The sequence below is a fragment of the Mixophyes fleayi genome, chromosome 4 (genome assembly GCF_038048845.1).
Source record: "Mixophyes fleayi isolate aMixFle1 chromosome 4, aMixFle1.hap1, whole genome shotgun sequence".
NCBI classification, from domain to species: domain Eukaryota; kingdom Metazoa; phylum Chordata; class Amphibia; order Anura; family Limnodynastidae; genus Mixophyes; species Mixophyes fleayi.
The window spans coordinates 1,324,422-1,396,510 of NC_134405.1; the positions used below are offsets into that span (position 1 = coordinate 1,324,422).

General features: G+C 45.0%; 2 protein-coding genes and 1 pseudogene across 5 annotated transcripts in view; 2 read left to right on the forward strand and 1 right to left on the reverse strand.

The window, feature by feature from the left end:
- Window positions 1-4,801, forward strand: part of LOC142150928 (C-type lectin domain family 10 member A-like) — a 21,925-nt gene extending 17,124 nt beyond the window's left edge. For all 4 annotated transcript variants that reach the window (XM_075206124.1, XM_075206122.1, XM_075206125.1 and 1 more), the window contains one exon: window positions 4,465-4,801. In XM_075206124.1, the coding sequence (XP_075062225.1) occupies window positions 4,465-4,612 (148 nt within the window). In that variant the 3' untranslated portion in view covers window positions 4,613-4,801. The remainder of the gene's footprint in view (window positions 1-4,464) is intronic.
- A 19,916-nt stretch (window positions 4,802-24,717) lies between these two features.
- On the forward strand, window positions 24,718-51,616 carry LOC142149661 (asialoglycoprotein receptor 1-like). The gene is made up of 9 exons (XM_075204974.1): window positions 24,718-24,752; window positions 26,087-26,147; window positions 35,941-36,054; window positions 41,597-41,692; window positions 41,766-41,837; window positions 42,161-42,241; window positions 45,276-45,427; window positions 49,910-50,016; window positions 51,233-51,616. The coding sequence occupies exons 2-9, from the start codon at window positions 26,090-26,092 to the stop codon at window positions 51,375-51,377; spliced, it is 825 nt and encodes a 274-aa protein (XP_075061075.1). The 5' UTR covers window positions 24,718-24,752; window positions 26,087-26,089; the 3' UTR covers window positions 51,378-51,616.
- Window positions 51,617-70,663: 19,047 nt separating this feature from the next.
- LOC142155282 (5S ribosomal RNA) lies at window positions 70,664-70,781 on the reverse strand (annotated as a pseudogene).
- Window positions 70,782-72,089: the final 1,308 nt, after the last annotated feature.

Here is a 72,089-nt window from a genome sequence, read left to right on the forward strand (position 1 = left end):
CCGTTCTCTCACATCATAAACCTCTCTAACTGCTCCTTTCCTCTGGGCTTCACCGTTCTCTCACATCATAAACCTCTCTAACTGCTCCTTACCTCTGGGCCCCACCATTCTCTCACATCATAAACCTCTCTAACTGCTCCTTACCTCTGGGCCCCACCATTCTCTCACATCATAAACCTCTCTAACTGCTCCTTACCTCTGGGCCCCACCATTATCTCACATCATAAACCTCTCTAACTGCTCCTTACCTCTGGACCCCACCATTCTCTCACATCATAAACCTCTCTAACTGCTCCTTACCTCTGGACCCCACCGTTCTCTCACATCATAAACCTCTCTAACTGCTCCTTTCCTCTGGGCTTCACCGTTCTCTCACATCATAAACCTCTCTAACTGCTCCTTACCTCTGGGCCCCACCATTCTCTCACATCATAAACCTCTCTAACTGCTCCTTACCTCTGGGCCCCACCATTCTCTCACATCATAAACCTCTCTAACTGCGCCTTACCTATGGACCACACCATTCTCTCACATCATAAACCTCTCTAACTGCTCCTTACCTCTGGACCCCACCGTTCTCTCACATCATAAACCTCTCTAACTGCTCCTTACCTCTGGGCCCCACCATTCTCTCACATCATAAACCTCTCTAACTGCTACTTACCTCTGGACCCCACCGTTCTCTCACATCATAAACCTCTCTAACTGCTCCTTACCTCTGGGCCCCACCATTCTCTCACATCATAAACCTCTCTAACTGCTCCTTACCTCTGGGCCCCACCATTCTCTCACATCATAAACCTCTCTAACTGCTCCTTACCTCTGGACCCCACCATTCTCTCACATCATAAACCTCTCTAACTGCTCCTTACCTCTGGACCCCACCATTCTCTCACATCATAAACCTCTCTAACTGCTCCTTACCTCTGGGCCCCACCATTCTCTCACATCATAAACCTCTCTAACTGCTCCTTACCTCTGGGCCCCACCATTCTCTCACATCATAAACCTCTCTAACTGCTCCTTACCTCTGGGACCCACCGTTTTCTCACATCATAAACCTCTCTAACTGCTCCTTACCTCTGGGCCCCACCGTTCTCTCACATCATAAACCTCTCTAACTGCTCCTTACCTCTGGGACCCACCGTTCTCTCACATCATAAACCCCTCTAACTGTTCCTTACCTCTGGACCCCACCATTCTCTCACATCATAAACCTCTCTAATTGCTCCTTACCTCTGGACCCCACCGTTCTCTCACATCATAAACCTCCCTAACTGCTCCTTACCTCTGGATTCCACCGTTCTCTCACATCATAAACCTCTCTAACTGCTCCTTACCTCTGGGCCCCACCATTCTCTCACATCATAAACCTCTCTAACTGCTCCTTACCTCTGGGCCCCACCATTATCTCACATCATAAACCTCTCTAACTGCTCCTTACCTCTGGACCCCACCATTCTCTCACATCATAAACCTCTCTAACTGCTCCTTACCTCTGGACCCCACCGTTCTCTCACATCATAAACCTCTCTAACTGCTCCTTTCCTCTGGGCTTCACCATTCTCTCACATCATAAACCTCTCTAACTGCTCCTTACCTCTGGGCCCCACCATTCTCTCACATCATAAACCTCTCTAACTGCGCCTTACCTATGGACCACACCATTCTCTCACATCATAAACCTCTCTAACTGCTCCTTACCTCTGGACCCCACCGTTCTCTCACATCATAAACCTCTCTAACTGCTACTTACCTCTGGACCCCACCATTCTCTCACATCATAAACCTCTCTAACTGCTCCTTACCTCTGGGCTTCACCGTTCTCTCACATCATAAACCTCTCTAACTGCTCCTTACCTCTGGACCCCACCACTCTCTCACATCATAAACCTCTCTAACTGCTCCTTTCCTCTGGGCTTCACCGTTCTCTCACATCATAAACCTATCTAACTGCTCCTTACCTCTGGGCCCCACCATTCTCTCACATCATAAACCTCTCTAACTGCTCCTTTCCTCTGGGCTTCACCGTTCTCTCACATCATAAACCTCTCTAACTGCTCCTTTCCTCTGGGCTTCACCGTTCTCTCACATCATAAACCTATCTAACTGCTCCTTACCTCTGGGCCCCACCATTATCTCACATCATAAACCTCTCTAACTGCTCCTTACCTCTGGGCCCCACCATTATCTCACATCATAAACCTCTCTAACTGCTCCTTACCTCTGGACCCCACCGTTCTCTCACATCATAAACCTCTCTAACTGCTCCTTACCTCTAAACTCCACCGCTCTCTCACATCATAAACCTCTCTAACTGCTCCTTACCTCTGGACCCCACCATTCTCTCACATCATAAACCTTTCTAACTGCTCCTTACCTCTGGGCCCCACCACTCTCTCACATCATAAACCTCTCTAACTGCTCCTTACCTCTGGACCCTACCGTTCTCTCACATCATAAACCTCTCTAACTGCTCCTTACCTCTGGGCCCCACCATTCTCTCACATCATAAACCTCTCTAACTGCTCCTTACCTCTGGGCCTCACCGTTCTCTCACATCATAAACCTCTCTAACTGCTCCTTACCTCTGGGCCCCACCATTATCTCACATCATAAACCTCTCTAACTGCTCCTTACCTCTGGACCCCACCATTCTCTCACATCATAAACCTCTCTAACTGCTCCTTACCTCTGGGCCCCACCATTCTCTCACATCATAAACCTCTCTAACTGCTCCTTACCTCTGGACCCCACCGTTCTCTCACATCATAAACCTCTCTAACTGCTCCTTATCTCTGGGCCCCACCATTATCTCACATCATAAACCTCTCTAACTGCTCCTTACCTCTGGGCCCCACCATTCTCTCACATCATAAACCTCTCTAACTGCTCCTTACCTCTGGACCCCACCATTCTCTCACATCATAAACCTCTCTAACTGCTCCTTACCTCTGGACCCCACCATTCTCTCACATCATAAACCTCTCTAACTGCTCCTTACCTCTGGACCCCACCGTTCTCTCACATCATAAACCTCTCTAACTGCTCCTTTCCTCTGGGCTTCACCGTTCTCTCACATCATAAACCTCTCTAACTGCTCCTTACCTCTGGACCCCACCGTTCTCTCACATCATAAACCTCTCTAACTGCTCCTTACCTCTGGATTCCACCGTTCTCTCACATCATAAACCTCTCTAACTGCTACTTACCTCTGGACCCCACCATTCTCTCACATCATAAACCTCTCTAACTGCTCCTTACCTCTGGGCTTCACCGTTCTCTCACATCATAAACCTCTCTAACTGCTCCTTACCTCTGGACCCTAACGTTCTCTCACATCATAAACCTCTCTAACTGCGCCTTACCTATGGACCACACCATTCTCTCACATCATAAACCTCTCTAACTGCTCCTTACCTCTGGACCCCACCGTTCTCTCACATCATAAACCTCTCTAACTGCTCCTTACCTCTGGGCCCCACCATTCTCTCACATCATAAACCTCTCTAACTGCTACTTACCTCTGGACCCCACCACTCTCTCACATCATAAACCTCTCTAACTGCTCCTTTCCTCTGGGCTTCACCGTTCTCTCACATCATAAACCTATCTAACTGCTCCTTACCTCTGGGCCCCACCATTCTCTCACATCATAAACCTCTCTAACTGCTCTATAACTCCATCGCTTTCTCTCTTTTACAGCTCCTTAACCTCACCATCCCCCATCTTATATTTATTCCTCTTGCTCAGATTTTAAGGCTTTCTCTGTAACTGATCCTTACCTCTGAAACTTCTTCCTTCTAACAACTTGAAGCACTCTGTGATGGCTCCTTCTCTCCAGAACTGCAGAACGTTTTCACAAATTAATTCTTTCTTCTTTATATCTCTTGAAATCATTTACACCTTAATCCATTCTATAAGTCTTTGTTTATAGTGCTGGTCTTCAAATAAGGCTCAAATATATTTTCATTTTTTTGCAGAAGACGGGGCCACCATGTTGTCAATGTCCTACGTAATCATTCACATCAGTAACTGCTCCATTGGAGCTTGCAATCTAAATTTCCGACCACTCACGCAGACAATATTCTATATTTTGTCAGTAGCCAACTAACCTTCTAGCTTCCTTTGCACTGTGGGGGGAAATAAAATTCCACAGAGTTAGGGCCCATGACCACAGTGCTGTGAGGCAGCAATGCTAACCTCTGTGCCACCATTATATACTAGATTGCTATCACTGTGTCACCTACTGAACCGTGTCCCCACATCATCTACTTTCATATCTGATCAGTATTTTTATCTACTACCCTATTATTGGCACTTGCCGTTATTACAAGAATAATTGTCTATAATCTGTCCTTAGACGTAGTGAGGGCCAAGGACCATGTGATTGGTCAGAACAAGGGAGTCTTGTGAAGAAATCCAGCAGTGTCTAATGTCTTCTTCTGTGTCCTGTAATTGCAGGAAATGGGCATCCGGGCAGCCAGACGAGTATTTTGGACATGGTCTGGGTGGCGGAGAGGACTGTGCACAGCTTTACTACAATGGAGACTGGAACGATGAGCATTGCTCCCGAGCCTATCGCTTTATCTGTGAAAGAAACGCAAAATAACAGCCACACAATTTTTGTATAATACATTTCCTACTGTCAGTTCAATCAAATAATATTCTCAAATAAATGCTTTATTAATCTGTTCAAGGACTATGGAATATTTGGTCCGACCAGCTGGATAATGCAGGCAACTAGCTGATGTGTATCTGAAATACAGAATTTAAATAAATCCTCTGGTTTTTCTGCAAATCGGTTTTACCAATTTTCTGTGAGTTTAGACAAATTTTCCTGTTGAAGTTCGGAGCGCTGGTTGAATTATATTGTAAGACATCTGGCCTAATCAGACCCCATATTAGCCACTAAGTAACAGAGTAACTGGGTATCAACATATACAGGGGCAAATGCAGGATTTGTAGAGAGGGGTTTCCACACGACACTGCCAGTGGGCGTGACCAGCATGCATGGGGGTGTGGCTATAATATTAGACAGTGCTTGGCTGCTCTCCAACTCTTCCTATCCCGATAATATACATGGGCAATGCTGCGTGCACTACTGTTAGGTGCACGCAGCTCTCCCTTTTCAAGCAGAGCCGGGTGAAGTGGGAGCAGGGTCCAGTCACCTCAATTATACAGTACCCCAGGCTTGGAGTGGGGTTTCCAGGCACTAGGAACCCCCCTCGGTTTGCCTATGATATGGTAAGATTCTTCGCACATACAAAGATTGTTGAAAAATAATTTATTTCAACCCTCAGGAGACTCCCATCAACCAGCAACACTTCCTCTAAACAATAAAAATGCACACTAAGATATAAGGAAGCAAACAAACAGCAACTGTGGCATATGACTGACTTTTAGTCTCTCAGACGCCTTGTATACAGGCCCAGCGCTCCCATAAGGAAAGGTTAGGCAGTTGCATAGGGCGCCGGGCTCTGGAGGGCGCCGGGCTCTGGAGGGCGCCACAGAATAAAAATTACTTTAAAACTGTGTGGCGACCGCTGACCATACCTTCCACGGCCGCCGCACAGCTTCCGATAAATCCACGGGGAGGGGGGGGGGGAGGGGCTATGGATCACCACCGCCGCCTCTCTGCTCCGTCTCGGATGTGAAAGTGTGCCTGGGGGGGGGGTGCGGGTTGTGCACCGCCCCTGCTTGTATATATGTGTGTGCAGAGTGTGTGCATATGGGTACAGAGTGTATATGTGTGTAGAGAGTATATGTGTACAGGGTGTTGTAGGTGTTAATTGGTCATTGGCCTTACTGGGACTTTTCTAGGCTTAATGGGGTTTCCTGGAGCATAGGTGGTACATTTTGCCTGTGCAGTATTAGTCCTACAGGTCTTTTGTTGGCTATAGGAGTTCTGAAGGACCATTATTGGGAAAAAAAATGGTAAATCTTCCGGTTCTGGGGTTGTGGACTGCAAAGCTCGGACAACTTGGTTTTATGGTAAATAACCAACAAGAAAAGTTTCTGTAACTGTCTGAATAAAGGAAATTCCATGCTAATTAAGCCTTTTCATCTGAGAGTTACCAACACATATTCTTGGCTTGAATGCAGAAGAGGGGGTTGTTAGAATTTCATCCTGTGTCTTGGAGAGATAGGAAACCTAACAACAAGTAATTTAGGAAATCACAGATTGCATTAAATCCAAGTTTAGAGAGCATATTACATCCTGATGCTAATCATTGAATGTATTAGCTCAGACTTTGTGGTGCCAGGTAGGAAAGCTGCCTGGTTTACCTCCTGCCAACATATGTGTCAGAAACAGTATATAAAGAGCCCCGTTTGACCATGTAGTGTATTATACCATCTGGCCTTCTGGAAGATTACTAGTACCTCTAACTAGTGTGTAACTGTCCTTGTAAGGACCTTTGAGCAAATAAAACATTGTTGCTTGAAGATTCTGCCTGCGAGTATAGCCTGTATCCTGTGACCAACAGATAAGAGCTTACATTCTAGTTTGTTTCCCATCTGTCCTGTGTTGAACCCAGATTCTCTTTTTCAACAATCTGCCCGCTACCCAGCAGTCATGATCCATAGTAAGCAGTCAGGAGGTACTAGCCAGCCCACAGCAAAGAGGCGCTGCAGCAGTTACACCAGATACCCAGAAGTAAGCGGTTCCAGGTGCTGGTAAAGGACCCTAGTGGTGACAGTAAGGTTCTCCTACAACTATTGCGCAGTTGGCATACGCAGTCGGTGAGTAACCCGTGGCACCAGTAGGAGTGGTCAGTACCAGCTGGTTACTGACAGTGAAGTAATGCAGCAGTAATACTTATTCTGTTATCTCCATCTCAGGCTTTGGCCAACTTTCCACCTTTGTATCTGGCACTTAGAGTGGACCAACCCGTCTACTTTATGTTGGCCCAAGCTAGGGTTTTAGTTCCACCTATGTGAGTCCACTTTCCGAATTATTTCCAGTGCAACTTTATGGTCCCTAGGTCTCTCCCTGAGTTTGTGTATGTGTGTGTGTGTAATGAGTGTATGTGCACATAGTGTGTGTGTCTGTGTAATGAGTGTTTGTGTAATGAGTTTATGTGCACATAGTGTGTGTGTGTTTGTGTAATGAGTGTATGTGTAATGAGTGTATGTGTGTGTGTAATGAGTGTATGTGTGTGTTTGCACAGAGTGTGTATGTCTGTGTAATGAGTGTATGTGTAATGAGTTTATGTGCACATAGTGTGTGTGTGTGTGTGTGTGTAATGAGTGTATGTGTGTGTGTGTGTACAAGGTGCATGTGGGTATAAACAATTTATGTATTTTTATCGTGTGTGTGTGTAATGAGTGTATGTGTGTGTGTGCACAGAGTGTGTGTGTCTGTGTAATGAGTGTATGTGTAATGAGTGTATGTGCACATAGTGTGTGTGTGTTTGTGTAATGAGTGTATGTGTAATGAGTGCATGTGTGTGTCTGTGTAATGAGTGTGTGTGTGTGTGTGTACAAGGTGTATGTGGGTGTAAACAATATATGTATTTTTATCGTGTGTGTATGAGCAGTACGTGTATGAGCAGTACGTGTATGAGCAGTACACAGTGCACCTGATTCCATTAGCGCAGTGTGTCTGCACTGTTCATGCTCAGAAAATAAATGTACGTAAATGCAGCTATTCCGATCAGCGACTTTTCGGCACTTAAAACTCCTTATTCCCGATGTCCGAGCCGTGGCCGGGGATGGAAGGGTTTTCTAACATTGGCAATGTGCAATAAGCGCGAGGTTGAATGATTGTGTGTGGATTCAGACTGGGTCATAGTCGCAGATGCTGAATAAGTGGCTTTATTTGTGGGTAGCCAGGGGCCGGTCTAGCATCCAAACTAGTGAACCACCTGTAATTAGAGGATTGTGGAGGATTCCTGGGGCCTGATTCACTAGGGAGAACAAGGAAAATAAAGGAGAACATTTTCTCCTGGACAAGGGGTGCAAATTAGTTTATTATTTTGCACATAAGTTAAATAGAAATACTTGGGCTCGGTTTTCTGAAAACCGAACCCACCCAAACTTAGGGGATCCGAGTAGGCTCACGAGCCGGCTCGGTACTTTCGCGCGTCCTTGGATCTGAATCGAGGCAAAACGTCATTGTTGCGTTGTCGGATCTTGTGGGTTTTGGATTCCGTAAGTACCTCTCTCCCCAGGAGATCCAGTGCCATTGCTCACCCAGAAACAGGGGTAGCAGTGTTCTTGTCACTCTCCAGTCTCCAGTGACATTGCTCAGTGCCATTGCTCACACAGAAACAGGAGTAGCAGTGTTCTTGTCACTCTCCAGTCTCCAGTGACATTGCTCAGTGCCATTGCTCACACAGAAACAGGAGTAGCAGTGTTCTTGTCACTCTCCAGTTTCCAGTGCCATTGCTCACACAGAAACAGGGGTAGCAGTGTTCTTGTCACTCTCCAGTCTCCAGCGACATTGCTCAGTGCCATTGCTCACACAGAAACAGGAGTAGCAGTGTTCTTGTCACTCTCCAGTTTCCAGTGCCATTGCTCAGTGCCATTGCTCACACAGAAACAGGGGTAGCAGTGTTCTTGTCACTCTCCAGTCTCCAGCGACATTGCTCAGTGCCATTGCTCACACAGAAACAGGAGGGGTAGCAGTGTTCTTGTCACTCTCCAGTCTCCAGTGACATTGCTCAGTGCCATTGCTCACACAGAAACAGGAGGGGTAGCAGTGTTCTTGTCACTCTCCAGTCTCCAGTGACATTGCTCAGTGCCATTGCTCACACAGAAACAGGAGGGGTAGCAGTGTTCTTGTCACTCTCCAGTCTCCAGTGACATTGCTCAGTGCCATTGCTCACACAGAAACAGGAGTAGCAGTGTTCTTGTCACTCTCCAGTTTCCAGTGCCATTGCTCAGTGCCATTGCTCCCACAGAAACAGGGGTAGCAGTGTTCTTGTCACTCTCCAGTCTCCAGCGACATTGCTCAGTGCCATTGCTCACACAGAAACAGGAGGGGTAGCAGTGTTCTTGTCACTCTCCAGTCTCCAGTGACATTGCTCAGTGCCATTGCTCACACAGAAACAGGAGGGGTAGCAGTGTTCTTGTCACTCTCCAGTCTCCAGTGACATTGCTCAGTGCCATTGCTCACACAGAAACAGGAGGGGTAGCAGTGTTCTTGTCACTCTCCAGTCTCCAGTGACATTGCTCAGTGCCATTGCTCACACAGAAACAGGGGTAGCAGTGTTCTTGTCACTCTCCAGTCTCCAGTGACATTGCTCATACAGAAACAGGAGGGGTAGCAGTGTTCTTGTCACTTGACAAAAATTGACTGGAAATGATTGGCAATAAATGTTATTGAGGTTAATAATAATAATGTAGGGAAAAGAAGAGCCAAATTATGTGATTTTAGCAAAAAGAAAATAGGGATTTTAGAAAAAATAGGGATCCAAAACCAAAACACAAAGTTAATCCAGATCCAAAACCAAAACTAAAACACAGGGGTCAATAAGCACCTCTAAAGTTAAATAATGACTGTTTTTTCATGCAGCACACATGTCCTACCCCAACTATAAATCTGTCCCCACATGTTATATTTACCTCCCCTCCAATGCAACATGGTTTTGCTAAGGTGCAAATTTTCTCCTTTTTTTTTTGCTTTGCCCTCCTTAATGATTTAAGCCCACAGACTCTTACTGAGACTTTAGTAGTCAATCGGTCATAGATTAGGATTTGTCGAGCATGATAAAAACATTGTTGTTTTTGGAAGCTGTTCCTGCTGTATTAGTTGGTTATTCAAGTTTAACTGATGCTTCGTAGCGATTGTGTTCATAATGTATAAAATAAAAGGGTTTTGTTCATGTTTGCAAATTGGACAGAAGTGTCTGTTGTCCAGTGAACTCATTCAGACCTGGACACATCGGCCACGCACATACACATACACATCCGTGTGACTTACACGCCCAGTGTATGTATGACCGTAGGGGGTGGACTTACATGCATCGTCCTGCTCATGGCAGAGGTTACTGCCAGGTCTATCTAACAAGCACCGATACTTGTTCTGTTACCGCCATCTCAGGACGTCATGAACAGAAGGAAAGCTTAGAAAAAAAAGTCTTATTACAGAGCACAGTTACTGAAAACATGCTCGAAAATATTATGTAGTTATTAAAATAAATAAAATGTGTTTATTCTTTATTCTTTTAATCAGTGGAACAGAAATCCGAGGACACATGTCCCCAACTATGTCGGTTATTGATTCCAGCTCCTCGCCAGTGTCGCTGCGGCAGCTGAGAAATAATAAACAAACCGAGTTTTCCAGGAATGCCGGCGATAAGCGATTTGCGATCATCACAATAAAAATCATACGGTTCGCGGCAGTGGGGGTGATGATGATAAATAGGCCCCACTTAGTTCCTGATTGATGGGACGTACGGTTCTATATCTTGTGTGAAGTAGCTCTGTGTATACTCAGAAATGGACCTTACGCCAATAAATGTGACTGCATGCGATGTATGTCTGAGCGCACGTGATCCCGATGACTGGAGCGTCAGGAGAGGGCCGGGAAGGAGCCGATGCAGCCGGTCCAAGTCCCGGGTTTCTCATACGCTTGGAACAGCTACAGGACAGTGTCAGTGCCGACTGATAGTGATGACTGACACGTCATAGTCTTAGTACTAACCACTACACATATGTGTGCCACTAAGTAGCACAGAACATGTGTATGTAAGTAAGATAGATCATAACAATGTATTGTATGTACCGTATGCACTGAAAGCCTCTTTATTTGTGAAAAGAAAAACATTAAAATCCATATTTTTATTAGTGATTATATTGTTGTTCATTTCATTAATAATATAAGCGTTATCTTGTGTTCTGATGTGATCTTATATTGTACTGATGTTTGTACGTATACTGCAGTCTATACTTACACCCAGATTTAAATAGAAACTCATCTTGAGATCTGCGTAGATTTAAATATGGTTGGAACTGCGCACAAGTTCAATGTTATTTTCTGAATATGAGTCAGGCCCATCGTCTCTAACACCTACCACTTAGGCACCTACCTGTGTTGGAGCGAGCAGAAGAGGCGCCATCAGGTCTTCTGACAACAGGGATCTTTAGTATTGCAGAGGGATCCCGTGGGGGCTGCGTTTCCTCTGTCCGCCATCTTGGTAGTGGCATTACTGGCAGCTGAGGAATGAGTCAGGCCCATTGTCTCTAACACCTACCACTTCGGCACCTACTGGTGTTGGAACGAGCAGAAGAGGCCCCATCAGGTCTTCTGACCACTGGGAGTTCTAGTATTGCAGAGGAATCTAGTGGGAGCTACGTTTCATCTGTCCGCCATCTTGGTAGTGGCATTACTGGCAGCTGAGGAATGAGTCAGGCCCATTGTCTCTAACACCTACCACTTAGGCACCTACCTGTGTTGGAGCGAGCAGAAGAGGCCCCATCAGGTCTTCTGACCACTGGGATTTCTAGTATTGCAGAGGAATCCAGTGGGAGCTGTGTTTCCTCTGTCCGCCATCTTGGTAGTGGCATTACTGGCAGTTGAGGAATGAGTCAGGCCCATTGTCTCTAACACCTACCACTTAGACAACCTACCTGTGTTGGAGGGAGCAGAAGAGGTCCCATCAGGTCTTCTGACCACCGGGATTTCTAGTATTGCAGAGGGATCCAGTGGTAGCTACGTTTCCTCTGTCCGCCATCTTGGTAGTGGCATTACTGGCAGCTGAAGAATGAGTCAGACAGAAGGAAGAGACAGGAGGGTCAGATAATTTAAATGCATACTTCTCTCAGAGCTGGAACCTGTTCCTGGGACAGTGTGGCTGCTGGTTACTAATCTATTGACTGAGACACTATACAAGTTAGTCTTCTATTATAATGTTAATTAAATACATTTATCAAGACAATAATTAATTTAAGGCTAAATGAGTAGTTATTACAATACAATAATCATTGATATATATAGATGATTGTTATACAACTGAAAAGTATAATATAAAAACATCTGAAGGCCTCACTAAGAGCCTCTGTTTCTCTAGTACCAGAATAACACCAGACTCTCCTGACCTGGTCCAACCCTCACAAACTCATGACAACTAAATCTAAACTCTTTCCAGGTGTCAGTGTCCAGTATGAAGAATCCAACCTTCCTCCATCTTATGAAGAGGTAGAACGTCTGATAAGGACAGTGAGGAATATAAATCCATCCGTGCTGATTATTACTTCTAGATCAAATCATAAGCCTCTACCTCTCCGCGCTGACTGACCCATATAAACGTGACTTGACCTATGTCCTTTATGGACAACTGAGCCCATTATCACTTACTGTAGAACCCCTATAGCAAGATTCCCTTCAAACGCCACTTTCTGAAGGCTCACACAAGCTGCCCCCTCTGTTAGAACCAAAACTCTAACGGGACATCTACTGGGACATTTCCGCAGTCCACTGTCCTAACTCCACCATATCCTACAGTGGTCCACACTGAACTTCTCATATGTGCTCTCTGGAGAACTGGGGACCATTTATGGGGTAACAGTTACAATTTGTGACTAACCTAATCTCACGCTACAACTGTGAGAGCTGCAGACAGACTTTGTGTGTTGTACAACGTTGCGGAGATGAAGACTGGCCATTGTATTGTACTCAGCCAGACTTTCTTACAATACCAATGACATTACTTATATATTCAGATAAAGTGATTACTCCTGTTTACAAAGAGATATTTTTCACATCCACGTGACTTTCTAGATATAAGTGCTGTGGACCTCATGACCTCAGGAATGGGATGAGGAAACTAATCTGCTGCTGACTCTACTTATTCTGGGATCACAAATGGATACTGGATGGATGGAGGGAGGAGAATGAGGAAATAAGGGGGGGAGTATTCACCCATATTTCTTTTAAAATAAGTTTAAAATAATATTGGAAGCAGTCAGCAGAAAAGCTGTTTATCTGGTAATACCTGGCTTGTGGCTTAATACTGGGGGTCTTTGTAGAGTACCGTGGTCCCAATTTATACCACCAACAACATGGGTCAAAGCTGAAATATTTAATGTATTTTCTTTTAAGAAAAAATAGCTTGTGGTATAATGAGGCAGCACGGTAACGAGGGGAAAGGTAATTAGCTGTGTATACCTTGTGGGAAGAATGATTTTATCTAGGTTTTTCATTTGGGGGTATTGTTGCTGTAGTTTTGGAGTAGCATAAATTGAATGTGCTCAGATGATGGGATGTTATATTGGGGTGGTATTTTTGAGACAAAAGGTGTAAGATAATTATTTGGCATATAAGTCACTATGATGTATTTGGTATTATAATAGTGTATCAGGCTTATAAAGTGTATTTGTATTATTATATGGAATTATGTGGTTTATTACATATGATCACTTGGTTGGTATATTCCACATGAATGTTGGTGTAATAATGATTACAGAATACTGTGATAGACGATGATATCTCTATGTCTATATTATGGGATCCTGACCGGGACCTTGTACAACTACTTCAGGTTATCGGCATTGTCTGATCGGATCTTCATCTTAATCACTGGATGTTACATCCCTAACAGTACATTAACCAAGTAATAACACTTTCCCTAATAAGCGACACTGGGACCCTCATTAATTAGCTAATTGCAGCATGATCGCATATCATGACAATCACAGGTCTCACGTTAGACACTTTTAGGAAGTATATCGCTCCTAAAATAAGGATCGTTATTGGGGATTAGATTAACCCTGTTTTGCTGAATTACCTGAATGTATATAGATGGATATTATTATAGCATATTATGCTCAATGAATTATCACTGTGTTATTAATTAGTCATGTAACAATTGTGATCTCTCAGCCATTGTTCATTTATAACTAGTTTTATGTTCGATGTTTTATAATAATAAATATATTATGAAGCCGTCATACACAGTTCTACAGATTAACCCTGGAGATTAGACCATCCCATAACATACTGTGTAACACACATCGGTGCTTTCTGTTATGTATGTGATCATTATTATACCGTCTCATGTCTTATTTACTCTTGTTCTGTTATATTTTATAAATTGAATGTTATAATCAACTGGGAAAATGTAATAATAATTATTAGGATGGTGGACAGTAAAATTATTATTAATTTATGATTAATAATATTGGGGGTAACAGAAATGAAGTGCCTGCATGAGTAAAATAATTACTAGGGAGATATAAGGTAATATTGAGGTTCAGGTGGATAATTTAGATCATGACGTACACAGCACAATGGGTCCATCTGTGTATCCGATGTGTTCGGTCATAGTGGGACTAAGTACTGTGTTACTTGTACTAAACACGGCCGTCCCTCATATTATTATCCTTTATTTATATAGCAACAACATATTATGTAGTGCTGGACAAGATGGGATCATTAAAGAAATATATAAATTGCAATGACAAGAAGCAGAAAGTAAAGATGGACCTGTCCACTAAGCTTGTTATCTAAATGAGGCGGAGCATAAGCTGCACTACTAAGAGAGCAGAATAAAAATTGTAGCAGATGGTGGGTACACATGAATAAGCAGATAGGCACTGTGCTAGTTCCTGACTCTGGGCAGTTGGTGATTACAGGCACTGTGCTAGTTCCTGACTCTGGGCAGTTGGTGATTACAGGCACTGTGCTAGTTCCTGACTCTGGGCAGTTGGTGATTACAGGCACTGTGCTAGTTCCTGGCTCTGGGCAGGTGATGATTACAGGCACTGTGCTAGTTCCTGGCTCTGGGCAGGTGGTGATTACAGACACTGTGCTAGTTCCTGGCTCTGGGCAGTTGGTGATTATAGACACTGTGCTAGTTCCTGGCTCTGGGCAGTTGGTGATTGCAGACACTGTGCTAGTTCCTGCCTCTGGGCAGGTGGTGATTACAGACACTGTGCTAGTTCCTGGCTCTGAGCAGTTGGTGATTACAGGCACTGTGCTAGTTCCTGGTTCTGGGCAGTTGGTGATTACAGGCACTGTGCTAGTTCCTGGCTCTGGGCACTTGGTGATTACAGACACTGTGCTAGTTCCTGGCTCCGGGCAGTTGGTGATTGCAGACACTTTGCTAGTTCCTGGCTCTGGGCAGGTGGTGATTACAGACACTGTGTTTATTCCTGGCTCTGGGCAGTTGGTGATTACAGGCACTGTGCTAGTTCCTGACTCTGGGCAGTTGGTGATTACAGGCACTGTGCTAGTTCCTGGCTCTGGGCAGGTGATGATTACAGACACTGTGCTAGTTCCTGGCTCTGGGCAGTTGGTGATTATAGACACTGTGCTAGTTCCTGGCTCTGGGCAGTTGGTGATTACAGGCACAGTGCTAGTTCCTTGGTCTGGGCAGTTGGTGATTACAGGCACTGTGCTAGTTCCTGGCTCTGGGCAGGTGATGATTACAGGCACTGTGCTAGTTCCTGGCTCTGGGCAGGTGATGATTACAGACACTGTGCTAGTTCCTGGCTCTGGGCAGTTGGTGATTATAGACACTGTGCTAGTTCCTGGCTCTGGGCAGTTGGTGATTGCAGACACTGTGCTAGTTCCTGCCTCTGGGCAGTTGGTGATTACAGGCACTGTGCTAGTTCCTGGCTCTGGGCAGTTGGTGATTACAGGCACTGTGCTAGTTCCTGGCTCTGGGCAGTTGGTGATTACAGACACTGTGCTAGTTCCTAGATCTGGACAGTTGGTGATTACAGACACTGTGCTAGTTCCTGGCTCTGTGCAGATGGTGATTATAGGCACTGTGCTAGTTCCTGGATCTAGGCAGTTGGTGATTACAGGCACTGTGCTAGTTCCTGGCTCTGGGCAGTTGGTGATTACAGACACTGTGCTAGTTCCTGGCTCTGAGCATTTGGTGATTACAGACACTGTGCTAGTTCCTGGCTCTGGGCAGTTGGTGATTACAGACACTGTGCTAGTTCCTGGCTCTGGGCAGTTGGTGATTACAGGCACAGTGCTAGTTCCTTGGTCTGGGCAGTTGGTGATTACAGACACTGTGCTAGTTCCTGGCTCTAGGCAAGTGGTGATTACAGGCACTGTGCTAGTTCCTGGCTCTGGGCAGTTGGTGATTACAGGCACTGTGCTAGTTCCTAGATCTGGGCAGTTGGTGACTATAGGCACTGTGCTAGTTCCTGGATCTAGGCAGTTGGTGATTACAAGCATTGTGCTAGTTCCTAGATCTGGGCAGTTGGTGATTATAGGCACTGTGCTAGTTCCTGGATCTAGGCAGTTGGTGATTACAAGCATTGTGCTAGTTCCTAGATCTGGGCAGTTGGTGATTACAGGCACTGTGCTAGTTCCTGACTCTGGGCAGTTGGTGATTACAGGCACTGTGCTAGTTCCTGGCTCTGGGCAGGTGATGATTACAGACACTGTGCTAGTTCCTGGCTCTGGGCAGTTGGTGATTATAGACACTGTGCTAGTTCCTGGCTCTGGGCAGTTGGTGATTACAGGCACAGTGCTAGTTCCTTGGTCTGGGCAGTTGGTGATTACAGGCACTGTGCTAGTTCCTGGCTCTGGGCAGGTGATGATTACAGGCACTGTGCTAGTTCCTGGCTCTGGGCAGGTGATGATTACAGACACTGTGCTAGTTCCTGGCTCTGGGCAGTTGGTGATTATAGACACTGTGCTAGTTCCTGGCTCTGGGCAGTTGGTGATTGCAGACACTGTGCTAGTTCCTGCCTCTGGGCAGTTGGTGATTACAGGCACTGTGCTAGTTCCTGGCTCTGGGCAGTTGGTGATTACAGGCACTGTGCTAGTTCCTGGCTCTGGGCAGTTGGTGATTACAGACACTGTGCTAGTTCCTAGATCTGGACAGTTGGTGATTACAGACACTGTGCTAGTTCCTGGCTCTGTGCAGATGGTGATTATAGGCACTGTGCTAGTTCCTGGATCTAGGCAGTTGGTGATTACAGGCACTGTGCTAGTTCCTGGCTCTGGGCAGTTGGTGATTACAGACACTGTGCTAGTTCCTGGCTCTGAGCATTTGGTGATTACAGACACTGTGCTAGTTCCTGGCTCTGGGCAGTTGGTGATTACAGGCACAGTGCTAGTTCCTTGGTCTGGGCAGTTGGTGATTACAGACACTGTGCTAGTTCCTGGCTCTAGGCAAGTGGTGATTACAGGCACTGTGCTAGTTCCTGGCTCTGGGCAGTTGGTGATTACAGGCACTGTGCTAGTTCCTAGATCTGGGCAGTTGGTGACTATAGGCACTGTGCTAGTTCCTGGATCTAGGCAGTTGGTGATTACAAGCATTGTGCTAGTTCCTAGATCTGGGCAGTTGGTGATTATAGGCACTGTGCTAGTTCCTGGATCTAGGCAGTTCGTGATTACAGGCACTGAGCTAGTTCCTGGCTCTGAGCAGTTGGTGATTACAGGCACTGTGCTAGTTCCTGGCTCTGGGCAGGTGGTGATTACAGACACTGTGCTAGTTCCTGGCTTTGGACAGTTGGTGCTTACAGGCACTGTGCTAGTTCCTGGCTCTGAGCAGTTGGTGATTACAGGCACTGTGCTAGTTCCTGGCTCTGGGCAGGTGGTGATTACAGACACTGTGCTAGTTCCTGGCTCTGGGCAGGTGGTGATTACAGACACTGTGCTAGTTCCTGGCTCTGGGCAGGTGGTGATTACAGACACTGTGCTAGTTCCTGGCTCTGGGCAGGTGGTGATTGCAGACAATGTGCTAGTTCTTGGCTCTGGACAGTTGGTGATTACAGGCACTGTGCTAGTTTCTGGATATGGGCAGTTGATGATTACAGGCACTGTGCTAGTTCCTGAATATGGGCAGTTGGTGATTACAGGCACTGTGCTAGTTCCTGGCTCTGGGCAGTTGGTGATTACAGACACTGTGCTAGTTCCTTGCCCTGGAACCTTGGTGATTACAGGCACAGTGCTAGTTCCTGGCTCTGGGCAGTTGGTGATTACAGGCACTGTGCTAGTTCCTGGCTCTGGGCAGTTGGTGATTACAGGCACTGTGCTAGTTCCTGGCTTTGGGCAGTTGGTCATTACAGGCACAGTGCTAGTTCCTTGCTCTGGGCAGGTGGTGATTACAGACACTGTGCTAGTTCCTGGGTCTGGGCAGTCTGTGATTACAGGCACTGTGCTAGTTCCTGGCTCTGGACAGTTGGTGATTACAGACACTGTGCTAGTTCCTGGCTCTGGGCAGTTGGTGATTACAGACACTGTGCTAGTTCCTGGCTCTGGGCAGTTTGTGATTACAGACACTGTGCTAGTTCCTGGCTCTTGGCAGTTGGTGATTACAGACACTGTGCTAGTTCCTGGCTCTGGACACTTGGTGATTACAGACACTGTGCTAGTTCCTGGTTCTGGGCAGTTGGTGATTATAGGCACAGTGCTAGTTCCTGGCTCTGGGCAGTTGGTGATTACAGACACTGTGCTAGTTCCTAGATCTGGACAGTTGGTGATTACAGACACTGTGCTAGTTCCTGGCTCTGTGCAGATGGTGATTATAGGCACTGTGCTAGTTCCTGGATCTAGGCAGTTGGTGATTACAGGCACTGTGCTAGTTCCTGGCTCTGGGCAGTTGGTGATTACAGACACTGTGCTAGTTCCTGGCTCTGAGCATTTGGTGATTACAGACACTGTGCTAGTTCCTGGCTCTGGGCAGTTGGTGATTACAGACACTGTGCTAGTTCCTGGCTCTGGGCAGTTGGTGATTACAGGCACAGTGCTAGTTCCTTGGTCTGGGCAGTTGGTGATTACAGACACTGTGCTAGTTCCTTGCTCTGGGCAGTTGGTGATTACAGGCACTGTGCTAGTTCCTGGCTCTAGGCAAGTGGTGATTACAGGCACTGTGCTAGTTCCTGGCTTTGGGCAGTTGGTGATTACAGGCACTGTGCTAGTTCCTAGATCTGGGCAGTTGGTGACTATAGGCACTGTGCTAGTTCCTGGATCTAGGCAGTTGGTGATTACAGGCATTGTGCTAGTTCCTAGATCTGGGCAGTTGGTGATTATAGGCACTGTGCTAGTTCCTGGATCTAGGCAGTTCGTGATTACAGGCACTGAGCTAGTTCCTGGCTCTGGGCAGTTGGTGATTACAGGCACTGTGCTAGTTCCTGGCTCTGGGCAGGTGGTGATTACAGACACTGTGCTAGTTCCTGGCTCTGGGCAGGTGGTGATTACAGACACTGTGCTAGTTCCTGGCTCTGGGCAGGTGGTGATTACAGACACTGTGCTAGTTCCTGGCTCTGGGCAGGTGGTGATTGCAGACAATGTGCTAGTTCTTGGCTCTGGGCAGTTGGTGATTACAGACACTGTGCTAGTTCCTGGCTCTGGACACTTGGTGATTACAGACACTGTGCTAGTTCCTGGTTCTGGGCAGTTGGTGATTATAGGCACAGTGCTAGTTCCTGGCTCTGGGCAGTTGGTGATTACAGACACTGTGCTAGTTCCTAGATCTGGACAGTTGGTGATTACAGACACTGTGCTAGTTCCTGGCTCTGGGCAGGTGGTGATTGCAGACACTGTGCTAGTTCCTGGCTCTTGGCAGTTGGTGATTACAGACACTGTGCTAGTTCCTGGCTCTGGACACTTGGTGATTACAGACACTGTGCTAGTTCCTGGTTCTGGGCAGTTGGTGATTATAGGCACAGTGCTAGTTCCTGGCTCTGGGCAGTTGGTGATTACAGACACTGTGCTAGTTCCTAGATCTGGACAGTTGGTGATTACAGACACTGTGCTAGTTCCTGGCTCTGTGCAGATGGTGATTATAGGCACTGTGCTAGTTCCTGGATCTAGGCAGTTGGTGATTACAGGCACTGTGCTAGTTCCTGGCTCTGGGCAGTTGGTGATTACAGACACTGTGCTAGTTCCTGGCTCTGAGCATTTGGTGATTACAGACACTGTGCTAGTTCCTGGCTCTGGGCAGTTGGTGATTACAGACACTGTGCTAGTTCCTGGCTCTGGGCAGTTGGTGATTACAGGCACAGTGCTAGTTCCTTGGTCTGGGCAGTTGGTGATTACAGACACTGTGCTAGTTCCTTGCTCTGGGCAGTTGGTGATTACAGGCACTGTGCTAGTTCCTGGCTCTAGGCAAGTGGTGATTACAGGCACTGTGCTAGTTCCTGGCTTTGGGCAGTTGGTGATTACAGGCACTGTGCTAGTTCCTAGATCTGGGCAGTTGGTGACTATAGGCACTGTGCTAGTTCCTGGATCTAGGCAGTTGGTGATTACAGGCATTGTGCTAGTTCCTAGATCTGGGCAGTTGGTGATTATAGGCACTGTGCTAGTTCCTGGATCTAGGCAGTTCGTGATTACAGGCACTGAGCTAGTTCCTGGCTCTGGGCAGTTGGTGATTACAGGCACTGTGCTAGTTCCTGGCTCTGGGCAGGTGGTGATTACAGACACTGTGCTAGTTCCTGGCTCTGGGCAGGTGGTGATTACAGACACTGTGCTAGTTCCTGGCTCTGGGCAGGTGGTGATTACAGACACTGTGCTAGTTCCTGGCTCTGGGCAGGTGGTGATTGCAGACAATGTGCTAGTTCTTGGCTCTGGACAGTTGGTGATTACAGGCACTGTGCTAGTTTCTGGATATGGGCAGTTGATGATTACAGGCACTGTGCTAGTTCCTGAATATGGGCAGTTGGTGATTACAGGCACTGTGCTAGTTCCTGGCTCTGGGCAGTTGGTGATTACAGACACTGTGCTAGTTCCTTGCCCTGGAACCTTGGTGATTACAGGCACAGTGCTAGTTCCTGGCTCTGGGCAGTTGGTGATTACAGGCACTGTGCTAGTTCCTGGCTCTGGGCAGTTGGTGATTACAGGCACTGTGCTAGTTCCTGGCTTTGGGCAGTTGGTCATTACAGGCACAGTGCTAGTTCCTTGCTCTGGGCAGGTGGTGATTACAGACACTGTGCTAGCTCCTGGGTCTGGGCAGTCTGTGATTACAGGCACTGTGCTAGTTCCTGGCTCTGGACAGTTGGTGATTACAGACACTGTGCTAGTTCCTGGCTCTGGGCAGTTGGTGATTACAGACACTGTGCTAGTTCCTGGCTCTGGGCAGTTTGTGATTACAGACACTGTGCTAGTTCCTGGCTCTTGGCAGTTGGTGATTACAGACACTGTGCTAGTTCCTGGCTCTGGACACTTGGTGATTACAGACACTGTGCTAGTTCCTGGTTCTGGGCAGTTGGTGATTATAGGCACAGTGCTAGTTCCTGGCTCTGGGCAGGTGGTGATTACAGGTGCTGTGCTAGTTCCTGGCTCTGGGCAGTTGGTGATTACAGACACTGTGCTAGTTCCTAGATCTGGACAGTTGGTGATTATAGGCAGTGTGCTAGTTCCTAGATCTGGACAGTTGGTGATTACAGACACTGTGCTAGTTCCTGGATCTAGGCAGTTGGTGATTACAGACACTGTGCTAGTTCCTGGCTCTGTGCAGATGGTGATTATAGGCACTGTGCTAGTTCCTGGATCTAGGCAGTTGGTGATTACAGGCACTGTGCTAGTTCCTGGCTCTGGGCAGTTGGTGATTACAGACACTGTGCTAGTTCCTGGCTCTGAGCAGTTGGTGATTACAGACACTGTGCTAGTTCCTGGCTCTGGGCAGTTGGTGATTACAGGCACTGTGCTAGTTCCTGGCTCTAGGCAGGTGGTGATTACAGGCACTGTGCTAGTTCCTGGCTCTGGGCAGTTCGTGATTACAGGCACTGTGCTAGTTCCTGGCTCTGGGCAGTTGGTGATTACAGGCACTGTGCTAGTTCCTAGATCTGGGCAGTTGGTGACTATAGACACTGTGCTAGTTCCTGGATCTAGGCAGTTGGTGATTACAGGCATTGTGCTAGTTCCTAGATCTGGGCAGTTGGTGATTATAGGCACTGTGCTAGTTCCTGGATCTAGGCAGTTCGTGATTACAGGCACTGAGCTAGTTCCTGGCTCTGAGCAGTTGGTGATTAGAGGCACTGTGCTAGTTCCTGGCTTTGGGCAGTTGGTCATTACAGGCACAGTGCTAGTTCCTGGCTCTGGACAGTCTGTGATTACAGGTACTGTGCTAGTTCCTGGCTCTGGGCAGTTGGTGATTACAGACACTGTGCTAGTTCCTGGCTCTGGACAGTTGGTGATTACAGACACTGTGCTAGTTCCTGGCTCTGGGCAGTTGGTGATTACAGACACTGTGCTAGTTCCTGGCTCTGGGCAGTTGGTGACTATAGACACTGTGCTAGTTCCTGGCTCTGGGCAGTTGGTGACTATAGACACTGTGCTAGTTCCTGGCTCTGGACAGTTGGTGATTACAGACACTGTGCTAGTTCCTGGCTCTGGGCAGTTGGTGATTACAGACACTGTGCTAGTTCCTGGCTCTGGGCAGATGGTGATTATAGGCACTGTGCTTGTTCCTGGGTCTGGGCAGTCTGTGATTACAGGCACTGTGCTAGTTCCTGGCTCTGGACAGTTGGTGATTACAGACACTGTGCTAGTTCCTGGCTCTGGGCAGTTGGTGATTACAGACACTGTGCTAGTTCCTGGCTCTGGGCAGTTTGTGATTACAGACACTGTGCTAGTTCCTGGCTCTTGGCAGTTGGTGATTACAGACACTGTGCTAGTTCCTGGCTCTGGACACTTGGTGATTACAGACACTGTGCTAGTTCCTGGTTCTGGGCAGTTGGTGATTATAGGCACAGTGCTAGTTCCTGGCTCTGGGCAGGTGGTGATTACAGGCGCTGTGCTAGTTCCTGGCTCTGGGCAGTTGGTGATTACAGACACTGTGCTAGTTCCTAGATCTGGACAGTTGGTGATTATAGGCAGTGTGCTAGTTCCTAGATCTGGACAGTTGGTGATTACAGACACTGTGCTAGTTCCTGGATCTAGGCAGTTGGTGATTACAGACACTGTGCTAGTTCCTGGCTCTGTGCAGATGGTGATTATAGGCACTGTGCTAGTTCCTGGATCTAGGCAGTTGGTGATTACAGGCACTGTGCTAGTTCCTGGCTCTGGGCAGTTGGTGATTACAGACACTGTGCTAGTTCCTGGCTCTGGGCAGTTGGTGATTACAGGCACTGTGCTTGTTCCTGGCTCTAGGCAGGTGGTGATTACAGGCACTGTGCTAGTTCCTGGCTCTGGGCAGTTCGTGATTACAGGCACTGTGCTAGTTCCTGGCTCTGGGCAGTTGGTGATTACAGGCACTGTGCTAGTTCCTAGATCTGGGCAGTTGGTGACTATAGACACTGTGCTAGTTCCTGGATCTAGGCAGTTGGTGATTACAGGCATTGTGCTAGTTCCTAGATCTGGGCAGTTGGTGATTATAGGCACTGTGCTAGTTCCTGGATCTAGGCAGTTCGTGATTCCAGGCACTGAGCTAGTTCCTGGCTCTGAGCAGTTGGTGATTAGAGGCACTGTGCTAGTTCCTGGCTCTGAGCAGTTGGTGATTAGAGGCACTGTGCTAGTTCCTGGCTTTGGGCAGTTGGTCATTACAGGCACAGTGCTAGTTCCTGGCTCTGGACAGTCTGTGATTACAGGTACTGTGCTAGTTCCTGGCTCTGGGCAGTTGGTGATTACAGACACTGTGCTAGTTCCTGGCTCTGGGCAGTTGGTGACTATAGACACTGTGCTAGTTCCTGGCTCTGGGCAGTTGGTGACTATAGACACTGTGCTAGTTCCTGGCTCTGGACAGTTGGTGATTACAGACACTGTGCTAGTTCCTGGCTCTGGGCAGGTGGTGATTACAGACACTGTGCTAGTTCCTGGCTCTGAGCATTTGGTGATTACAGACACTGTGCTAGTTCCTGGCTCTGGGCAGTTGGTGATTACAGGCACTGTGATAGTTCCTGGCTCTGGGCAGTTGGTGATTACAGACACTGTGCTAGTTCCTGGCTCTGGGCAGTTGGTGATTACAGGCACTGTGCTAGCATACATACACACAAACTAAGAGAGACCAAGGGCAAATTTAGTAGTAGCCAATTAACCTACCAGTATGTTTTTAGAGTGTGGGAGGAAATCTGAGTACCCGGAGGAAACCCATGCAAGCAATTCAATAACATACAAACTCCATGTGGTGGGAATTCGTTCTCATGACCCCAGTGCTAAACATTTATTATCTATTATCTAAAAGTGAATTCCAAAGATTTGTTTAACCCCTCAGGATGCAATTTCTGTAGTCTAAAATTCCAAAATGTCTCCCTTTTGCACAAAAGTCTAAATCTATCTCCACCTCTCAATGTCGGTCTTATATGTTCAATAACAGTAACTGTAAGCTAAGCAGGATCTGCATGGTGTGCCTGCATAAAGTGTTTAGGTACACTATGGGAAATAAGTCTGTTTATGATATTACATCTGTGGTTACCTCTGGGTGTCTTCAGGAAGCCAAAGGATACTTTGGAGGGGATGACTTCCCCTGGCTCCCTGAAGAAACTGGCATCGGAGACGTCTTTCAGCTGATGGGGAACCTAACCGCACTCACAGCCTGCCAGGTCCCACTGTCAATTTCTTTCCCAGGAAACAAATTACTTGTTCTGGGTGCCAGCAGTGAATTGGTCCCCATACAAAGTGGAGACATAAGAGTGACCATACTACAATCTTTATTTGATTGTTTGTCCACTATCGTTTGGAGGCAGCAAATGTAAACTACATAGATGCATCTTTTACCTACAAGTGCACTGTAGGATGAGTTCATAGACTATCAGTAAATCCATATTGCATAATTGCAATTCTGTTGGACTCTTCAATATTAATCTTATCATGTTTTTATTTGTATGCATTGCCTACAGCCGTACCACCTGGAGCAAACCCAATTGTGTCTGATCTTGGAAGCTTTGCAGGGTCAGGCCTGGTTAGTACTTGGATGGAAGACCCCTGGGAATAGCAGGTGCTGTAGGCCAGTATGTATATATATATCTATATATATATATATAAAAAATATATATATATGTATATATACAAGTTAACCCGTGCATGATACTCATGCATTTTAGTCAAATCAAGCTACTTAAGGTGTTAAAAAGGTTCTTGTCATGCATTTGGGCCATAGCCCAGGCCTCCTCAGGGGAAGAGCGTTACTTCCTGACGCAAGCGCCCTTTTTTAACGTGGTTTTGTCCACATGTCACCACCTCATCATTCTTCTCCATCACCTCATCCTTCATCTTTATCGCCACATCTATCCAGATGTCTATCCAGACACAGGGATCTCTCTCAGCGGTCCTGAGTATCACACTCCTCTCGCTCTGTCACCCCCGGCAACCACCAACCACTCCCCACTGTCACCCCTGGCAACCACCAACCACTCCCAACTGTCACCCCTGGCAACCACCAACCACTCCCAACTGTCTCCTCCGGCAACCACCAACCACTCCCCACTGTCACCCCCGGCAACCACCAACCACTCCTAACTGTCACCCCCGGCAACCACCAACCACTCCCCACTGTCACCCCCGGCAACCACCAACCACTCCCAACTGTCACCCCTGGCAACCACCAACCACTCCCAACTGTCACCCCTGGCAACCACCAACTACTCCCAACTGTCACCCCTGGCAACCACCAACCACTCCCAACTGTCACTTCTCCTTCAAGAAATATATATATATATTTTTAAAACCTTTATAAACACTTTTAACAATTAACAAATTAAATTAACAAATTAAAAACATCTTAGTATACCAAATTTCAGCCCTTTCTGAGTTTTTTTTTCCACACACACTAAGACTTTAGTAGGTCAGTGTATAACTCCGCCCAGCAGGTGGCGCTGCAGCTTGTTTGTTTTTTTCACACACACAGACTAACACACGCCGCTAGGCTTTTATATTATAGATATATATATATTGAATTTATTTGTGTAAGTTGTTATATTAACTATGTAGTATAAACAATTGGTTTGAGAGTTTTGCACTTTTCATAGTTGTTGGTTGTCTCTTTTGTAAGTATTTAGGGACTGATACACAACAATTCGCTAGAGGAGCAGCAATTATCATACCAAGTTTATTGGTTTGTTACTATATTAGAACTATTACATATATATTTTGATTTGTTTAAACTATTATAATAGATGATAAATTAATTCCCCTATTGGGTTTCCACAGAAGCGCCCAAAATATTCTCCATCCATTTGGATAGGATAAAAAAATCTTTTTCTTTGTATATTCTAATACATTGTTCCTCCTGCCCAGGCAATGTCCAAGGATTACCAAGATCTACAGTTCCTCCAAAACACTGCAACTGAAAGTGCAGGTAAGCGTCAGCACCCAGATAATACATAGAAGTAACCCAGGAGAACCTGAGGAGATCCCAAAAGTGGTAGATTAAGAAGGTCCCTAAATGTTGGAGAATGTAAATATAGATGGACTGATTCATTAGCGGATGCATTCTGACCGCAACCTGTGTAAGGTAATATACGCACATGAGCGCAACGTACTGCCGAATTCATGAAGCAACGGATCTTCAGATAGGTACTAATATGAATTCGGTTACAAATCACCTACACAGCGTAAAAAGAGACGTAACAGACACTTGTGTCCAACCACGAAAATCATCCGTAGAGGGCAGCACGGACTACGGTCGGAGAACTCTATGACATGTCTGTATACAAATAGATCAGTTCTGTAGATTTGCCCAGTGCTGAGGGGCTTGACTTTATTTTGTAATAATTATTATAATGAGTGTACGGTGCAGAACTCTTTTTAGGTATTTAGGTACATAGCACATTATTTGGATGTATATTTTATTTATGTATACATATATATATATATATATATATCATTAAGAATTAATAAATATTAATATATTAATTAATAGTAATATTTATTATTAACTTTAGAGTCATTTTAACTTAATTCATCAGAACACAACGCAACTAAGATCTACTGCTCTGCATTATTTGTTATAATTTTATATGTTTAATAATATACATTTTTTTTACATTTTTTAAAATATTAATAATGTATTTACAAAGAGCTGACTTTGCATCATCAACTTGGGTTTTTGTTAAATTATTATTTTTATTTTTTTTATCATACAGGTAACAGATACACAGGCAAGCCACAAAACAAATAAAAATAATAACATGTAAAACAATGCAAAGAAGCATGTGACAAACTATTCAGCAGGAACATAACAACATTTGAAAATAGAGAAGTATTGTTAATGTGGCTCCAAAAAAAAATCAATACAGTTTAGACATTTAATAAAACACTGCGTGAGTCATAACTCTTAAGGGAAAAAGAGCCGGTAAATAAACGAACTTATTTACCATTATATATAATCTTTTATAACAACCACTTTAATCTCCCAACGATTGTAAATGTCTGTATCAGTAAACCTCGTATAATGGTTTGTAATGAGAGAAGTGTATACAGGTGTATGGGCAGCTGTGTGCGAGATGCCGACAGTGACAGAGCTGTGATTATCCAGCACTGACAATATTGTCGTGGACCAGGACATGACCCAGAGCTGGTGCCAGTGTTACGTGTTGTATGACTTAAACTGCTGCCTTCAGCAGAATATTAATCAGACGTAACCTGAGGTAACCGCCTAGTTTGTGTCCGTATCTCACTGGTTTTCGTCCATAATTCTTGGTTCTGGACATGCGCAGTCTGGTTTTGCGCACGATAAGCACAAAATCTGCAGAGACGTCCGCTAATGAATCGTGCCCAGAGTGTGATCCAGATACAGCAAACAGGACATGTAAATCATCCATGGCAGAGTGTAATACTTTATTATATATTGTCACCACCACACACAGAGACTGAATATCCTACAGGGAATCGCTACAATGTACTCACTTAGGTGTTGTGAATGCTTTACAACTATTATTTGTATTATTATTATTATTATTATTATTATTGCTGGTGTTTGCAAGGTATCAGTACTCTGTAGCGCTGAACAGGAGGGAAAACAGTATAATATACAGCAAACAGGCAGCCTGCGAGGTGCTCGGCAGGGCTAAGTGCCTTATGTTGACTGGAGGGGGGAGAGCAAAAGAGCACAATCTGAGTCTGTCCCCAGCAAGGTGGGCGCAGCAAACAGGATGTAACGATACCGGTGGTATTATCTGAAGCCCAATAGCCGAGTAGATATCCAGCGAGTAGTCAGATGTTTGCTGGGTCAGCACACAAGATGTAGTCAGACTGTGACTGGATCACTTAGAATTTAATTTATTTAAAGGAAATAGCGCAGGCGCTTATTTGTATAATTGCCAATGTGCTTCTTTTTGATATTGTGTGTATTTTGGTAAAGAAGATATCTTTATCTCCTTTACCAGGAAGACAGGAAGTCTAGGAACAATACCAGGAGGTCAATATGTCCAGAGGGAGATCCAAAAGAATAGTCAGGCAGAAACAGGTCAGAATCCAAGGAAACAGGCAGAATGCTTATACCAGTGTGAGTGGTATAGGTGGGAGTAGTGTAGGTGTGAGGGTGTAGCAGAGTGAGTAGTATAGGTGGGAGTAGGGTAGGTGTAATGGTGTACCAATGTGAGTAGTATAGGTGGGAGTAGGGTAGGTGTAATGGTGTACCAATGTGAGTAGTATAGGTGGGAGTAGGGTAGGTGTGAGGGTGTACCAGTGTGAGTAGTATAGGTGGGAGTATGGTAGGTGTGAGGTTGTACCAGTGTGAGTAGTATAGGTGGGAGTAGGGTAGGTGTAATGGTGTACCAATGTAAGTAGTATAGGTGGGAGTAGGGTAGGTGTGAGGGTGTACCAGTGTGAGCAGTATTGGTGGGAGTAGTGTAGGTGTAATGGTGTACCAGTGTAAGTAGTACAGGTGGGAGTAGGGTAGGTGTGAGGGTGTACCAGTGTGAGTAGTATAGGTGGGAGTAGGGTAGGTGTGAGGGTGTACCAGTGTGAGTAGTATAGGTGGGAGTAGGGTAGGTGTGAGGGTGTACCAGTGTGAGTAGTATAGGTGGGAGTAGGGTAGGTGTGAAAGTGTACCAGTGTGAGTAGTATAGGTGGGAGTAGGGTAGGTGTGAGGATGTACCAGTGTGAGTAGTATAGGTGGGAGTAGTGTAGGTGTGAGGGTGTACCAGTGTGAGTAGTATAGGTGGGAGTAGGGTAGGTGTGAGGGTGTACCAGTGTGAGTAGTATAGGTGGGAGTAGGGTAGGTGTGAGGATGTACCAGAGTGAGTAGTATAGGTAGGAGTAGGGTAGGTGTGAGGGTGTAGTAGTGTGAGTAGTATAGGTAGGAGTAGGGTAGGTGTGAGGATGTACCAGTGTGAGTAGTATAGGTGGGAGTAGGGTAGGTGTGAGGGTGTACCTGTGTGAGTAGTATAGGTGGGAGTAGGGTAGGTGTGAGGGTGTACCAGTGTGAGTAGTATAGGTGGGAGTATGGTAGGTGTGAGGGTGTACCAGTGTGAGTAGTATAGGTGGGAGTAGGGTAGGTGTGAGGGTGTACCAGTGTGAGTAGTATAGGTGGGAGTATGGTAGGTGTGAGGGTGTACCAGTGTGAGTAGTATAGGTGGGAGTAGGGTAGGTGTGAGGGTGTACCAGTGTGAGTAGTATAGGTGGGAGTATGGTAGGTGTGAGGGTGTACGAGTGTGAGTAGTATAGGTGGGAGTATGGTAGGTGTGAGGGTGTAGCAGTAGGAGTAGTGTGGGAGTAGGGTAGATATGAGGATGTACCAGAGTGAGTAGTATAGGTGGGAGTAGGGTAGGTGTGAAAGTGTACCAGTGTGAGTAGTATAGGTGGGAGTAGGGTAGGTGTGAGGATGTACCAGTGTGAGTAGTATAGGTGGGAGTAGTGTAGGTGTGAGGGTGTACCAGTGTGAGTAGTATAGGTGGGAGTAGGGTAGGTGTGAGGGTGTACCAGTGTGAGTAGTATAGGTGGGAGTAGGGTAGGTGTGAGGATGTACCAGAGTGAGTAGTATAGGTAGGAGTAGGGTAGGTGTGAGGGTGTAGTAGTGTGAGTAGTATAGGTAGGAGTAGGGTAGGTGTGAGGATGTACCAGTGTGAGTAGTATAGGTGGGAGTAGGGTAGGTGTGAGGGTGTACCAGTGTGAGTATTATAGGTGGGAGTAGGGTAGGTGTGAGGGTGTACCAGTGTGAGTAGTATAGGTGGGAGTATGGTAGGTGTGAGGGTGTACCAGTGTGAGTAGTATAGGTGGGAGTAGGGTAGGTGTGAGGGTGTACCAGTGTGAGTAGTATAGGTGGGAGTATGGTAGGTGTGAGGGTGTACCAGTGTGAGTAGTATAGGTGGGAGTAGGGTAGGTGTGAGGGTGTACCAGTGTGAGTAGTATAGGTGGGAGTAGGGTAGGTGTGAGGGTGTACCAGTGTGAGTAGTATAGGTGGGAGTATGGTAGGTGTGAGGGTGTACCAGTACGAGTAGTATAGGTGGGAGTAGGGTAGGTGTGAGGGTGTACCAGTGTGAGTAGTATAGGTGGGAGTATGGTAGGTGTGAGGGTGTACGAGTGTGAGTAGTATAGGTGGGAGTATGGTAGGTGTGAGGGTGTAGCAGTAGGAGTAGTGTGGGAGTAGGGTAGATATGAGGATGTACCAGTGTGAGCAGTATAGGTGAGAGTATGGTAGGTGTGAGGGTGTACCAGTGTGAGTAGTATAGGTGGGAGTATGGTAGGTGTGAGGGTGTACCAGTACGAGTAGTATAGGTGGGAGTATGGTAGGTGTGAGGGTGTACCAGTGTGAGTAGTATAGGTGGGAGTAGGGTAGGTGTAAGGGTGTACCAGTGTGAGTAGTATAGGTGGGAGTAGGGTAGGTGTGAGGGTGTACTAGTGTGAGTAGTATAGGTGGGAGTAGGGTAGGTGTGAGGGTGTACCAGTGTGAGTAGTATAGGTGGGAGTATGGTAGGTGTGAGGGTGTACCAGTGTGAGTAGTATAGGTGGGAGTAGGGTAGGTGTGAGGGTGTACCAGTGTGAGTAGTATAGGTGGGAGTATGGTAGGTGTGAGGGTGTACCAGTGTGAGTAGTATAGGTGGGAGTAGGGTAGGTGTGAGGGTGTACCAGTGTGAGTAGTATAGGTGGGAGTATGGTAGGTGTGAGGGTGTACCAGTGTGAGTAGTATAGGTGGGAGTAGGGTAGGTGTGAGGGTGTACCAGTGTGAGTAGTATAGGTAGGAGTAGGGTAGGTGTGAGGGTGTACCAGTGTGAGTAGTATAGGTGGGAGTAGGGTAGGTGTGAGGGTGTACCAGTGTGAGTAGTATAGGTAGGAGTAGGGTAGGTGTGAGGGTGTACCAGTGTGAGTAGTATAGGTGGGAGTAGGGTAGGTGTGAGGGTGTACCAGTGTGAGTAGTATAGGTGGGAGTATGGTAGGTGTGAGGGTGTACCACTGTGAGTAGTATAGGTGGGAGTAGGGTAGGTGTGAGGGTGTACCAGTGTGAGTAGTATAGGTGGGAGTATGGTAGGTGTGAGGGTGTACCAGTGTGAGTAGTATAGGTGGGAGTAGGGTAGGTGTGAGGGTGTACCAGTGTGAGTAGTATAGGTGGGAGTATGGTAGGTGTGAGGGAGTACCAGTGTGAGTAGTATAGGTGGAGGAGGGTAGGTGTGAGGGTGTACCAGTGTGAGTAGTATAGGTGGTAGTATGGTAGGTGTGAGGGTGTACCAGTGTGAGTAGTATAGGTGGGAGTAGGGTAGGTGTGAGGGTGTACCAGTGTGAGTAGTATAGGTGGGAGTATGTTAGGTGTGAGGGAGTACCAGTGTGAGTAGTATAGGTGGGAGTATGGTAGGTGTGAGGGTGTACCAGTGTGAGTAGTATAGGTGAGAGTATGGTAGGTGTGAGGGTGTACCAGTGTGAGAAGTATAGGTGGGAGTACGGTAGGTGTGATGGTGTACCAGTGTGAGTAGTATAGGTAGGAGTAGGGTAGGTGTGAGGGAGTACCAGTGTGAGGAGTATAGGTGGAGGAGGGTAGGTGTGAGGGAGTACCAGTGTGAGTAGTATAGGTGGGAGTAGGGTAGATGTGAGGGTGTACCAGTGTGAGTAGTATAGGTGGGAGTATGGTAGGTGTGAGGGTGTACCAGTGTGAGTAGTATAGGTGGGAGTATGGTAGGTGTGAGGGTGTACCAGTGTGAGTAGTATAGGTGGGAGTAGGGTAGGTGTGAGGGTGTACCAGTGTGAGTAGTATAGTTGGGAGTAGGGTAGGTGTGAGGGTGTACCAGTGTGAGTAGTATAGGTGGAGGAGGGTAGGTGTGAGGGAGTACCAGTGTGAGTAGTATAGGTGGGAGTAGGGTAGATGTGAGGGTGTACCAGTGTGAGTAGTATAGGTGGGAGTATGGTAGGTGTGAGGGTGTACCAGTGTGAGTAGTATAGGTGGGAGTATGGTAGGTGTGAGGGTGTACCAGTGTGAGTAGTATAGGTGGGAGTAGGGTAGGTGCGAGGGTGTACCAGTGTGAGTAGTATAGGTGGGAGTAGGGTAGGTGTGAGGGTGTACCAGTGTGAGTAGTATAGGTGGGAGTATGGTAGGTGTGAGGGAGTACCAGTGTGAGTAGTATAGGTGGGAGTATGGTAGGTGTGAGGGTGTATCAGTGTGAGTAGTATAGGTGGGAGTAGGGTAGGTGTGAGGGTGTACCAGTGTGAGTAGTATAGGTGGGAGTAGGGTAGGTGTGAGGGTGTACCAGTGTGAGTAGTATAGGTGGGAGTAGGGTAGGTGTGAGGGTGTACCAGTGTGAGTAGTATAGGTGGGAGTAGGGTAGGTGTGAGGGTGTACCAGTGTGAGTAGTATAGGTGGGAGTATGGTAGGTGTGAGGGAGTACCAGTGTGAGTAGTATAGGTGGGAGTATGGTAGGTGTGAGGGTGTAGCAGTAGGAGTAGTGTGGGAGTAGGGTAGGTGTGAGGGTGTACCAGTGTGAGTAGTATAGGTGAGAGTATGGTAGGTGTGAGGGTGTACCAGTGTGAGTAGTATAGGTGGGAGTAGGGTAGGTGTGAGGGTGTACCAGTGTGAGTAGTATAGGTGGGAGTAGGGTAGGTGTGAGGGTGTACCAGTGTGAGTAGTATAGGTGGGAGTAGGGTAGGTGTGAGGGTGTACCAGTGTGAATAGTATAGGTGGGAGTATGGTAGGTGTGAGGGAGTACCAGTGTGAGTAGTATAGGTGGGAGTATGGTAGGTGTGAGGGTGTAGCAATAGGAGTAGTGTGGGAGTAGGGTAGATGTGATGGTGTACCAGTGTGAGTTGTATAGGTGGGAGTAGGGTAGGTGTGAGGGTGTACCAGTGTGACTAGTATAGGTGGGAGTAGGGTAGGTGTGAGGGTGTAGCAGTAGGAGTAGTATAGGTGGGAGTATGGTAGGTGTGAGGGTGTAGCAGTAGGAGTAGTAAAGGTGGGAGTAGGGTAGGTGTGAGGGTGTACCAGTGTGAGTAGTATAGGTGAGAGTATGGTAGGTGTGAGGGTGTACCAGTGTGAGTAGTATAGGTGGGAGTAGGGTAGGTGTGAGGGTGTACCAATGTGAGTGGTATAGGTGGGAGTAGTGTAGGTGTGAGGGTGTACCATTGTGAGTAGTATAGGTGGGAGTATGGTAGGTGTGAGGGTGTAGCAGTAGGAGTAGTGTGGGAGTAGGGTAGGTGTGAGGGTGTACCAGTGTGACTAGTATAGGTGGGAGTAGGATAGGTGTGGGGGTGTACCAGTGTGAGTAGTATAGGTGGGAGTAGGGTAGGTGTGAGGGTGTACCAGTGTGAGTAGTATAGGTGGGAGTAGGGTAGGTGTGAGGGTGTACCAGTGTGAGTAGTATAGGTGGGAGTAGGGTAGATGTGATGGTGTACCAGAGGCAGTGGTACAGGGAGGTCCAGTGTTAATCTCATAGGTGGCAGAAGTATCAGTGGCAATAGGGTAGGTGTGAGGGTGCATTAGTGAGTAGTTTCAGCGGGAGTAGGGTAGATGTAAGGGTGTCCCATTGTGAGTAATATAGGTGGAAATGTGGTAGGTATGAGGATCTATCAGTGTGAGTAGTATAGGTTGGAATGGGGTAGGTGTTAGGGTGTACCAGTGGGAGTAGTATAGGTGGGAGTAGTATAGGTGTGAGGGTGTATGAGTGTAGGTGGGAGTAAGATAGGTGTTGTGTTTTACCACTGTGAGTAGTTTTGGTGGGAGTAGGATAGGTGTGGGCGTGTAGTATTAGTAGTAGTACTCTAGTTGGGAGGGGGTACCAGTTTGAGTAGTATTGGAGGGATTAGGATAGGCTTGAAGGTGTGCAAGTGTAAGTAACGTTGGTGGGAGCAGGGTATATGTGAGATTGTACCAGAGCCATTGATTACAGGTTGTGTCTAGCTAAGTGAATATTTTATTTTTCTATACGGCTACAGGATGTCCTTGCTCTGTGACTGTTCTAATGCCCTAAACGGCTAAAGGTTGATCTAGTCTCTGTTAAGCCCTTTACTGGCTCCCCCTCCCCTTCACAATCCTCTTCAAACTCCTCACCCTCACTTATAAAGCCCTCTTTAATTCCACTATTCCATATATCTCCAACCTCATCTCCATTCATACTCCTTCCTGCCCTCTGCGATCATCCAACGACCATCTGGTCACCACCTCTCATTCCCGCATTCAGTGCTTCTCCCGTGTTACCCCCTTCTCTGGAACAATCTCCCCCATTCTATCAGGCTTCCACCTAGCCTGTCAGACTTCAAACACTCCCTTAAAACCCACCTGTTCAGGTCAGCCTACCCTTTCTCCGCCTAACCCTGCCCTACTACATCCCTCTTCTCTGTCACTCTAACCTTTCTTTACCTCGCTCCTCTTTCTCACTCCCTGCTCCTCTCCCCTCAGTGTTCTTGTCCCTCACCCCCTCTTCCCACTCTGTGTCTCCTGTCAGTCTGCCCCTCATCTTTAGATTGTAAGCACCCTTGAGCAGGGCCCTCTTTCTTCATGTCCTCCTCTTGTTCCTTTGCCCTTAGCTCTCTGCCCCTTCTCTCCCTTTCATCACTTGACTCCTGCCCCCACCTTTCCTCTTCTCCCATTCCTCATCTTCTCCATCCCTGACCTGATCCTGTAAGTGTTGCCCACTCTACTGGGCACAGGACATAAGCGCATCCCCTTATTCACTCCCCACCTCCCTCTTCCCTTTCTATCTGTACATTGGAAGTCACTTTTACCTTTTTGCCCTATATACTTCTCTCTGTTACATTGGTACTTGTTAATACATATTGCATTTAGTCTATTTATTACTCTTTGCTTTTACTGCACTTTGTTTTGTACTACCTTGTATGCCATGTATTGTATGCTGTGTATTTGTATGTTGTTACCCCAAGATCTATGTAAGGTGCTGCGGACCCGTTGTGGCACCTCATAAATAAGATAATAATATTCCTGTGAACGATCTAATGTTCTGAATGGTTACATGTTTTTCTAGTCATTTGAATGATCTAATGTTCCGATTCACTTTAATATTTATATATATATTATATCCACTATAGGAGGCCCTCAAGGTTGCAGCATTAAAGCTTAAAAAGTCTGTTTTATTCCATAGATTCCCACCTTTCGGTCAGTGCACAAGCTCCTTCAGGGACAGCAGTTATACACTAACGTTGGAATCTATGGAATAAAATGGACTTTGATACTTTCGCAGTAACTACTTGAGAGCCTCCTATAGCGGATCTATAAGCAGCGATTCTCTCTTGCTGGAGGTGAGCACCAGTGCCCCATACTAAGGGTAGGTGGATGTAACGAGAGGTAGGGAGGTCCATTCATGGAGCTATAATCACAAGTAGGAAGAACAGGTTCACATGGATGTTCTCTAATAAGGACACTGAGGAGTGACAAGAACAAGAGAATAAAATAAAATGTCTTTGTCCTTTGTTAACTAGAAGCTAAATTATTGAAATATAAAGTCACAACTTCTGCCATGAGATCTGTACAGAACATGACTTTTCATTAGGTTAATATTGGTATAATATGATCTAATAACATTATGATATAATAGTAGAACAGATTTGAGATTCTAAAGTTAGAAATGAATTTGGGCATTTAAACCACATCCTGAGAATCTCTGAGTCTCTATTAATCAATGATAGATCCCGACAGAGATAAGCGTCAACTTGTGAGATGGACCAGCCGGCTCCTCGGTTTAACACATATTATTCTTCTCCTCACTCTCACCTAGATTTCAAGATGTTACGTTCACTCTACCAACCATCCTCCCGTCTCCATTGGGCTGTCCACACCGTCTATGGAAGTCTCCTCCTGCTCATTATTATCCTAGTTGTCTCCTTTAGAAGTAAGTGTAACTCACCACAAGCCACAGTGACACATTCCAGCACAATCCATCGGAACATCAAAATAAAAATAAGTTTCACTCTTAAACTGTGCTGATATTAACCCTTTACTTGCATTCCATGATTATAGCCTCACTCACTCACACTCCACGCTCATACTCCTCACTCATTCTGCATGATCACTCCCATCAGTCACTCATAGTGCACTATTACACCTCTCATTCACTTGTAAGCTAAGATCACATAGCTCATCCACTCACACTCCACCATTATACCCATCATTCACTCATACTCTATGATCATACTGCACATTCACTGGTTCTCACTTGTACTCACTAACTTGTACTCCATGAATACTGTCCTCATCCACTCAGTCTCAATGAATACACTATTCTATCATGATCATCATCACCTTCATCCTCAGGATCATCCTTTATCTATAAGGTGTCACAATGCACCGCATAATAATCTTACATCTATGACATACATGTATATAATAAATATAATAAGAGATACGTGAATATAATTAAGCATAACAGCATGTACATGGCTATTCATGAGCTAGTAATTATAGCTAGCATGGATACTGGTATGTGTGAGTGACCAAACCACAGAAAATTCCACATAAGATATAACAGCAGGAACATATGAGTTATATAGACAAGAGACATAGGGCAGGGAAGACTCTGACTGTGAAATCTTGCACTCTAGTGGGTGGGGGTAATAACAGACATATTATGGATGGATGGGGTAGACAATGGGAACAGAGAGAGTGGACACGAGGATCTAGGAGTGGGTTTGGTAGACAAGCCTGAAGAGATAAGTTTTGAGGGAGTATTTAAAGGATTGTAGGTTGGGGGAGTCATTAATGGAGAGGTAGTGAGTTCCATAGATGGGAAGCAGCACAAGAGAAGTCTTTGAGATGGGAGTGAAATGAAGTTATAAGAGGGGAAGAGAGGTGAGGGTCAGAGGCAGAGTGGAGTGATCAAGCCAGGGTGTATCTCATGATAAGGTCAGAGACCTATAGAGGGGGAATGTTAGTGAGGGCCTTGTAATCAGGGCTGCACCAGAAACTGCGGCGCCCAGTACACGGAAACAGGCAGGGCCCCTCTTCCCCATCTCTCCACCTTGACCTACTGTATGAAGAGGTGTACCATGGAGGCCTGCTGCCTGGGCAAGCACATATAAACATCAGCCAATAGAAAATAAGATGTTCACTTCCATGAAGACTAATGGCTGGGCTCTGGTCATTGTGCATCAAGCTGATTCTCACTGTCCTGAAAGTGTGTGGAGAGAGGGTAAGATTGGAGATGATGAGAAGGAGTGAAGGTGGCAGAGAGGTGAGAAGTAAATGGAAGGTAGAAACACAGCAGGTGAATGGACAGGACATTGAGGAAAGTGAGGACAGAGGCATAAACTTGTAGAACTATAGTAGAAGAGATCTTCACCTTTAGCAGCTGCCTTTCCCGTAGAGACTAGTTATGCTCACAGGTACTCGGATGCCCCCAGGACTTACACTCAGTGTAGTACAAGTTCATATTCACATGGCAGCGCACAGGTACAGGAGGTAATGCATGGAGTAGAGACAGGCCAGAGATCTGCGGACTGGACAGAGCACAGTGGAGACGTCAGACACAAGCAGGGTCAGGGTCACAGGCAATGGCTCAGAGTCCGGGTACAGGCAGAAGGTCAGGGTCACAGGCAATGGTTCAGAGTCCAGGAACAGGCAGAGGTCATACACGGAGAAAGCAATCCAAGGTTTCAACACCAATAAAGCACAAGAGCAGGCAGCAGTACTGAGACAAAACGCTATAACCGGCAGTGTGGCTCATTCCTCACTGCCTTAAAAGCAAGAAGTAGCCAATCAGGGCATAGCCCTGAAATCACCCCCAGGCACTAGATAATCAATGCTGGAAATAATTAATTAGCCCGCAGGCTGTGTGGGGTTCCTGCCCATGTGCCCAACTGCCCTGTGTTGCCAGGGCGTGCATACCTGAGCAATCGGCATCCGACTGTTGCCATAGCAATGAATACACACATTCCACGGACCGGAAGTGACATCCCGGTCGTCAAGGTGGCTCTGCTCATAGGTGAGGATAAGCAGCTTAAACTGAATTCTGGAAGCAATGGGGAGCCAGTGATTTATTTTACAGAGTGCAGCAGCGAATAAGGAGTGGTGAGAGGAAGATTAGTATAGCTGCATTGTAGAGGGGAAAGGCCAGTGAGGAAGGAATCACTATAGTCAAGGTGGGAAAGAATTATCTAGTAGACCAGAGTTTTAGTTACTTCCTGAGTTAGCAAGTAGTATATTTTGACAATGTTGCAAAGGATGAGGCTACAAGCCTGGGAGAGGTTGGATGTGAGGGGTGAAGCTGAGGATGAGTCAACAATGATACCAACTTACATGGGGAATAGGGAAATAGTTAAGTTGAAGACTGTAAGGAAGATGTAGGAAGCGGTAGTTGTATTTGCAGGGGAGGATGATCTATTCAGAATTGGACATATTGATTTTGAGGAAATGACGGGTCTTCCAGGTGAAATGGCCAAAAGCAATTGGACAAACAGGATAGGAAAGAGGGTGAGATGGCGGGAGAGAAGAGGGAGATATTGGTGTGAACTTCTTAGAGTTAGTAGCTGAGGCAGAAGGAACATATATGTTTGCTCAGAGTAGAGGTGTAGATAGAGAAGTGTAGAGGACCAGAGCAAAGCCTTGGGGAAACTCAGTAGAGAGAGATAGATGAGGGGAGCAACGGTCAGCAATGGAGACACTTAAAATATTGTGGTTCAAATGAGGAATCTGTTTTCTTAAAACTTTATTTTGTGGCACTACATGGCACAGCGGGCCCTGGGTACCAGGGCATGCTGGCACTTGTGGTTCCCCAAGTTCCAGCATGCTCGGGCTACCATGAGTATTCTGGTGCTTGAAGTTTTAAAAGCAACAGCACGCCAAGGCTACTAATGGCAGCGGTCATGGGAAGAGCCCTAGTGCTTTCTACACGGGGCCCCAGTGGGGATGGGGGGACCCCAACTCCCTGGGGAATCCAGCCTCATGCTGTCCAGCCTGGGGTTGGTTTGGTATTATGGCAGGGGGGCCCCACGCTGCGAGGTGCCACCAACGCCAGCTGGCTAAGCCTAGTGCTGGTTGTAGAGACTAGTGGGGACCCCACTTTATTTGTACCCCCAATCTTACTACTACCAGCACTAGGCTGACAGTACAAGGGTTAATGTGATTGGGAGGGGGTCACACTGTTATTTTAATATATTTACTTATTAAAATACTGTATTGAGCCGGGGAGTCCCGACATTCTTTAAATATTTTTTTAATATTTTAATATTTTATTGAAAAATTATAAAAAAACTGAAATATTTACCAACATCTGTGTTCCTCTGTACTATCCAAAACGTGCTTCTATCTACAGATAGAAAATGAAAATATGAAAGAGGCAAGATCTAGTTATAACCTAGGAGCTGTCAGTGAGAAAGTCCTTAGGTTATAAATAATCATTAATGACAAAACAGTTAAAAAAAAGTGTTTTATTTCCCATGAAATACATTTATTAGGATGATCTTAATGTCCACTGAACATAAAATACATTGTTACACTTGCTCCTGATTTCAAACACATGTTATAGCTGCATTAGTAATTAGGACTTAGACCAGTCCTGTAGCTGGAGCAAGAGATACAATAGATGCCCAAAGCTTGAGGTGGACGTGGTTGCGTGCGCTGGAGCTTGGCACGCCCTTACTGTACATTGACTATGGGCGAATGCCTCTTCCCAGCCTCATTCTCTCTAGAGATCCTAAGCTGTAGTGAGTGTCCCTTGTGTTTTGTGGTGTACGGTCCGTTTCTGGACACGAGCAGAATAAATTTGCGGACAATACGCTCAAAATCGTCATTTATGTCCCTTGACGAATCAGGATCTCTCTCTTATCGTATCTACTCTTGCAGACCAGACTGTGACATCTGAATTAAGCTCTTCACCCTATCTCACTGATACTTCCTGATCTTTAGACTCTTGTTACCAACAAATGCTATTTGGAATATTTACAATATTGCCAATTACAGTCACGGGCAAAAAATTTGCACTTTTTTCAAATAACTCACAATTTCCTATAAACATAAGTTGAAATTAAGATCAGTGTTGAGGCTCCACAATTTTTTTCTCTGCTAAGATTAAAGGACCTTTGTTTTTTATTCCGAAATTAATACTGTACATCCTTTTAAACCAGACAATGAAAAGAAATGACATTGATGATAGTACCTAGACCTAATATTTGGTAGCACAGCCTTCGGCCAAACTGCAATCATCCACTTCCTATAGCCCTGGATGAGTTCTATGGTATGATATCTCTATGGCAGTTTGGGTCACTCTTCTAGTGCAAACTGCTCCCGTTCTCCAAGAGTTTAATGGTTTCTTCTCTCGGATCTCTGCACAGGTGGTCTGTGGGATTTAGATCTGGACTTATTGCTGCCACTTCAGAACAGTCCAGCATCTTGTCTTGAACCATTCCTGGGTTCTTGACCTGCTGGCAGACCTATGACCTTCGATAGACACCCATCACTTTGACACTGGAGACAACATTGCACTCCAAAATGGCCTGCTAATCCCCAGATTTCATGATGCCATGCACACGGTCAAGACACCCAATGGTAGAAGCCCCAAAACATGATTGAACCTCCTCCATATTTAACTGTAGGGAAAGTGTTATTTTTCTTTGAAAGCTTTTTGTTAAGATAGGGATGATACACTTTGCCACAAAGCTCTTAGTTGGTCTCAACTGTCCACAAGACATCGTACCAGAAGGAATTTAACTTGTTCAGGTTTGTCAATCCTGTGCTGTAATCTTCAATCAAATTATCTCTTGCAGCCATATCTAGGGAAGTGGGCTGCAGTACCCTGGGCCTTAAACCTCCTAATAATATTAGATACAGTGTCATCACGAATATCAAGGTCTCTGGAGAGTGATTTATAGCCCTGAGATTGTCCATTCTTGGCTATAATCTTCTGTCTGACCTCCACAGACTATTCTCTGGCTGTCTTTCTTTTCTCCATGCTCATTGCCGTACACACAATGACCCAAGGCAGGGTAATGAGTCATTTTCTCTATTCAAGTGTGATTAATGAGGTTATATTGCAGGCATCTGCTACTCACCACAGGTGACTTCATTTCAAAAGTGAAGGAGAATCACCTGCTTGAAATTTAATTATTTCAAACTATTCTAAATGTTACCAATAATTTTTCCAGGCCCTTTAAGGATTTCTGTGTGGAATAAGCTAACACTTATTAAATGATTCTGCTTTTTGTTTTTGATGTCAATAATTTTCTGGAAGAAATGGGGAATTATTAGAAAACCCGCACGGGTGCCAATATTTATACCATGACTGTAATTTCAAAATATTATTAATGGTACAAAGAGCTATTAAATATGCTATGACCTAAATCCGCTAATCTGACATAGATAGTCCCTCTGCCAATAACTCACAACAATTTGCATAAATTGCTATCCATTTAATGAATGCATTGTTAATTTCACACCCCTAGACCCAGGAGAAAAGCCGGCCGACCGCACACTTGAGTTTCAGATTGGTAACCTGAGCGAGAGATTGCACTCTAAAGTGGTACAGCTGTCTGAAGACGGTAAGTATTTCATAGAGATGAAAGTGAACAAAATAGTCCATAATGTAACTTTTATCAATCTTCAACTTTGTAGGGGCCAAGGTGATGGAAAAATTACAGCCAATGGACAACGCTCTGAAAAACATCCAGATGGATTCTTCGCTAAGTAAAGTGGTGTTCTGTGGCGGGGTCTTGGCTCTAAGTAAAGTGGTCCTCTGGGGTGGGATCTTGGCTCTAAGTAAAGTGGTCCTCTGGGGCGGGGTCTTGGGGCAGTTTAACTCCTTCCCATGTTTCTGGTGCAGCTTAACAATCAGTCACTGACCACTTGACTGTTGTTTAAAGCACAAATTATACAAGTGTGTGAAGAAAGAAAGTGGGCCGAAATGGGGTAAGAAGGAATGGGGCAGGAACAGGGCAGAAAAGATGCAGGAACAGGGCAGGAAAGGGGCAGGAGTGGGGCAGTTTCTTATATCTACCTCTGTATTTCAGGTGCCCTACAGAGCGGAGTGCAGAAAGTCCTGACTTCTATCAGTAAACTATCAGACCGGATAAAAAGACTAGAAATAAATGGTGAGTTAAAAAACTGAACACATTTCTCATGTAACAAGATCAGAAGAGTAAACATCGCCGAGGACTCCGTCCGCAGTCCAGACACCCTGGGAGGCTGTAACAAGAGCTGAGATGGAGATTTATTTCTGAGAATTTATATGTAACTGTATCAGTCCCTCATTCCAATACATCTGTTCTCTCACTCTCTTCCCGTCTATCTGTCTCTCTCCCAGTCTCTCTCTCACTCTCTTCCCCTGTCTGTCTGTCTCTCTCCCAGTCTCTCTCTCACTCTCTTCCCGTCTGTCTGTCTCTCTCCCAGTCTCTCTCTCACTCTCTTCCCCTGTCTGTCTGTCTCCCAGTCTCTCTCTCACTCTCTTCCCCTGTCTGTCTGTCTCTCTCCCAGTCTCTCTCTCACTCTCTTCCACTGTCTGTCTGTCTGTCTCTCTCCCAGTCTCTCTCTCACGCTCTTCCCCTGTCTGTCTATCTCTCTCCCAGTCTCTCTCTCACTCTCTTCCCCTGTCTGTCTCTCTCCCAGTCTCTCTCTCACTCTCTTCCCCTGTCTGTCTATCTCTCTCCCAGTCTCTCTCTCACTCTCTTCCCCTGTCTGTCTGTCTCTCTCCCAGTCTCTCTCTCACGCTCTTCCCCTGTCTGTCTATCTCTCTCCCAGTCTCTCGATCCATATTTTTCTGTTTCCACGATCTCTCTCCCCCTCTCTGTCTCACTCTCTTCCTCTGTTGTTCTCTACTCTCTCTCTCCCCCATATATATATTTGCCAGTGTCTCTTACTGCTTCTGTGGTCCTCTCCAGGCTCTAATTCTCCTCTCACTCTCTCTCACACACTCTTCCTTGTAATGTGGGAGCAGTGCAGTAATGTAACTGTGTAATGACTGTAGCTACCAAGGGGTAACTGTGTAATGACTGTAGATACCAAGGGTTAACTGTGTAATGACTGTAGATACCAAGGGGTAACTGTGTAATGACTGTAGATACCAAGGGGTAACTGTGTAATGACTGTAGATACCAGAGGGTAACTGTGTAATGACTGTAGATACCAAGGGGCAACTGTGTAATGACTGTAGATACCAGAGGGTAACTGTGTAATGACTGTAGATACCAAGGGGTAACTGTGTAATGACTGTAGCTACCAAGGGGTAACTGTGTAATGACTGTAGATACTCTCTACTCTCTGTCTCATGTGTAGAGCTCTCTCTACCTGCTGTCTCATGTGTTGGGCCCTCTCTACCCTCTGTTTCATGGAAAGGTCCTCTCCACCCTCTGTCACAGGTGTAGGGCCCTCTCTACCCTCTGTCACATGTGTAGGGCCCTCTCTACCCTCTGTCTCCTGTGTAGGGCCCTCTCTACCTTCTGTCTCATGTGTAGGGCCCTCTCTACCTTCTGTCTCATGTGTAGGGCCCTCTCTACCCTCTGTCTCATGTGTAGGGCCCTCTCTACCCTCTGTCTCCTGTGTAGGGCCCTCTCTATCCTCTATCTCCTGTGTAGGACCCTCTCTACCCTCTGTATCATGTGTAGGGCCCTCTCTACCCTCTGTCTCATGTGTAAGGCCCTCTCTACCCTCTGTCTCATGTGTAGGGCCCTCTCTACCCTTTCTCTCATGTGTAGGGCCCTCTCTACCCTCTGTCTCATGTGTAGGGCCCTCTCTACCCTCTGTCACAGGTGTAGGGCCCTCTCTACCCTCTGTCACAGGTGTAGGGCCCTCTCTACCCTCTGTCTCCTGTGTAGGGCCCTCTCTACCCTCTGTCTCCTGTGTAGGGCCCTCTCTACCCTCTGCCTCATGTGTAGGGCCCTCTCTACCCTCTGTCTCCTGTGTAGGGCCCTCTCTATCCTCTATCTCCTGTGTAGGGCCCTCTCTAGCCTCTGTCTCATGTGTAGGGCCCTCTCTACCCTCTGTCTCATGTGTAGGGCCCTCTCTACCCTCTGTCTCCTGTGTAGGGCCCTTTCTACCCTCTGTCTCATGTGTAGGGCCCTCTCTACTCTCTGTCACAGGTGTAGGGCCCTTTCTACCCTCTGTCTCATGTGTAGGGCCCTCTCTACCCTCTGTCTCATGTGTAGGGCCCTCTCTACCCTCTGTCTCATGTGCAGGGCCCTCTCTACCTGCTGTCTCATGTGTAGGGCCCTCTCTACCCTTTGTCTCATGTGTTGGGCCCTCTCTACCCTCTGTCTCATGGAAAGGTCCTCTCTGTCACAGGTGTAGGGCCCTCTCTACCCTCTGTCTCCTGTGTAGTGCCCTCTCTACTCTCTGTCACAGGTGTAGGGCCCTTTCTACCCTCTGTCTCATGTGTAGGGCCCTCTCTACCCTCTGTCTCATGTGTAGGGCCCTCTCTACCCTCTGTCTCATGTGTAGGGCCCTCTCTACCCTCTGTCTCATGTGTAGGGCCCTCTCTACCCTCTGTCTCATTTGTAGGGCCCTCTCTACTCTCTGTCACAGGTGTGGGGCCCTCCCTACCCTCTGTCTCAAGTGTAGGGCCCTCTCTACCCTCTGTCTCATGTGTAGGGCCCTCTCTACCCTCTGTCTCCTGTGTAGGGCCCTATCTTCCCTCTGTCTCATGTGTAGGGCCCTCTCTACCCTCTGTCTCATGTGTAGGGCCCTCTCTACCCTCTGTCTCATTTGTAGGGCCCTCTCTACTCTCTGTCTCAAGTGTAGGGCCCTCTCTACCCTCTCTCTCACATCTGAACCTCATACTGTTCTGATATGTATTTTGTATAATATGTAACTCTGACTATCTGGTACTGCAGAGTTTTGTGGAATCTAGGAAATAAATGATGATGTTGATGATGATGATGTTGATTATGATGATGATGATGATGTGCTGTGCAATGTACTGATCTCCCTACTTCTCTCTTCTCTTATCGCCCACTCTTTCTTCTCCCCCATCTCGTGTCCTTCTGCCACCTCTTTCTTATCTATTTCTGCATCTTCCTATCTCCCCTTCGCTATCTATCTCTCCTTTGTATCTCCAACATGTACAGTGCAATGTCCTGGTCACCATCCATTGTCTTCTGTTTTCTCAGTGGCTGTTCTCTTTTTTATCCAAAGGGTCAAAGGAAGAAACATGTCCTGGTGTGTGGTCTATTTTTCAGCTCAGCTGTTACCTCTTCTCTACTGAGGTAAAATCATGGAGTGACTCTAAGAAAGCATGCGAGGAGAAGGGTTCCCATATGGTTGTCATCAACAGTGAAGAAGAGCAGGTTTGTGAGTCATATCGATGGGGCTTTGGGTGGTACCACCAGATTTGTCATATAGGAGGAGTTGTGTGTGAGGCAGGAAGCTGCTGGGCTAGAGAATGTTCCTAATAAGTTGATTACAATTGTTGATTAAATCAAAAATGACACTTGCGATAAGGTAGCTACAAATCCAATGTGAACACCTTTTATACAACGACAGTGACAATAGAAGGACGTCTCACCTCCAGGTGTAGAGATGTCTGTCTCTATCTTCTCATGTTATAATAAAAGGGCTGGTGTTAAGGTGGAGCACTTGCTGGCAGCACTGGGCAATGGGGGAAGTAAACTTATACAATTATCAGCAGTTGCCATCTCCAATCTGCTCTGCTCCATCACTTCTATTATAAATGTTCTTCCTGCCGAGTTCTGAGCAGTTTTAAGCCTAAGTCTACTTGGATCCATGTCCTATACTGCACTAGAGGCAAACGAAACCACAGGAATTTAATTTCAAATTATACCTTATAATACGCTAATCATAGCTAAATTCTTTTTACAAGCAAATCACGGATTTGCTGTGCTGTGACTACAGTGATATCCGTTTTTCAGACACATTTTTCTTTTCTTGATCACAGACTTTTTGTAAGAGTTTCTTCAGTCTCTACTTCTGATATGACAAACAATTCCTTCTTTTTATACTGTTAGCGTTACCCGCAGGATGGCAGCAGTTGACTAATTATTTCACTTCTTCAACATTAATTCATTCTTGTCAATTTAAATGTATGTCTACTTATTCACCTCCTACAAAGTTAGCTTCTATATTTGTCATCCAATCATTGATCGTTTCCTGACTCCCATAATCAAAATCTGACCTGCACAGTGTTACTCATCTGTTCATTAATGCTTCATTACCCTTAGACAGCATCTTGTTGCAGTGATTGTCCTTATTATCCTCTCCACACAGCAATGCAAATTAGATAAAATATTGCTAACACCATACACATCCCTGCTAGCAAACTTGTTTCTTTCACCAAAGTTATTGATTGTCTCAATGACGGTGTCCAAGGCCTTGAGTGACAAAGACATAACTTAGTTATTTTTGAATCATCCTTTCTCATGCAGTTTTTCAGTCATGACCACAGTAGAATTCAATCTAGCCGGAAGAAATTGTAAATTGACAAAACAACTGGTTTTAATGACTAATCATCACTAATTACTCCTACTGGCACTGCTTGACCAGTCTCTCACCATCTGCACACCAGCATAGTATCCTCAATTGTAGGAAGGTATTGCTGGCACCACCAGGCTCTTTCACCCACACCTGAGTAATGTAATGCTGCTGCAGTACTTCTTTGCTTGTTGCCCGAGCGGAATCCTTCCTGATTGCTCTCTGTGGGTCAGGACTGCTGGGAGCTGCCAGAGCACCGGTTCTGCCATACAGAAGAGCCGTTGGGTGGATTAATCTGTTTTTCACACAGAATATAAATTACATGGGCAACTAACCTTCCTGTAATACTATTCCACACACAGGTCTGGCAGAGGTTGGAATAGCCTCCAGCCCCCTTAACCCCTACAGACTGACCCCCTATCTGTCCACAAGGGTCAGAGTGAACATTTATCCCTAAAGGGCTTTGTGTCCACGTGTGACCAGCCAGAGGATGCAGCCTCCGACGCTCACTGATGGCACTTAGGGTAAAAAGACAAATTTGGAGAAAAGAGCTACCCATTTCTCTGGGCAGTGCCAGGGTGGCATGTGCCCAGAGAAAGGGTAGGAATGGAACTAGCACATGGATAGATGGTAATGAGATTCATCATTACTGTGCTGCATGAACGCTGCTCTCTCCCGTCCACCGTACATTAAACTGCTCCATCATCCCTGAAGAGGTGGAGGTCAGCTCTGTGCTATGTCTGTGCAGAGCTATGTTGTATGTACCAGCTACATATTACATATGACACTACCCTGCTCCAGAATCAGAGCACTGAAGCTCTATGCATAGTATGCAGAGTCCTTGGTCTGGGCGTGAAGATCAAATCATTTAATCTAACCCGAATTCAGCACCTGGTGATTGAGGACAAAGCTCCAGGAAAGCAGTGACAGTGGTAGATGGAGCTCTCTGGTCTCCACTCTGGCACTTTGTATTAGGAATCCATGAAACGCTCCTTTCAGGGTCATCAGAGCATGTTGCAGGGAGCTATCTACTGCTGGGTCCTTCTTACATCTCGTCATGGGCCCCAGTGGATCACCAACTTCTGGCAAGGGCCCAAAGTCACTGCTTTCATAGAAGGTCTGGATAACAATTGGAAATCCAAGACTGAAAAAAAAATCTGTGTTCGCTTCAATGTTCGGTCACTCCCATAGTGTCTGACCAGATGTGTTTTGTGGGATAATAGTTAAGCTTATGGAATCTTAATTTGAATGTGCTCCAAGAAATGCAGTTTCCCATCTACCTTCATGGCTACACTTTGCATCTGCCCTTTGTGTATCTAAAAGGCTGATGCCTCACGCCTCCCAGATTTGGATCAAAGAGCTACCTTTAGAGGCTCTTAATTGTCACTACTTCAGGTCAGTCTATGTTGGGGTATGTCAACTTGAAAGTTGGCCTCATTGTAGGTGCACTGCATTATCGGTGGCCTCCTTAGAGGTGCACCTCTATTATTATAGGCTGATCCATCTCCAAGGATGTGGAAACAGTCCTGAGTTCAAGCCGTGTTAATTCCCCATGTTATATGTATGACTGAGCCACTGCTAAGAGCTCACTGGTGACGGGAGCACATTGGAGCTTGTATTCTGTCGCGGATGAGGCCAAGGATCCCTGGATGTATTACAGATGAAGACCCTGGATGTAGGTGAGAGATAAAGAGGGTGAATGAGGGTAGTGTAGCCTGTCTGTATTTCAATTAAAATAATTGTTACACCTGTGTTTGTGTTTTATGTACATTTTTTCTTGGTGCTCTACAGGTCCCATTGGGCTCTGGGTGCCAGCGCATGTTGGCACTTGTGGTTCCCCAAGTGCCAACATACAGGGTAGAACTTGTAGTACTACTTGAGCCAGCATGATGCCCAAACACTGAATGGCAGTTTGGACATGCTGAGACCTGTACTGCAACACTTGCAATTAAACAATTACTATTACCCGACACCCACTGCCCAGGGGTGGGGGAAAAGCTCTGGTGCTATCAGCACTTTGCTGGTTAAACCTGGAGGGGGGTGTCCACATTATTTCTTGTGGACCCAATCACCCTAGAGAATCCAGCCTCGTGCTGACCGGCCTGGGGCTGGTTTGGCAAGCTGCTATTACCTAGTGCAGGTAATAGTAAAATAGGTGGGACCCCACAAGTTTGGTCCCCCTAATTTTGCTAGTACCAGCCAAGGCTGGCAGCACTATGGTTGGTTAAGCTTTGGATGGGGGGGAGGAGTTGGGATGTCATTTTTTTCATGTATTGCCGTTTTAAATCTAGTGACTTATATAGACATTTTGAATGTCGGCTTAGGGTTATCAACTCTGTCCACATTGTACATGTTGACATTTGAACTGTGTTGACATTATGTACAAGTAGACATTATGACTGTCAATATTTTAACAGTGTCGACATCACGACTGTCGAAATTTCACACCCAATCTGATTGTGATGACCATTGAACCAGGATCCTACAACTGTCCTTCCTTTGAGAACTGGCAGGAGCTTTCATAGGCTAATTGATGTCCAAGTCATTCCAGGGATGAATTACGAGTTATGAGTGGTATTAGGATATTGTGATTGGTCAGATTTTGGCTGTTTCACCAATACCAAGTCTACATTGTACACTGAACACCTTGAAGTTCATTTATGAAAAATATAAATTGTAGATTAAAATATAATTTTTGAACATCAAACATAGAAAAAGATAACAACACATAACATAACTAAAAACTTTATTAACCCTGACCTAGCTCTTTGAAATGACTTTTATGGTTTTAGCCAGAGATAAAAGATTTGCTCATCAGTTAGCCTGAGGTTGTGTAATCATTTGGGGAACTGCAGATTTCTTCATATCTTACTGACTTCCCTTTAATCATCATCATCATTTATTTATATAGCGCCAGCAAATTCCGTAGCACTTTGCAATTGGGGACAAACACAGCAATAGACAATACTGGGTAATACAGACAGAGAGGTAAGAGGGCCATGCTCACAAGCTTACAGTCTATGGGTCATTGGGAGTAGACACTAAATGTACATATTGCATTTCAGTCCATCCAGATTACAAATGTAAACAGTGATTAGTGCACTATATGTCAGTCACACAGCAATGTTGGTCTGGGGTCAGAGTATTGTCTTATGTGAATTGTAAATTGTGAATAGTGAGTGTAAGAGGGTCGCTGAGGAATATTATAAGCTTGCCTGATCAGATGGGTTTTCAGAGAACGCAACCAATGTAGAGACTGAGAAAGTGACTCAACAGTGGAATTTAATTGAATCTTGTTAATAGATAGCAGCTGTATAAAATATTCTCCTTTCTTTCTGCAGAATTTCTTATTTACTATGACAAAGGGGAAGTACACCTGGATCGGACTAACAGACAGTTCTGGAGATTGGAAATGGGTGGACGGAACAAGATACGACTCTACGCCGAAGTAACTATGAACCCCCATTCTATTACAGGAAGGCTCAGGTGTTGGGCTGCCACGTGTCTCCTTTGGTCGCCCGATATCCTAAAATGCTTAGTTTTTCATAATTGAAACTCTTCATAAACACAAATTAAAGGAATAAATGGAGTAGGGTCCTTTGTAATTTCTTTTATTTCCCTAAGTAGTTAAAATAGTATTTATTAATACCTACATATTATACAGCATAGTAGAGTTTATGGTCTGAACCTTTTATGGCCTAAGCAGTAAACAAGTCTTACAGTTGTTTCATTGTTACAGGCTGGTCTGGGGGGCAGGATGGTCTGGGGGGCAGGATGATCTGGGGGGCAGGATGGTCTGGGGGGCAGGATGGTCTGGGGGGCAGGTGGCATCTGGGGGGCAGGCTGGTCTGGGGGCAGGCTGGTCTGGGGGGCAGGATGGTCTGGGGGGCAGGCTGGTCTGGGGGGCAGGATGGTCTGGGGGGCAGGATGATCTGGGGGCAGGCTGGTCTGGGGGGCAGGATGGTCTGGGGGGCAGGATGGTCTGGGGGGCAGGATGATCTGGGGGGCAGGCTGGTCTGGGGGGCAGGATGGTCTGGGGGCAGGATGGTCTGGGGGGCAGGATGATCTGGGGGGCAGGGTGATCTGGGGGGCAGGTGGCATCTGGGCCATCTGCAATTTTTTTCTTTAAAATGTTCCTAATAGGCTGCTGAGTAGAGTCTTGTCCCCCTGGCTAAAATTTACCCGTCCTCCCCTGACTGAGAGTGAGCTCACGTGAGAGATGTAACCATTATTGCTAATCCATCCCATACACATCAGGTTTTTGGGGCCCATGTAACTAAATCCACAGATGTACTATAATGAGTGTTGTAGAATACAGTGTAAATGTGACAGTACATAGTGCGATAAACTAAAGTGGAGTGACAGGACACTGGCCAGCAATGCATTTCAGGCTGAAGTGGATAGACAATGATTGGATTGGGTGCAAGGATGATGTCACATGACTGCCTTAAGTCCAATCAATCTTCCATCCCATTTCAGCCCTGATTTCAGGCTGCACCATAGATGGTCCAACCTCCAATATGAGGAACTTTATTAACAAATAGGAGAGATGACAGGTCCGTTACATATATTATTCATCGTCTTAGTTATTTACAATATTATTCATGATTGTCTGATAACACAAGAATCACATATGATTATGTTCATCTTTCTGTGTGTTGCAGATATTGGATCCCAGGACAACCCGATGATTTTTATGGTCATCAACTTGGAGGAGGAGAAGACTGCGCCCATCTTCACAACAATGGCAAATGGAACGACGACCACTGCTCCCGACCCTACTGGTACCTGTGTGAAATGGACCTTTGACCAGATCATCTGCTAATAGTACTCATAGACTTAATTATAATGTCTGAGAGTATTACTCACTGGCTTATTCACTGAATGTTACCAGTCTCCTGTGTTCCGCATCGGAGGCTGCAAATCACCCGTACTGAAGAGAGAATTACATACACTTTAGACCCATCACTTCAGAGTGAAGAGAGGAACTCAATAAACCACGGATATCAAATTTCATAAAAACCTTTCCAATAATCAAACGAGTATCCCTTCTGTGCGAGAGAAAGGTCTTCCTAAATACAAATATACAGTCAAGTCCATAAATATTGGGACATCGACACAATTCTCATATTTTGGGCTCTATACACCACCACAATGGATTTGAGTTGAAACAAACAAGATGTGCTTTAACTGCAGTCTTTCAGCTTTAATTTGAGGGAATTTACATCCAAATCAGGTGAACAGTGTAGGAATTACAATGGTTTCTATATGTGCCTCACACTTTTTAAGGAACCAAAAGTAATGGGACAAACTAAACAATCCTACATCAAACTTTCACTTTTTAATACTTTGTTGCAAATCCTTTGCAGTCAATTGCAGCCTGAAGTCTGGAAGGCATAGACATCACCAGACGCTGGGTTTCATCCCTGGTGATGCTCTGCCAGGCCTCTACTGCAAATGTCTTCAGTTCCTGCTTGTTCTTGGGGCATTTTCCCTTCAGTTTTGTCTTCATCAAGTGAAATGCAGCTCAATCGGATTCAGGTCAGGTGATTCGCTTGGCCATTGCATAACATTCCACTTGTTAGCCTTAAAAAACTCTTTGGTTGCTTTTGCAGTATGCTTCGGGTCATTGTCCATCTGCACTGTGAAGTGCCGTCCAATGAGTTCTGAAGCATTTGACTAATTATGAGCAGATAATATTTCCCGAAACACTTAAGGATTCATCCTGCTGCTTTTGTCAGCAGTCACATCATCAATAAACACAAGGGAACCAGTTCCATTGGCAGCCATACATGCCCACGCCATGACACTACCACCACCATGCTTCACTGATGAGGTGGTATGTTTTGGTTCATGAGCAGTTCCTTTCCTTCTCCATACTCTTCTCTTCCCATCACTCTGGTACAAGTTGATCTTTGTCTCATCTGTCCATAGGATGTTGTTCCAGAACTGTAATGGCTTTTTTAGATGTTATTTGCCAAACTCTAATCTGGTCTTCCTGTTTTTGTGGCTCACAAATGGTTTACATTTTGTGGTGAACCCTCTATATTCACTCTTGTGTGAAGTCTTCTCTTGATTGTTGACTTTGACACATATACACCTACCTCCTGGAGAGTGTTCTTGATTTGACCAACTGTTGTGAAGGGGTTTTTCTTCACCAAGGAAAAAATTCTTCTGTCATCCACCACAGTTGTTTTCTGTGGTCTTCCGGGACTTTTGGTGTTGCTGAGCTCTCCGGTGCGTTCTTTCTTTTTAAGAATGTTCCAAACAGTTTATTTGGCCACACCTAATGTTTTTGCTATCTCTCTGAGGGGTTTGTTTTGATTTTTCAGCCTAATGATGGCTTGCTTCTCTGATAGTGACAGCTCTTTGGATCTCATATTGAGAGTCAACAGCAACAGATTCCAAATGCAAATGTCACACCTAGAATCAACTCCAGACCTTTTACCTGCTTAATTGATGATGAAATAATGAGGGAATAACCCACACATGTCCATGAAATAGCTTTTGAGTCGATTGTCCCATTACTTTTGGTCCCTTAAAAAGTGGGAGGTACATATAGAAACCGTTGTAATTCCTACACCGTTCACCTGATTTGGATGTAAATACCCTCAAATTAAAGCTGCAAGTTTGCAGTTAAAGGACATCTTGTTAGTTTCATTTTATTTGGTGTAGAGAGCCCAAAATATGAGAATTGTGCTGTTGTCCCAATAATTATGGACTTGACTGTATATATATTAATCTGTATGTGAAATAACAAATAATTGACGTGTAATTCTTCTAACAATGAAATGAACTAGTCTATTCATAGAAGAGTACATGCCCCAAACTCACCACCTTTAGTTACTACAGTTCCCGTCACCCAAAAATGGATAATAACTTAAATTAAGGCACTTAGTATATCCCTATCATGGGCATTTACACAGGGACATTTTTAGATTGTATTTTTATAGGAACTTGGCTCTCAGAGTCAGATGGATGTAACTTAGAAAAGGACATTTATGCCAGTGAAAGGTAACAAGCTTCTGTATTGGATAAATGCGCCAATCTTCTGAACAAGCATCTTAATCTGTGCTCCGACATGGTGGCATCTATGGGGGGTGAAATATTTGACATTTCTTATGGGAGCCGTTGTACCTGATCCTCCGGATGCTTCGTTCTGAGCCTCCGGACACATGATTTAACATAATCCAATTTCAGGGTAATTCTAGTTATGATCCCCCAATTCTCATAGTGCCAAATACAGAACATAACATACTAGAGCTTGTTGTCTAACGCTACTAATTCTAAGTTTATGGTCTTATTATATTTATCTCTATATATGATCTCATAATGTAATAAGTGATGAAATTCTGACCGTATATTATAAATCTCAGTAATAAAATTCGATCTATCCCCTAATTGTGTGTTTAATGACTTCTGCGGCACTAGGTACCAGAGGTATTATGGTAATACTGCTGTTCACTCTCTTTAGTTGTCACTTCCCAAAGGAGAGATGCCACTGCCCTGCCTGTCTGGAATGGTATGAGAGGAGGGGGACAGAGATTTGGGGGTTGTTAGGGAGCAAGAAATAAGAACCAGAAGGGGGGGGGGGGCAAAAGGTCATGAGAGGGGGGTAGGATGTACTCATCACATTAAGAAGTTGGGAAAAAGAATAAAGTGGGAACTGTGTGGTCCAAGGGAGTAACAATAGCCCCACGTCCTCCAGCAGGACAAGAGGGTTGATAAATGTGGGCCCTGGCCCCCTGGCTGTCAGTGGGTGATGTAGGTGCTCTCTCCCTGGTACCTTCCTCTAGGTTTTCTAACTCACCGCCTAGGCCTAGCTCAGTCCTCTTCCTCCTAGTATACAGGAGGTAGGTACACAGACAGGTGCCTCTTAAGATAAGTGTGTATGGTGCAGACACATGTGCATTACAATCTCCTAGAATACAGGGGGTAGTTACACAGACATGAATAACCAGAGCTGACACTCTAACTGATTAGGTCTCACACTCTCTGATTCTGTGCACCAAAGGTCATTCCATCTGCTCAGCTCTCACACCTATTCATGGTGTCTTACCCTACTCTCCCCCAGGCCAGGATACTCTCAGCTTGCACACCTGCCAGGATGTCTGAAGAAGTCTGGACAATGGATGAAATGCGTTGGTTAAAGTACATTGAACTAAATACATCTGTATACTCAGTACATCCAATGCTGTATTGAGAAACAGCATCTTCCATCTAACTGAAGTAAGAACCTCAGGTCACTGTACCCAGGAGGAACCAGGAGGAACCAGGAGGAACCAGGAGGACTGTACATTCCATCTGATTGGAGAATGAACATCTGGATTTCACACAGATGTAAGGGGATTAGACCGGAGGAGTGTCAGAGATACGTACATATCACCATATTCAAAGGGTGACTTCCTCATTCCATCTCCTGCCGTCTCTCCTTCACCAATTACAGAGACTTTGTCCAAAGATATTTGATGAAAAATACTTAATTTTTTCCTGATTTTTGCTCCATATTCCTTTATATATTTTAATATTTTTTTCTTTATTTGCTTTATGGACTCAAGATTTGTCTTACATTCACCTCTTGTTGCGCCATAGCTATAAATATATATATATATACTGTTTGTAAAGTCTAATTGGCAGCACGGCATTGGTACAGAGAGTGCAGCCTCCATCTCTGCCCATAGACACCTCATCTTACTGATATATGTACCCGGGTCACATCTTTTTATGGTCTCTGGTGATATAATGTTCTTTCCCACAAGGACTACACAGAACGTTCTGACCAACGCAGAGCAGTCCGGTCTCCAGCTGCTATACTACTAATACAGCCACCGTTATGATCTACACCCAGTGACTATAATGGGGAGTTTGTTGGATTATATGTCCGTCACACCATGGACTGACTACTCCCAATTCCTGTGTGATCCAGACAGTGGGTGACCAGTAAGAGGTCAATGTTCAAGGTCTTATGTGTAGAGCATCACCCAGGGTCCAAGATGGTCTATAACACCGTGTCTGGAGCCGTTCCTGAATCAATTTGCAAAGAATTTGATAAAATGTTGAGAAAAGAGATGATTCTTCATCACAAAAGGTCATAATTCTTCTAGTGCGGCCATTTTACGTATACTGTGTATGAGGACTAAATGCAGTCCCATTCATGAGATTATTACAAACCATGTATTCCCCAGTAAGTGCCAAGAGGTCATGCCTTGTGATGTAGCAGAGATATCTAATCTGTTTGTCCCTTCCAGGCCCGCAATCATTTCTAATAAGTACAAATGTCACTGTACTGCAATATGCATGTACCGACCCCTATGGTGTAAGAGTTGTTATTACTGGGAGTGGGACTAACACCATCTTTAAGGGGAAGAGGGCATGGAGTCCCAGGGTTTTGGAGACAGTTGGAGAATTCTAAGCTAACAGTTCAGGGTTCCAAATGACTCAAGATCAGTGTTAAACCGACGTAAGTTTGGTGTGAAGACTGAACGGGAGAGAAACAAGCGAGAGATGGTCTGAGATCTGAGAGAGCCATGAGGTTGGAGAGAAGAGCCAAGATGAAGAGATAGGAACATCTGAGGGTCCTAAGTCTGTGCTAGAGATATATAGAACAGAAGAGTGTCATCACAGAGCAGGTGTAGACCATGATAAGAGACCGCAACGTGTATCTGATCCCAAAGAGAGTGAGAACATGGTTACGTGCTCATGTGATGTCCATGTTATTAGAGTATGAAGACCCCTTTTCCACCAACTGGTGCACTCTTGGACTTTGCATGTTTATTGTGGATTTATAACATTACATTTAATTAGCTTTAAATATTGTATAATATGTGTATCTAACTAATACAGGTCCTCATTTTCCCAGCAGAATATTTTTCTAAAATAGACAGAAAAATTTAGAAAAGCTTCAATGAACCAGAGGGCAGCACAGCTCTATCTATTGGTAGATAATCACTTACTGGAGAGATGGATTTCTTCCTCCTCCTTATATTCCTTGTACTATAGATATCTTGTATCATTGTCAAAATTGTTCTCTGTATTCCGAGGTCTCTAAGTTTATAAGAGAGACGTGTAAGGCGTCTTATTCCACTATAAAGTGTTTGATTTCAGCTACTTCCATTTATTAAGACCTCTATTTGGCCCTGATGTTTATGGTGTATATATATATATATATACCTTAGTAGTTGACACAATTATTTATCAGTATTTTCATATACTGAGAGCTCGTTTGTGTTAACTCTTATTAGTAACAGGAATACATCGGAACATCAACGTGTGTGATGCTACTTTTTGCTTGTTGATGGCACAGAATTAGGCAGAAGTAAAACGGACATCTAAAAAATGTTAAAAGAAACTTAGAATAAATATGTACAGAAATTCAGACATATTCAAAGGAATATATAAAAAATAATAATAAAAAATCCTTAAGGTATATAGTAATTTAAGCTATAAGAAGAATAAGGAAGAAATCCAGTGACTGATTACGTACTGATAGTGGTAGATAGAGAAGATAGAGGTTTGTAGCGGATCAGTAACTGACACCAACTATACAGAAACTTCTACTCATCTCAGATATGACTTGAAGTGAGTATGATGGTTCTGAAGGGATAAGGGAAGTGGAGATATCAGCATTTGTGAGTGTTATTCATTGTCCTGGAGCCTCTGCCGGGTGACACGTGGGGGTAATTCCCAGGACACGGGATAGAGAGGTCCCAGGAATCAGATAGGACGTGCGGTTTGTATCCTGCTCTCCATCCATGTCAGTGCTCAATGTAATCTCTGCATTTCCCATAACACAAACAGGAAAGAAATCTAGTAGTTGTCAATGGATCTTTGGACAGAAGTTGATGTATAATGTATAACGGGAAGTTTCTAGGATCTGTCAGTGACTTCTTCTGAAATGGGTTAAATACAATACAGGGAATAACAGAGCGTAGCTGTAACTATATGTGTTTTATAACATATGGGATGTAGGGTTAGGGGTAGGGTTAGGGTAACCCTAACCCTACCCCTAACCCTCCCTATATGGGAGGTATATTTTATAACTAGAGCATTATCAGTACTGTAGCGTGTCCATACTGGGGGCGTTGAACGTGACACCGGGGTTTGGGCTGTGGACACCAGAAGTGTCCTGTATGGTCCTCAGTAGTTCCATGATGGTCTTCTGGCCACAGATAGTCTTCTGATGCGGAAATAAAAGAGATGAATAATTGTCATGCACAGAAGCTCTGCTTGTTGGGAGATAGTTATCGATAGACTATTATAATACAGAGGAGTCTGCAGCAAATAAATAATAATTGAATCAGAATACACCACTAGAACGAAGGGCTAATTCATGGAGGCCAATTAGGACGTCATTGTGGCACATTCACCTGAAATACCTTCAATTAATAGTAAAGAAAAGACCAACTATAAAGATATAACTTGTTATTAAAGATCGCCCCATAAGGTTGGACAGAAACAAGTTATTCTACCTGCCTCCATATACCTGCACTGTTTCCGCCTATTTGCGCCACCAGCGATATAGACACCGGAGGACTCGGAACCTTCATTGACTATTTGTTCTCAGACCTCACTGTCTGACTTCTGCATTGTTTGTTACCAGTGGTCTTGATACTATTTACCGCTTGGATTATATTGTATTTGACGATACATTTGGACATTGTTTCATTTTATTTAGCATTAGATCTATTGAGCCTAAGGACACTCCAATTACTATTAGAAATGTTCACTGACCCTGTGTTCTGGTTTTGGATCTGGATTAACTTCATGTTTTGTTTTTTGGTAAAACCGCCCTTGCGTGTATTTGTTTTGGCTTTGGATCCCTATTTTTCTCTAAAATCCCTATTTTTATGCTAAAATCACATAATTTTGCTTTTTTCCCCCCCTACATTATTATTTACCTTAATACCACTAATTTCAAGTCATTTGCAGACAATTTTGACCATCTCACAGGTCACAATATTATTTTCATACACTTTCAAACAAATACTGCAGAGCCCTGGCTGGATGGTAAGCGACAGAGCAATGACACAAACACACGGCAGTTCCTACCACATCTAGGACACATTGGGACACAGCAGTGGCAGAAAAGAAAAGTGGTGCAAGATGGAATTGTCCTTGGATCATGAAATCCCTTATGGTTCATATGATCGCTCCACCTGTTCCTTGGATAACTGTGGTAATTCTACAGCTAATACTTGGCAACGAGCGCTCACCCCCGGGATGTGTGCTTTTATCAGACCCAGACCAATCCAGGGTTCCAGACAATGCACTAAAAAGAGCCATTGAAATTCCCAGCAAAAAGCAAGTTCATCAGTGAGCTTCGAATCAGCCCCAATTCACAAAAAAATATAACAAAGTTAGGTACCTTTCATGTAAAGTGCAGATTACAAACACTTTGTGCAATACTGATGAAACAGCAGCTAGGTGGAAGGTAATACATACACACGTCTATTTATACATCCATGCTTACATTACTTCTGCAAGCAACGTTGTTCTTTGTTAATAAAACTGTTGTCTTTATACTGTTCAAAAAAATTAAAAATAACCCTCTACCATTCTTTGGATGTTCATAGTTGATAGTAGGCTCAGGTGGAGTTACAGCAGAGGTGTCACTAATTCTGGTCAATTATTGCAAAGTAGACAAGACCAGGGGGTAAATGTATCAAGCTGAGAGTTTTCCGGCGGGTTTGAAGAGTAGAGATGTTGCCTATAGGCAACCAATCAAATTCTAGCTATCACTTTGTAGAATGTATTAAATAAATGATAGCTAGAATCTGATTGGGTTTTCAAACCTGCTGGAAAATTCTCAGCTTGGTACATTTACCCCCAGATGTCAAAATGTTGTGCTGAGTCATCTGCATCATCAATGGGTGTTTAAGATTTTTGTAAAGCACACAACAGTATATAGCACATGTAGGTAAAATTGTCACACATTGGTATCTGAAAGGAAAAGTGGTGCAAGATGGAATTGTCCTTGGGATTATGTTGGATCTTAAAGGACATGTACACTTTAACAAACCAAGCACTTCAGCGACAAGGAGAGCCACTTTTGAGGCTGAAGTGCTTGGTTTTGGTCCCCACAAAACAAGGTAACAATGGCCTTAAGGCACCTAAGGAAACAATGCTGTTAATGAACTCTACTCTGACATCCTCAGCCTCATCCTCACCCTCATCAGTGTGTACATTATCCTCACACATTATTAGTTCATCACCGCTGAAATCCACCATTACAGAAGTCTCAGTATTTTGATGTAATTGGCGGGAGAGGTCTTCCTTGTGGAATTTGAAGTCCATTTTTATGAACATCATATTTTCCATGTTTTGAGGAAGTAGCCTCCTACGCTTACCGCTGACAAGGTTCCCGACTGTGCTGAAAGCTCTTTCCGAGTACACACTGGAGAGTGGGCATCTTAGGCAGTGCAAAGCGAGTTGGTACATGGGTCTCCAAATTCCCTTTTTTTCCTCCCAGTATGTAAAGGGACTGTCTGATGTGTCTATTTCTATGCTGTTGTTAAAATCCTCCACCATCCTTTGGATGTTGATAGTAGGATCAGGTGGAGTTACGGCAGAGGTTTCACGCTTTTTTGGTCAAATCTTTTAGACCAGAGAAGATGTCAAAATGTTGTGCTGAGTCATCTGCATCATCCCTGGGTCTCTTGGGAAAGCTAAGTTTTTCCCTAGCAGCAGTTGTTTGAGAAACTGAAGGAGGAGATGCTGTCCTGTCACGTAACACTGGAGCTGTCATCTTGCTCACCTGGAGCTCCTTGCATCTCTTCAGATCTGGGTCAGTTGGAAATAAAGAGAAGACATAGCTCTTAAACCGAGGATCATACACAGTCGCCAAAATGTAGTGATCCTGGCGAAGTGAATAAAGTACTTGATCTACAAGTCCGATATACTTAGCAGAATTGCTTTGTTTAATCTCCTCCCTCAGTTTCTCAAGCTGCTTTTCCATAAGTCTAATTAAGGGAATAACTTGACTGAAGCTCGCAGTGTCTGAACTCAATTCACAGATGACTACTTTGAATGATTTCAGCATCTTGCACGTATTCTCCACTGCGCTTGAGTAAAAAACATCCCCCTTTCCCAATGTCATGGCTTGTGGAGTAAGCGTGGATGACTTTTTGCTGTTAGTCCACCCGCAGAAGCATATACAGTGTGGAATTCCACCTTGTCACCACCTCTTGCTTTAGTTGGTGGCAGGACAAATGAAATTGTTCTTGTAGTTGCTGCAATCTCCTTCATGCTGAATCCAAATGCCAGAAATTTCCAGATATTTTACGGGCCACCGACAACATCTCCTGCACGTCCCTGTCATTTTTTTAAAAAGATCTACCCCCAGCAGCAGGAGCAGCAGCAGTGGACCTAACATACAAGAATTCTTCTGAGGAGTCCAGGATAGTGGGGGAGTCATCTCGCATTAGCAACTTGGATGTAGGACTAACTCCCATCACTTGTGAGGATATTGATGATGAAGGTGTTGGGGGTGTAGATTGCAGGTGCTGGGATGTAGATGAGAGAAGGGAGGTAGCTGATGCTGGACTGCTTGTTGTTATTGTTTTAGCATAAGTTTCAGATTTTCCCAACAGTTGGGAAAAGGCCCAGGCATAACAATGGCCTTCTTCTTATCACGTGCCAGAACTGCTGAAGTCTTTGTTTGAAAATGTATGAAAATAATAATGTGACCTTTGAGGTGGTCAAAATTGACTGCAAATGATTTGAAATTAGTGTTATTGAGGTTAATAATAATGTACGGGGAAAAAAAGCAAGAATATGTGATTTTAGCATATTTTAGCAATTTTTCTAAAAAATACAGATCCAAAATCAGAACACACGAGGGCGGTTTTGCCAAAACCAAAACCAAAACACAAAGCTAATCCAGATCCAAAATCAAAACCAAAACCAGTTCATGGGGGTCAGTGAGCATCTCTAATTATAACTCTATATGCCACTTATTAGGGTGACAACATTGGTCACAGCTGCTTATATATAATAAGATCTTTATACAGCACTGAGCAAGATCATACTTACCAACTCCCGGAAACTTGTTTCCGGGAGAGGGGGCGTGACTGGAGGGCGGGAGGAGGCGGGACGAGGCCAAACGCGTCATTTTGGCCTCGTTCCGCCCCCTCCCTCCCTCCAAAATGGCGTGATTCACCGAGAATCGCGTCAAATGACGCGATTTCCGGTGTGAGATTGGGATGCGGGAGAAATGCCAGCTTGCCCGAGAGCCCGGGAGACTGACCCGAATTTCGGGAGTCTCCCGGACTTTCCGGGAGAGTTGGCATGTATGAGCAAGATTTATACAAGAACACACTGCATCTGCTAGGATAAATTAGTATGAGTATATATTGCTAATATATTAGTACTACAGTATTACATAGTGCAACCAGCCTTTTTACATTACAGCCTCCTAAAAATGTTTATATAAAGAACAATTTTTTCCTAAATACTCAATATACTCATTATTATACATATAGGGAAGATGGGTCCCCTGGTGGGCGGGGCATTGAGTATGGCCGTATTTTAGACAGTCTCCAGTATCTGAACCCATCACCATCACACTCATTTTGGCCTTTTTGTAGCCATAGTGTCCAGGCCTACAGGCTAGAGCACAGATTGGGAACCGTTTCCTGCTATTTACAGACCTGGAGAAGACTTTATATCCCCGGTGTCCGGCCTCGTTGGCGACGTCTAACTATCCCGCTTTCCGCCAAACCATCGGCATCTGGGAAGTGGCTGCTGGTGCCCGAGTTGCCACCCTTGAGACACTCACTATATCTATTGTGGCAATCAATACTCCGTCTTAACAAAATCTAACGCCGTTGCTGCTCCTTACCTCCGAGTTCCTGGGTGGCGACCCAGTCAATATCTGCACAGTCGAGGCCGCAGTACTCTGCGCATCGTCCTGTTCACAATTGTGGCCGAAGTGCTGAAAACCGCAGCCACGGTGTCGGCATATTGAGAGAGGCACGCAGGGACCATACCAGATGGCAGCCTGGGCACGCAAGTGATCACACAGCCCACGGAGTGCCACTAACCACTGGGTAAAGCTGGCGGACGGGCACTCGTATAAGTTACTACTGACCAGAACCACAACACGCCCACTGCTCCCTTCACAGACTTATATCTGTACAGTCGCAGAGTCAGCCATCCGTACAGGTTTCAAACTGAGGATGATCAGTACCCCCCCCATGAATCAGCCCGGAGATAGGGTGTTGGCATTACCAGCAGTGGGATTCTACATGCAGCTAGGACCCTACTGAAGCAAGGTCCATATCAATATATAATATACTCTAATAACTGCTACCGCTTATTATCTGGCGAAACAAGGGATAGGAGATATTATTATTAATATTATTATTATTATTATTACCATTTATTTATATAGCGCCACTAATTCCACAGCGCTGTACAGAGAACTCATTCACATCAGTCCCTGCCCCATTGGGGCTTTACAGTCTAAATTCCCTAACATACAGACAGACAGACAGACAGAGAGACAGACAGACAGACAGAGAGACAGACAGACAGACAGACAGAGAGACAGACAGACAGACAGACAGAGAGACAGACAGACAGACAGACAGACAGACAGACAGACTGACTAGGATTAATCTTGATAGCAGACAATTATTTAATCTGATCCTGACAAGAGGAGACATGTTCCAGCATTTATAAGACACCTCACCAACTCCTGCTCACCTTTGCTTTAATATCTTTAATGTTAGTGTCAGTAACCAGCTGGAGGTGTCCTTTGATTGACACGGTTGGAGTAAGAGTTTGTTTTGGCTGATTTCTGTGTCTTTAGTTACTTTCATCTAAAATTGACAGCACGCTGCCACCTGGTGGCCCTACTTGTGTATTACATCTGAGTATTGTAGAGATATTTAATTGCATTAATAGAATTGAGAGAATTTCAGATTATTACCTGTTGCCTTATGACATAATTCTGTAATGTAAATGTCATCTCCTTTTAGTGAGAAGATAATGTAAACATTTACTTCGTTGGCATTGATCATTTAGGCACAGTACTCTGACCAGGGATTCCAATCACCCTTTGTACTGTCCATTTAATGGGCAAATTCTTATACAAACAAACAAAAGACACAAGTGTTCCCAAAAGTCCCCTATCTACTATGGGTAAACCAAGATCACAAACTAATAACCCAATACCTTCTCTCCCGTCCCCTCCATCTCCTGACTCAGATCAGTCTGTAAACCCAAGCCCCTCTGGGGTACCCCCGCAGAACATAACTCCTTCCATATCAGCAATGGAATTATCGGCCATGTTTATGCCCCAGATTGACGAGCAGTCCCAGGCCGTACACACCATGGGTGAAAATACCTTGTCAAAAATTCAGCCAATACAACTTGTATTGCTGAGCTGGAACAGAGAACCCGTGACCTAGAAGACAGTAATGTGTCTCGGAGTACCATGATGGATCGCTGTTCACAAACCCTACAGCAGTTAGCAGATAAGATCGACGATCTGGAGAACAGGAATCGGAGAAACAATCTCCACTTCATAGGTATACCAGAGTCAGTGATAGGTTCCCAACTCACCCAATATCTAAGTGTCCTCATCACGCTGGCGCCAGAGCTCGAAGAGACAATAGACAAGCCCCAAATCGAGAGGGCCCATAGAATAGGCCACGACAGAGAGGGTGACAAGCCCAGACCCCGCCCTGTTATAGCCAGATTTCTGGATAATAAAGCTAAAGAGACAATACTAGGGGCCTACAGAAAACAAGGGTCATTGATCATTGGAGGTAAAAAAATCTTAATTTTCCAAGCGTTTCAGTCATGGTCTCACAGAAAAGAAGAAGTTCTCAGCTGTTTGCAAACACTTTATAGACAACAACAAGTGTTTTTATTACTTCTCCTGGCCAAGCTCAGAGTCACTGAGAAGGACCAAACCTACTGTTTGATGACCCGGCGGAAGCCGCTAAATATTTCCCACACAAATCACCACCCCAGGAGACCCAGGGTGAGGATAGATTACACCCCCCAGCACTGGGGCAACAAATCATTAATATGTCTAATTACACAATGCCTCAGGGGAATGATTAGTTCTACCAGTTTGGTGCCTGTTCAATGTTAGGTTTATTATACAATCGATTTCTATTACATTTCTTCTCGTTATGGTTTTACTGTATGTAACATATATATGAAAACGTTAATATCTTTGGGGATGGATCCCGACTACGTGTCCTGGACTTTCCCCTGCTTGTTATTGGTAAAGAGAAAAAATAGAAGAGGGTGGATGAAGATTGTTCGGACAGTAATATATTCATTTCTTTTGACATGTACAGTATAATATAAAAACAAATCCAGGGAGTGGCTGTGTTGTTCGGGAGGAATATACCCTACAATATTTCTGAAAGGATCCGCCCTACTACGGGCGATGAAGTCCACTCCCTCATTCTTTCTTCTCCCCCTTCTACCTGTCACCTGGATCCCATCCCCTCTCACCTTCTTCGCTCCTTCTCCCCCACCATCTGCGCTTACTTAGCTCACCTCTTCAACCTGTCTCTCTCCACTGGTACTGTCCCCTCTTCCTTCAAACATGCCCTCATCTCTCCCATTCTAAAAAAACCTAATCTCGATCCCACCACACTCGCCAACTACCGCCCCATTTCTCTTCTCCCCTATGCCTCTAAACTTCTCGAGCGTATTGTTTGCAATCGGCTCACCTGTCACCTCTCTGACAATTCCCTCCTTGACCCTCTTCAATCTGGCTTCCGCCCCCTCCACTCTACTGAAACTGCCCTGACCAATGTAACAAATGATCTCCTCTCTGCTAAATCCAGGGGTCACTTCTCCCTGCTCATCCTCCTGGACCTATCCGCAGCCTTTGACACCGTGGACCACCCCCTCCTCTTGCAGACACTTCACTCTCTCGGTCTCTCTGGCTCTGTCCTTACATGGTTCACCTCCTATCTCGCCAACCGCTCTTTCTCTGTAACTATGTCCGGTTCATCCTCCCCCCCCTCTGCCCTCCCTGTTGGAGTCCCTCAGGGCTCTGTTCTTGGCCCTCTACTCTTCTCACTCTATACTTCCTCTCTTGGTGCTCTCATCACCTCATTCGGCCTTCAGTATCACCTATACGCCGATGATATTCAACTTTACATCTCTTCTCCTGATCTTTCCTCTCCTCTCCTCTCCCGTGTATCTGACTGCCTCTCTGCCATCTCCTCTTGGATGTCCTCTCGCTTTCTCAAAATTAACATTGAAAAAACTGAACTTATTGTTTTCCCTCCGTCCAAGTCCTTATCCCATCTGGATCTCTCCATCACTATTAACAACTCCACCATTTCCTCCGTCCCCCAACTACGCTGCCTGGGCGTTACCCTCGACTCCTCCCTCTCTTTTACCCCCCACATTCAATCTCTTGCGCAATCCTGTCGCTTTCAACTTCGTAACATTGCCCGCATCCGGCCCTTCCTATCTAATGAAGCAACCAAAACTATTATCCACGCGCTCATCATTTCCCGGCTGGACTATTGCAATCTTCTCCTCACCGGCCTCCCCCGCTCTCGCCTTGCCCCCCTTCGTTCTATACTTAATGCGGCGGCGAGGCTTATCTTCCTTTCTCGCCGCTCCTCTTCTGCCTCCCCTCTCTGCCTTGCCCTTCACTGGCTCCCCTTCCCCTATCGAATTCTTTTCAAACTTCTTACCCTCACCTACAAGGCCCTCTCCCAGTCTACTGCACCTTACATCTCCAATCTCCTCTCCATCCACACACCCGCCCGTTCCCTGCGCTCGGCCAATGACCGTCGCCTCTCCTCCACTCTAATAACCTCATCCCACTCCAGAATTCAAGACTTCTCCCGAGCTGCCCCCTTGCACTGGAATGACCTCCCTCGCTCCATCCGTCTATCCCCTAACTTGTGCTCCTTCAAACGGGCACTCAAAACTCATCTCTTCCTCAAGGCTTACCAGCCCTCCACTTAACCCTCTTTCCATGCTCGCTCTCATCTCCTAGATCCTCCTTTGAAAAGGGTGCGCTTGCTCCCCTCCTCTGACTCCCTCTGTGCCTACTGTCTGTTGCCCTCCCTTTAGGATGTAAGCTCAAATGAGCAGGGCCCTTCTCCCTCCTGTCTCTCTACCTTCTCTTCTGCTCCAACCTCAATATTCTCGATTTTCCTGGAGCATCTGAAGTCTCGGTATTATTCGTTTATTGTTCTGTACTGTTATTCCCTGTACTGTCCATTGTTTGTACTGTGTTCGGCGCTGCGGAAACCTTGTGGCGCCTTATAAATAAATAATAATAATAATAATAATAATAATAATAATAATAAAAGGATCATAGATCCAAATGGTATATATATATATATTACTGGACGCTCAGATTGGTGATCAGAAATATACGCTATTAAATATCTACGCCCTCAACTCGAATCAAAAATAATTCTTTAGTTTCATGTGCCAACTTCTTGCAACTAGGGAAACACTTAACTTAATTATAGGTGGAGATTTTAACGTGGTTGACGACCCGCTAATAGATAAAAGCCCTGTCCCTCAAAACATCCAGTCTGAGATGTGGACCCAAATTTCCACCCTAAAAGTAACGCACGGCCTCTCTGACCCATGGAGATTATTAAATCCTTCAGACAAATCTTTTACTTTCCATTCGGGGGTCCATGACTCATTGTCCAGGATGATTACATCCTACTAGCTGACTCTCTGATAACAGAAACTGCTAAGACCGATATTGGATCAATACTCATACCTGATCATGCCCCGGTCTTTGTATCGCTCTGTCTCCCATTGGACGGTCAATGAGATTTCACATGGCGCTTTCCATCCTATCTATACGCATAAGACGACTTTAAACAACAGCTTCAACATCACTGGACTATGTAGACAATAGCAAATACCATTTTGACAATCCATTGCTATTCTGGGAGGCTTCCAAAGCAGTGATACAGGGGAATATAATAACATATCTGGCTAATTGAAAAAGGGAAACCAATAAAACTTATCAATCCTTAGCAAAAGCTATGAAAACTCAATATAATGCTTATCTCGCTAATCCTAATGACTCCACATTAGATATCTACAAACATGCAAAACTCACATTAGAAAACTTCTTGTTAGCTAAAGGCCAGTCTAAGATAAATATTACAGATGGGGAAATAGAGCTGACAGACTTCTGTCAAACATGTCTCAACCTTTTAGACGGAGAAGCCACATAGTAGCAATTAAAACAATGGACTTTCATGTACCCCTACCCAAGTCTACAGATATAGGGGACGCTTTCCTTAAATATTACCAGACACTATATACAGCCATCCCACCAAACAACTCCCTTTTAAACAACTTATTACAAGAAGCCAACTTACCAAAACTCTGCTCTAGTCATCAAGACTTATTGAATTCTGATATCTCTTCACAAGAGATCTCAGATATTATTTCAGAATTGAAGCTCCACAAATCCCCTGTCCCTGATGGATATTCGGGTGAATATTATAAACTCCTGAAAGTAGAATTGGCTCCAACCCTGCTGGAACATTACTGCCCTATTCACCGTCACCGTCCCCACTACCCATCTTTGAACCGGGCATACACTACTCTTATTCCAAAGCCAAACAAGGACAATATGTTACTGTCTTCCTATTGTCCAATTATATTATTACATTTTAACTTTAACATCCTTTCTCGCATCATGGCCCAACAAATTCAAAATATTCTGCCTTCCCTGCTAACCTCGCACCAATTAGGTTTTGTCCATGGCCCTTATTCGGTATCCGCACCGTTATAGCCTCCATAATAGTTTCCTCCCACACCACCGGCACATCCAATGTACTTATCAGTCTAGAAGCCCACACGGCATTTGACACAGTGTTGTGGTCCTTTTTGTCAGCAATACTGGATGACAGGGAATTTGGAGCAGACTTCACAGCACTGATTAATTATTTTTATGACACCCCATCAACTTCTTTAATAATCAACACACTAATAGGGGATCCGTTGGTGATGACGAGGGGCACTCAACAGGGATGTCCGATTTGCCCCCAACTATTCAACCTCTCATTAGATCCTATGCTGAGAGCTATTCAACAGTGGCCTCAGCTGAAGGGTCTACACATTGCATGGAGTGCACCAAAATCACAGCATGTGCAGACGATATTCTGCTCCATATTTTGAACCCAGAGGTGTGTCTGGGCCCCTAATGTGGAAATAATCGAGAAGTTTGGTTCAGTTTCAGGCTTTGAGGTAAATCTTGAAAAATCAACAGCGATCTCTCTGAGACAGGGTCCAGTAAAATCTAGGTGGGCTCAGGCCCTTTCGTAGCAATGGGCTAGTTACTCAATGCCACACCTGGGTGTCCAGCTCCCGCAGAACATGGCCACTCTCTACACTCTGAATATTGGTAAAGCCATAGCTGACATGCTATCAGGATGGGAGAGGTTTAATCTCTCTTATCTGGGTAGGGCTAACTAACCTCTCGCAAATGATAATATTTCCTAGGCTGCTGTACCCTCTGCAAACATTTTATTATTAATATTATTATTTTTTATTTATAGGGCGCCACAAAGTATCCGTAGCGCCGTACAAGGACAAACAATGGCACAGTACAAGGTGAAACAGCACAGTACAAGTAACAGTAAGCACTATAACTCTGGGGGCTCAGGCATAGCATGAAAGAGAGGGAGGGAGGGGAAAAGTGAGTATAGGCAGGTAACTATGGCCCAAGAGGGTGGGCACGGATGACAGGTTGAGAGTCAGGTCAAACAGGTCAAACATCGTCACTCTTACTGACACATAAAGACGCTCAACATATCAATTACTTATTCCGATCATTTATATGGAGAAAGAAGCGTACCCGAATAAGTCTTATTAAACTCCAGCAACCCAAAACAAACGGAGGTATAAACTTTCCTGATATAGTAAACTACAGCCAGGCGGCACAATTGCGTTTTCTGAGAGACTGGTTAATGGATCAGAGCACTTACACCAATCTGGAGGTAGATAAACAGCTTCTCCCGGAGGTTCATATCACGGCATGACCAAGAACTACCTTCCTATGTCCTTGATGATCCCCTTATCACCTCAGTCAGGAAAATCTGGCATATTTTAAGAAACAATAGAAGAATGGAATCGCGCTCTCTTCCTAAGATGTTCCCAGAGCTGCACCAACTGCACTAGGTGATTGTGCGTGAAAAAATCCAATGATTATCGCTACCTTTAAAAAATACTTCTGTTGCTCCAGGCTTTCAGCCGCGCGGCAGTCCTGGAAGTGAGCCTGAGTCAGTCTGCGTGACAGCTGGACGCAAGCTGATGTTACTAACCGCTTGATCCACGCTTCCCGTCGATGGTGTTGAGACCATTGACGTATGGTGGGCGTGTGTCCAACGCGTTTCGTCCCAATTGGGACTTTCTCAAGGGTTTAGATGAGCGTCTGTAGGTTGATGATTTAAATAGGGAATGGATAAAGGTGATAGGTTCTTTTGGCCATATATGTCCATAACTGGCAATTTGTATAGGCGGGAGGTCTGACAGTTAGTAATACCGGTCTGATTAGATAATTCCTACATTTGATTTAAACAAGCCATAATAAATAAACTAATAAATTATGAGAACAATAGATAAAAATTGGCATTAAACACTGACAATAAAACTTATAAAATCTGCTGTTTCATTGTGGTTTACATCAGTTTTGTAAAGAACACATTTAAAGTAATTACTAATATAACGGGCAGATTCTTGAATTGCAAACTGTGGTTGACATCAGGACCATGTTTCCAGGTAATAACACATGTTTGTATAGTAAACAGGTTATAGGATACACTTAAAGGATTGTATCAATATAAAGACACCACTGATTAAAGTGGACCTACGTAATCTATGCGAGTATTCTCATCTCTCAATACTGATCCTGGTGATTATATATTTGCAAATCTTTTGCAATAATGTGTAAAACTGGGTATCAAGTGCGTACTTTGCATATAGATAGTTGCCCCATACTGAAGAACATTAGGGGCCCATTTACAGCGATAGCTCGTTGTATTGATGAAAATTGCGATGTATATCAGCTTCACTAAAGATATGGTGTGCATGAGTAACATGGGTATAACTGGGAGGGGTTAGTCCTACAGTACCGGGTATTCACAGGTAGTCCCCTATCCTGCTACTTACCTGGCCCTCTCTGCTTGGCTTCCAAGGTCAGCTGAGATTGGGCATAACCAGAAAGGTATGACTGTAGGTTAATCAATCCTTCCCTCCTCTCATGATATGTTTATTCCACCAATACCCAATATCATTAAGGATGCATCGCTCTATTCTACATGGGTGTGGCGCCTCTGGTGTTCAAATAGAAAGATCAAACTCAATATTCAAACTTTTTGGTGCCAATGTTTTCAAATGTTTTCTTTTTTGTTCAGATATTGTGCCAGATTACCCCCTCTCCAATTTTTTGTAACCTTCTTGATTCCTATAAATGACGTACCTTCACATTCTCAGTTGTGTGTATCTTTAAAATGTTTTGATACGTGATGATTCTCAAACCAAATCCTAATGTTCCTTAGATGTTCTCTAATTCTCTCTTTTAGTTTCCTGATGGTTCTTCCTCCGTACTGCTTTCCACAGTTACATTGTAATAAATAAATGACATTATTACTAGTACAAGTGATGAACTCTGAATCTTGTACGATCTTCCACTAACCATAGATTGGTATTCTGTGATTGGCCTTGTACCCCTGCATCCTAATCTTGTGCAGTTGGAACAGTGTCTGCAGTAATAGAACCATTTTTTGGTATTGTGTAGCCAGTTGCTGGTTTGTTTTGAATCTTCTCTAGGGATATAGCTAGAAGTTAGTGTTTGATTAAAGTCAGGGGCTTTCTTGAAAACCACATGGGGATGTGTAGGTAATAAAGAGCCCAGTATGTTGTCTTTTTTTAGTATATGACAATGTTTCTGGATAATTCTTTGGATTAGCTACCTTGACTAAACTTTTCCAGGGCTCCACATACACTGAAATGTTCCTAAATATATTTCATAGAGGATACCTATCCCCATATCGCAGACACACGATTGGTCTCTCTGATAATTCTAGATGCCCTACATGTGATGAACCCCAAGCTGACCTACACCACTGTTTATGGGCCTGCCCCGTGATTAAGGCCTTCTGGACCCGCATATAGAGATTCACAATGACAGAGCTGGTGAACTACCTACCGCTCACCCCTGAGTGGGCAGTGTTGGGCGTACTCCCACCTGGCGTGTGGATTACTGCAGGGAGGAGGGTGCTGATGGCAATCTCTGCTGCGGCCAGGAAAACTATTCTTCATATGTGGGTACAGAACCCCCCCCCCTACAATAGATATGTTTAAGGAAAAAAAAAAAATTCTCCTCTGAATGAATTGGTTGGAGACGTCATTACACAAGGGGACACTAGTCTTCTGAAACCTGGGAAAGCTCTATCAACGTATTACCTATACCATTGCGGGTACAGCTTAGAGAATGTTTTCACCAAACACTTTGGTACGAAACTAGAATGTTTCCTCAAGACCCTC

What these genes read in the sequence shown, in the direction of transcription:
- LOC142149661 (XM_075204974.1), top strand. Translation starts at nt 26,090, where the DNA reads ATGTCCAAGGATTACCAAGATCTACAGTTCCTCCAAAACACTGCAACT. An exon ending in CACTGCAACTGAAAGTGCAG is followed by an intron (nt 26,148 to 35,940) that starts GTAAGCGTCAGC and finishes ACTCTCACCTAG; the next exon opens with ATTTCAAGATGTTACGTTCA. An exon ending in AGATACGACTCTACGCCGAA is followed by an intron (nt 50,017 to 51,232) that starts GTAACTATGAAC and finishes TGTGTGTTGCAG; the next exon opens with ATATTGGATCCCAGGACAAC.